The sequence below is a fragment of the Lynx rufus genome, unplaced genomic scaffold (genome assembly GCF_022079265.1).
Source record: "Lynx rufus isolate CCGP_SWC_20201006 ecotype Redwood Valley unplaced genomic scaffold, mLynRuf1.p SCAF_5, whole genome shotgun sequence".
In the NCBI taxonomy this organism is placed as follows: Eukaryota; Metazoa; Chordata; class Mammalia; order Carnivora; family Felidae; genus Lynx; species Lynx rufus.
The window spans coordinates 142,788,890-142,860,978 of NW_025814867.1; positions in this window are offsets into that span (position 1 = coordinate 142,788,890).

Below are 72,089 nucleotides of genomic sequence, written 5' to 3' on the forward strand. Positions count from 1 at the left end.
CATCACTTCCCCCTCCCCCAAGAGACCTAGTGAGTGGAAATCTCTGGAAAGAAGGCCTGGCCTGGGATCTATATACTTTAAGTACAGTTCACACCACACGCAATGACTTTCAAGATGAGGCAAGTCTGGAAAACCCTGGTCTAACGTGAGAAACCATAGAATCTACCTCACTCAAAGTCACAGCAGATCACTCTCACAGACAAGTGACACATTTAATGTGCTCAGGTTTGGATTCTCTTTCCCTAAAATCTCACGGGTAAGTAGAGGGGAGAAGGTAGGTGATAAAGTATAACCAGACAGCCAGACTCTGGGGCCAAGAGTTAAGTCACTACAGTGTTGCCCATTATTGTCAAGTAGTCACCTCTACATCAGGCAATTTGTTTCAGCCTGGGTCCTGAAAATCAAAATAAATCATAGCACTTCTCATCCAAAATACCCAGAATGCGATTTCCAAAGCAAGGATCTCCACGTAAGCAAATGTGCTGGTGGACTTTGCTATGTATCTGATAGCCAAATATTTGAGCTATGCAGAGAGCTATGAGAGTCACTGCAGACTGGGTGACAGGTCCAGAAGACGGCTCATTTAAAACATCATTTTTTAAACCTACATTCTTAAAGCCTTAAAGACAAGACTCCAATATGATCCAGGAATAACTGTAGCTGTCATCTCTAATTTAACAGGCAGGTGATAATCTCATGTTCCAGTCCTCCTGTCATTTGAAGGTTGTTTATCTTTCCATAAATCAATGACCTACCAGCATTCAGTTTTCCATAGGAGTCTAGAAGGCATATAGTGAGCAGACAAACCAGATCAGGGGGTCAAAGGACAAACTTAGTCCACTAGCCCAGTGAGAATCAATACAGCTAAGTCTCCTCAAAATCCCCTGTTCTACATTCCCTATGTCAATTTATCAGTGACTTAGGAAACAGGAAGTCTCAAGAAAGTAATGATTATCTCCAAAAAAAAAAAAGCGTGCCACTCTCACCAACGTCAGTGAGGTCAGAGTACAGAAGGAGATTTAAATATTCTGAAACTGACATCAATTCAAACTCCCCCTCTTTCTGGTTTACAGATGGACTGTTTCAGAGCGGCCAGCTGGTCAAATCCCAGGAAAACTTCAAAAACATCATACCAGGAAATGTAGACAATATCCAAAATATTATCTGTGGAATCGGCTAAGCCTTTTTTTTTTTTCATTACAAGGGTTCTGGAAATTATTTAGTAAATAAATGTGTTAGTAATTTTTTTTTTTAAGTATCTGAACCTGTTGAAGTCTCCCTCTTTCTGATAATTGTTGGGTGGTCAGTTAGAATTCTCTAGCTCAATGATTTCCAAACATAGCCGATTGCAGGATCTTTTTAAAAATACATATTCCAAGCCTCGCCCTAATTCAGTGGCCTGGGATGAGATCCAGGAATATATGTAGCAAAAGCCTCTTCCTGGCAAAATTATAACTGGCATTTGATTTGTTCAATACAAAAGTTGCAGAAAGCAAGGAATCAGAAAAAAAAATGCTATATGTACATTTCTAAGGTACAACAGTTTATGTGAAACTACACATATAAATATATCTATTTGATACATTTGACGTAGAGTTATTTTTTTCATATAGTTCTTTCTACTGATTCAATTACAAAGCCATCTTTCTTATATTTTTCACACCCACAGTGCAAATATGCAATTTTCAGCGTTCATCTTTTTGAAATAGAGCCAAGGGCTTAAAGACATTTGAAGGGAAATCTGAACATAAGTTCTTATATTTTTATAATTTTTCTCATCATAGTTTCCTTGTCTACATACAAAAATAAACAAATAGTATTTTTTGCGCTCCTATCTTATCAGTTTGCATTATTTACATTGTATCACTAGCAGGTTTAGGAACAAACACAAGGTATAAATGTGGAATACAAGAGAATGGGCTACAAGCCAGGAGCAGTCAGCTTGCTGTGGACACTGGTCAGTATGTTTTACCAGAGTAAAGAGAAAGCTTGGTAAACCAGAGAGTGAGTTGAACAAAGGCTCATGAACAGAATCTCTGCAGTATTTCTTAAGAGCTCTAGACACAGGTGATTAGGATGATTATCTAAGCCTGGGAAATATCACCCTAAACCAGGGCTTTTCAAACTTGAATGTGCAGACAAATCCCCAGAGAGTCTTGTTTAAAAAAAAAATCTTTAATGTTTTTTTTTTTTTTAATTTTTTTTTTCAACGTTTTATTTATTTTTGGGACAGAGAGAGACAGAGCATGAACGGGGGAGGGGCAGAGAGAGAGGGAGACACAGAATTGGAAACAGGCTCCAGGCTCTGAGCCATCAGCCCAGAGCCCGACGCGGGGCTCGAACTCACGGACCGGGAGATCGTGACCTGGCTGAAGTCGGACGCTTAACCGACTGCGCCACCCAGGCGCCCCTAATGTTTATTTTTAAGAGAGCGCACGCGCGCGCACACGCACGCGCATGAGTGGGGGAGGGGCAGAGAGAGAGGGAGACACAGAATCCAAAGCAGGATCCAAGCGCCAAGCTGTCAGCACAGAAGCCTGACGAGGGGCTTGAACTGAACAAACCACTGAGCTGAAGTGGGATGCTTAATCGACTAAGCCACCCAGGGGCCCCCCTGAGAGTCTTGCTAAAATGCAGATTCTGGTTCAGTCCATCCAGAGAGCAGCCCAAAAATCTGAATTTCTAACAAGCTCCTAGCTTATTAGCAATCCAAGCTGGGAAGCTCTAAATGAGACCTTTATTATGTCACATGAAGTTCTTAATAGCAAAAACTAGTGATTCGGTGTCACACCAAAATTGTAGTTGAACGTGGATATTCTTACATTCTAATCTAATTTTTAAGCTTCTTAAAAACATCATATAACTTCTTTTAAACAGAAGAGTTTATTAACCAATCATTTTTTTTAATTTTTTTAACGTTTATTTATTTTTGAGACAGAGAGAGACAAAGCATGAATGGGGGAGAGTCAGAGAGAGGGAGACACAGAATTGAAACAGGCTCCAGGCTCTGAGCCATCAGCCCAGAGCCCGACACGGGGCTTGAACTCACCGACCGCGAGATCATGACCTGAGCCGAAGTCGGCTGCTCAACCGACTGAGCCACTCAGGCGCCCCTTAACCAATCATTTTCAATCACAGTGTAAGATCTTTTGATTTTTTCCAACTATTTTGGGGATCGAAGTTTCAGTTTAGTAGAAAGAAGTTTTAGAGCAGAATGTATTTCCATTTGCTATTGATGTCAACGTGACCAATTCTCTTTTTCTGTCCCCACAGTGAAATAAAAGTTGAACTACTTGCTCTTGTTAAGTTTTGGCTCACAGGGAAGGAAATTATATTTATAGAAAACTTCATCAGGACACCTTCTTGCAATTCTCTCTTCCAACCCTTGCTGTACAGTTCGGGTTAAGCCAGTGACGGTAGCTAACACAAAGCCAAAATCAGTGAGTTCTTGGCAGTTAATATCTCCTTGGTGAATCATCATACGGAAGACAGCAGGGGAGTCTGACAGAGGAATAAGGAAGAAAAGTGGAAGCAGTTGTAACAGGTTTTCTGTTGCTGTGGTGGTTTATTTCAATTGTCAATCACAAAAGAAATTTTTAAGCAGAGTCCCATTTCCTTGCATTGTCATGGCTCCTGCCATGACTGACACTTGATTTGAGCCATCTTTGGCTGTCCACGGCCTTATTCCAACATCAGCAACCAAACTCTAAGGATGATAGCTCGAGTATTGGATGGGATTATGGTGAGGAATATTGCTATCAAAGCAGCCTTTGTTCCACACGGCCTGAGAGAAAGCAAGTGTGAACCTGAGCACAGGGAGGGAGAGGCTGGTTTCTGCAGCAGCTAGGAGAGCACCGCCCTCCATTGTCGAAAGTCTTCCTGGCACCAGAGTGTGTAACCCTTCGAGCAGCCCACAAGCCGGGGCACTCACTGCCTCACCATTCAAGGACATCACTTACTACTGAAAATCCACATCTGAGACTTGCAACTCCTACGTAGGTGGAAAATGTTACTGGATCAACACACAGCAATCGTCTTCAAAATCATGGCAAGCTTTTCGGGGAATAGAAGAGATGGAACAGAAAGGCCACTAAATGGGCTGTTGCTAGTTAAGTGAAGTATGATTGTCATGCCCACATTCCCATGTGTTTTAAAAATATCCACACACGAAATCTTTGAGTTTTTTTTTATCTTGAAAGAGGAAGATGCTGCTTGCAATAGATCCTGCCACCTATAATCCGTGGTCCAGCTTTTAAAATTCTACTTCACTCTAACATGCATACAAATTTCTTTGTGATCTCTTAACTGTATGATTATCAGGAACATGGTTCTAATCTTTTAGAAGCCAGAGGCCCTTTTAAGAATATGATGGCATCTGTGAGCCATTTTCCCAGGACGCAAAAACAACCTTCTGCATACAACTTCCAGGATTCATAAGAAGCCCTAAAGATTTTCTTCTTCTATATGCCTACCAAGCTACAAATTCCCATTCTAATATGATATGGATATTCTCTGAGACTTTCTTCAAAAAACAAAAGAGTGGTGTATATGCCAAACATTGTAAGCTCTGGGTAGGAAGCCTAGCATCTTCTGTCCCTCTCAGAAAACTGTCTGCTGTCAGCCCCCAACTCGAGGAAAACGTTGGGGAAGTAACAGGAGTCACCTCCTGTGAAGTTCTGATAGCCACCAGCTTCCTGTGCTGAGGCCAATGGAATGGGCTTCAGTTATACAAGATTATTCATTTAGTGCCAACCACAGTACCCGTTTAATTGTTCAAGGTTTCCACATTCGGGAACTGCTCTCAATGACTGCCTGTGGCGTCACCGCCATTCTGAATCATGCAAATGAGGATGTCATATCCTCTGACTCAGAAGGCTTTATTTCATTGAAAATTATTTTAAGGACCACAAGCAGAGAGTTGGTCTTTGCTTAGATCTGACTTCCCAAATAGCATCACTTTTCCTTTTCTCACAGGAATCCAGCTGCTGCAGAGGGAAACTGGGAGGCAGAGGGTGGAGGGGATCCTGTGGATCTGAGCTTGAGAAATGCGCCCTTTGCCAGCAGCAAAATGCCCTTCTGCAGAGAATCTGCGATCCACCACCCTTGCCAAATTTGGTGCGGCAGCTAATAGTACATTTCCATGTATGTACTTTTCTCCCTATTTTCCCCAAGGAAAGGGCGAGTCAGGATATGCACGCATTGCATGCAGGACTGAAATAGCCTTGTTTAAGTAGCTCTGTAGCTATTAAGCGAAGGTATTTGGCTCTGTCCATTGTGAGAATCAGTATCTATTCTGCACTGGTCAGGCAGCAATCCCCTAAACCAATCATCTTTGTACTCTTGTACTCTATACTGAAACCCTATGCAGAAAGCAAATGGTCATGAAAAAAGACACTCAAAATAGGATGGGAGTCCCAGTGGCTTCGTTAGCTGTGTGACTTACTAGCTATGTGAACTTGGGCAATGTACTGAACCTCTCTGAGCCTCAATTTACACAGTTATAAAATGGTGTGATAATGGTACGTATCTCAGAACTGTTGTGAGGATTAAATTAGTCGATTTAGTACATGTCAAGTTCCTAGATCACTGTGTAGTATGCATTAAATCCTGTGTGAGGGTAACTGTTACTATTATATTATGCAAGTTATCGCTGAAATATTTCTGTAACTCAGAGTTAAAGCCAGAAGAAATATGTGTTGTTTTTAGTTTACAGGACAAAAGGCAACACAGCATGGACTCTGGAGTCTGGTGGCTCATCACAATGGAAAATGCTGTAGCAGGTCAAGGTCTGCTGGGTGGCTGGGTCGGGCGCATGCCTGACTCTTGATTTCGGCTCAGGTCATGATCTCATGGTTAGTGGGATGGAGCCCCGCCTCAGGCTCTGTGCGCTGATAGCACAGAGCCTGCTTGGGATTCTCTCTCTCTCTCTCTCTCTCTCTCTCTGCCCAGCCCCCGCTGGCATGCGCTAAATAAATAAATAAATAAATAACCACTTTAAAAAGAAACCATCCTTGGGGTACCTGGGTGGTTCAGTTAGCTAAGTGTCCAACTCTTGATTTTGGTTCAGATCATGATCTCACAGTTCATGAGTTCAAGCCCCGCATGAGGCTCTGTGCTGACAATGCGGAGCCTGCTTGGGATTCTTTCTCTCCTTCTCTCTGTCCCTCCCATGTGCGCTCTTCCTCTCTCTCTCTCTCTCTCTCTCGAAATAAATAAAATAACCTTTAGAAATGTAATTAATTAATTAAAAAGAAATCATCCCTTACCTGAGTGACCTTGGAGCTCAGTGTCCTTAGCTATTAATAATAATAATACATTCTTCCTCCTGGGATCATAATGGCACTTAAATCACACAATGCAGGTAAAGCATTTAACCGACAAGGAGTAGAGTTCAATTAGTGCTAGCTATCATTATTACTACAAATTAACATAAGCCTACATGTATACAAACTATAGAATATAAGCAGTAGACATCCATTCATTTAAAACCCACTTACTATGTGATAGGCATGGTTCTACACAATTTATAAGAAAATAATTAATTTATAAGAAGAGAACCTCAGGAGGCATATGCTATTACCTCACACTACTTTAAATATGAAGAAACAAGCCACGACTTTACCAAGCTGCAGACCCAGGATTCAATCTCAGGCTCCCAAGACAATGCTCTTTCAGTGCTGCCCCGTGGAACTTTCCACAATAATTGAACCAGTCTGTCTGAGGCATCCAATTCTGTGGCCACTAGGCACATGTGATAACTGAGCCCTGATGTGCTAAGTGTGCCTGAGGAACAGAATTTTTTATTTGATCGAATTTTAATTAATTTAAATTGATTTTGAATAGTCACATGTGCCCAGTGGTTACCATACTGAACAGCACAGTCTAGGCTACCATATTGTATCGCTTTACTAAAGGGCTAGTCCCACTAAAGAAACTAGTAAATACTCAGATCCAAACTGTTCTTGTTCCACACTTGTCTACACTGGTTGCAGCTCCTTCACTCAAAATTTTATATCTATTTTTTTCAAATGGCCTTTTCCGATACACTATTATCCTCAGTACATGGAGACTTTACCTCGAAAATACTCCACTAATAATGGCTCATTTTTTGGCTTTTTGCCACTTGCTCGGAGAAGGAATTCTTGTTGTACTTGTTCAATACTAGATACTATTCTTTAGCCACAGCTCCCATGTGGACAGCTTTCTGCACAAGCCCACCCTCTGTTTCTCTAGGTAGGACAGGAGTTCTATTTTGCTATCTATTGCAGAACTAGCAACTTTCTGATTGGTGTCTGACCTGAAAATGGAGCCCTGTTGAACAGAAAAAGACATCATGACACTTTCCATGTAACACCAGGAAACGTCTTTCCTTTGATTCCCCAAACTATGCTTTTGCTTTTACTTCTATTCCATAAAATTAATTTCTCAGAGCAGGATGGATTGCAAATGGCCAGTTCTCCCTTCCTCCATCTACACCCCCTTTCCCCACTGCTATAATTTGGCAAGTTCAGACAAGTTCAGAAATACTCAAAAAAAAAAAAAAATCCAAAAAAGCACACTTTTCTCCTGAGTTAAATCTATTTTGCAAGAGAGAAAACAATTTCATTTGAATGATACCCACAAATCTTGCTGCCCAATCTCATTTTGGCTTCATCATTTGATTCATTATCTGTGCTCTAACCAAACAAGCACTGTCCCGTTTGTAAGCAGGACAAGAGTATGACCTCTGTCACTTTCACCCAAATCTCTAGGACAGCTTCACTCATAATCAGTTTTTTCAAAACGTCATTTACAAAATCACTAGTGGAATAATTTTGATTAGAAGCCACATAACAGCAACTCTACAAACTTGAAATCCTAAAACAAATGTTTAAAATACGGCATTGTGATGATCCAGTGATTCCTAAGAGGGAAGTGTGTGGCATCTGCAGGTAGTGAAGCCAGCGTGGTGGTATTGTGGAGTCCAAGGAGGAGCTCATGTGCAAAGCTCCTGCTAAGTCATTTCCTCTCTTTGTTTTCCGATGAGGACTTCCAAGCAGAATATTCATACCTTTTTCAGTATGTCCACTGACTCAGCTTCGCCACAATTTTGTAGGCAAAATGGGTATATGTGTTGTGTTTATCTTACTGATTTTTTTATGATATTAGGGTGGTGGTTTTGAGAGATTTTAATTTCTCTTGTTTTCGTTGGATTCTCTCTTCTCTGTTACTTTCATTCCTATCAATGTGCTCATAGGTTATCATTTGTGTGTTGTGGGAACACAGTGAGTCAAAGGGATTAACAGATAATTTTGGTATGCAAATAATTTTCATTCATTGAGGGCACCTGTCTTAGCTCTTACCAGAAAGGAAAGAATAGTTTTTTAATTTAAAAAAATGAAGTTCAGTGTGTTGCTTTCAGAGACCTGAGAATCACATCATCACAGGGATAATCTTTTTAATCAGGTTGCTGTAGATCTGTTATGCCACACAAATGCTGCTCTGCCTGAAGACAGCAAAAGCCTTTCGGTCAAAACTGGCATTCACAGCTCATAAATATTGACAGCTTACAAGCCTCCTTGCTGGGTGGGCTTGTATGGGTGGGTAGGAGTGAACTTTAAAACTAATTTTAGAATTTTTCCAAAAAGCTACACTAGTGTGAACTCATTTGTGAGTTGGCAATTATGAAAAATCAAGATGCCAGTTTTACCCCGAAGTCTTGCATTTTGAAGCATTTTAATGTGAGCATGATAGTTTACAACTGCTGTGAATGCAAAAAAAAATTCTATATTCTTGCTTCTAACTCAGTTTACATAAATAAAGTCCATATCAACTAGAAAGGAATTCTTTGGGTAGGAGAGAAATGGAAACCATAGACATAGAAATGAATGGATTAAAATGGATGCTTATTACTGATCTCTAGAAGGTAAAAAAAAAAAAAGTAGCTACACATTGTGAGTACTATTTTCTGCTACATCTTACTCATTTTTGCATTCTTGAAAACTGGAATATGCATTTATTCAACATTCAGACAACCTGTTAGGAAGCAGAAATACAAGAAGAATATGATAAAAATTTTGCCCTTAGGAAGCTCATAGTCTACATAGACGGCTATGAACATAAATATTTTAAAACAAAGATTTAAGTGCAGGAGAGGGATATGATAGGGAGAGCACAAAGACAGGCATTCAAGCTATCAGGCTTCCTGGAGGAAGTGGAATCTGATCTGTGATTTGAAGGAGAAGTAGGAGGTAGCTACATAAAAAGGAGGTAGAAAAAGAAAAGAGGTAAAAAAGGGGGTGCCTGGGTGGCTCAATTGATTAAGTTACTGACCTTGGCTCAGGTCGTGATCTCACAGTTTGTGAGTTCAAGCCCCACACTGGGCTCTCTGCTGTCAGCACAGAGCCTGCTTTGATTCCTCTGTCCCCTCTCTCTCTCCCTCTCCCCTGCTCATTCTCTCCCTCTATGTCTCTCTTTCTCTTTCTCAAAAGTAAATGAACATTAAAAAAAAAAAAAAGGAGATGAAAGAGAACAATGGAGAGGCAAGAATGGAGATTCATGAGAGATAAGCCAAATGAGGTCAGAAGGAACTACATCTTGAGAGCCTTATTTACAATAAACGATAGAAAGCATTTTATGGTTTTAAGCAAAAAAAAAAAAAGAAAAAAGAAAAAAAGAAAAGAAAAGAAAAAGGAAAAAAAGGAATGCCCAATTTAAAAAAAATTTTGTCAAGTGTTTTTTGCTGCATCTATTACAATGATAATATGGTTTTTGTAATTCATTCTGTTAATGGGGTGTATCACATTTATGGATTTGTCTGTGTTGAACCATTCTTACACCCCAGTGAAAAATCCCACTTGGTCATGGTATACAGTCTGTTTAATTGAATAGTGGAAATCAGTTTGCTAATATATTTTATTGAGGACTTTTGTACCTATGTTCTTCAAGGATATTGGCCTATAATTTTCTTTTCTTGTAATGTCTTTTTCTGACTTTAGAATGAGGGTAATACTGGCCTCATAATCTGAGTTTAGAAGTGATCCCTCCTCTTCAATTTTTTGAAAGAGTTTGAGAAGAATCAATGTTAATTCTTCTTTAAATATTTGGTAAAATTCACCAGCAAAGCCATCTAGTCCTGAGCGTTTCTTTGTTGGGAGGTATTTGATTACTGATTCAACCTCATTCCTAGTTATAGATCTGTAAAGATCTTCTATTGCTTCATGATTTTAATGGTGTATCAGTTAGCCTGTGCTGTAAAACAAACTACCCCAAAACCTAAAGATTTAAAAAGAATGACTGTTTAGCTCATAAACATGAGGGCAGTTCTTCTGGTCAAGCCAACTCAGCTGACTCTACTCGGCTCTCTCATGGCTCTAGGGTCAGCTGATAGGTCAGCGGCAGCTGGATTATCTAGAATGACCTCACTCACATGATGATTGCAGGCTGCCACAGTTCCTTTGTTTTCCTCCATGTAGACTTACATCCACGAGCAGGCTCTCTTGGGCTCATTCACACAATAGTTTCAGGGTTCCCAGGGTGGCTAGAGTAAAAGCTCCCAGACCATTAAGACTGGAGCTCACAGTATGGTTGGTGACATTACTATTTCAAAATTTTTCAGTATCCAGAAAAGGATCCATTTATGAAATGATTCACTGAGTTCAAGAAAATGTTGAATCAAACATGTAGACCCTGAAAACAATTGAAATGGAGCTAAGGTAGAATCAAGGACTGCCATCATGCAGTGGAAACATTTTCACTCTAAATATAATTCACATATCTCTGAAATCTCTGCTTTTGCAGAAATCTAGCCACCTGGAAAGACTTTTCCCATCACTACTACCACCATGTACTTCTGGGAATCCCTAGCTGATACCCCGTGTAGGTTCAAAACCAAACCAAATCCACTAGGACTTACTTGGCATTCATCAGATACTTCTTTTTCACCTGTCCTGTCTCCTGGTTTAAGTAATAGGCTATGGTCTAGCACCTCTGCCTTTTGTTTGGTGTATCTCCATTTCTGATTAGCATTTCTATTTCTGCCTGACACCCCATCAACTCTGCTGGAGACTACAGCTACTACCAAAAACAACCACAATGCCATATACATATGGTGTTCTAATGCATAGTGGACAAGAACATATCTCCATTTCTTTGATACTCTCAGGTAGATACTAAAGGATTTATATTCTACTTCCAAATATTAGACATTTTAATAAAAATAGTTGTAACAGAATGTACTATTAAGAAAAACTGACTTGTTTGTACTATTAAGAAGAAACAGAGCACCTGGTTGGCTCAGTTGGTTGAGCATCTGACTCTTGATTTCAGCTAAGGTCATGATCCCAGGGTCATGGGATTGAGCCCCACATCGGGCTCCACACTGAGCATAAGGCCTGCTTGAGATTCTTTCTCTCTGCTCCTCGCCCACTCATGGTTGCTTTATCTCTCTCTCAAAAATAAAAAAAGAGGGGCACCCGGGTGGCTCAGTTGGTTAAGCGGCTGACTTCGGCTCAGGTCATGATCTTGCGGTCCGTGAGTTCGAGCCCTGCGTCGGGCTCTGTGCTGACAGCTCAGACCCTGGAGCCTGTTTCAGATTCTGTGTCTCCCCCTCTCTGACCCTCCCCCGTTCATGCTTTGTCTCTCTCTGTCTCAAAAATAAACGTTAAAAAAAATTTAAAAAAAATAAAGAAAAAAAGAAAAAAGAAAAAAAGAAACACTGGTTATTGTTATTGTTTTTCTTTTTGCTTTCTTCATTTGCTTTGCTTTTAGCATTTTTGTTTGATTTTGCTAATGTAGACTTACAGAAGAATAAAAACCTCCTCCCTCTCCATTTTCACCCAGATAGAAGAAGGCAGCATTTGTTTAGACTTTAAGAATCTAACTTCTCCTTCCACCACAACTCTAGGGGAGAATACACAACTTGTGTATTACAGACCAAAAAAAGTTATAGAATAAGTCAGGAAGAGTGATAGATGATGATGTTTTGAACTGAAGAGAAGGAATGCCCCAAACCTTAAGGTGGTTTCTCTGAGTTCGGAAGAAGTTGGTGATGACCATTTATCCTCAAGGAATGGGAATTGTGCCCCCTCTTGCCCATACTCAAGGCCAGCAGGACCTCTGAGAAAGAACTCAATAAGGGCTTGAGGCCTGGCCACTGAGAAGTCTTCCTACCCAGAGTATAAAGCCACCTACTTCCTAATGAACAGGTGCCTTTAAACAACAAGCATCTCAGAAGAGACAATTATGAACTGAAGACCAAAGGATCTTTGCCCCCAATCTTCTAAACTGAGAAGCTCCTTGGTTGTTATAAATACCCTAGGGTAAGGTGGAAAACCACCAAAGCATGACCAAGTTTGAATCTTCTACAAACCCTGATGGATCTGAGACTGACTTATTTCACTTAGAAAAATAAATATAGTGGTTTTTACATACAAGTAAAGCAAAGAAATACAGATTACACAACTTCCTCAGTTTTTTATTACCAAGCCTCTCTGCATGCTCTCTTTCCCTCTCTCTCTCCCCGCCCCCCCCCTCCCTAAAATCAGTGGCATTGGATCAGGGATGAATCTAAAACAAACAGTAAGTAAGCCATATTCAGAGCAACCACCTCCCTCACACAACCACTGCTTTGTTACTAGGCCAAGTTTATCTTCCTGGATCTTTGTCCCTAAGGATAAATTCTCTCCTAGAAGATTCAACAGTATCTACCACAAACAGACCTCTGGTGTATCTGCCACATCATTTAGGAAAATGTACCCAGTTCAGAATTCCAGAGGAAGGTACACCACAACCATATGCACACGTATGCCATACTGATGGCAAAGACCAACACAAAATGTTCTCCATTTCTCCTTTCACACAGGCATAGGATGCCCTGGGCATTTCCCAGAACACACACAGGCATTTGTAGGGCAGGAATAGGAGGGAGTGATTCAGAAAGAAACAGGGGCTTTCCCTTCTCCTCTACCAGGTTCCTTGAACCAGAATAGGAAATAGTGATAGAGGACAGTGATTCTTGAACATGACTGAATATTTACTCCACATGAGCCTGACAGCTTAACAGTCATGCTGGAATGAGAATCCCTGGTCAATGCTAAATTTATCAGCAGAAGCTGCGATAACTTAATTTTGTTTCATTCTTCCTCTTCTTCACTGTACCTTCTCCTCCTCACCTACCCCTTAAAGGCAAGAGTAAGGGATTGTGAACTTGAAAAATTAGGATAACAGCTTAAAAATAATCCACTCCATGTTTGGAAAATGCTAAAATACTTAGATTGCTCAAGCAAAATGTCTCTATGTCAGTACCTTTTTGAAACAAAAGAATGTGACTCATTCTCCAATGGGAAGATCCTGAAATTTAGACCCAATTGTTGTATCAGAGATGGGCCTATGGCAAAAATATATATGTATAAAATACAGAGTATTTGGGTTCCACAGAGATACCTATTTTATCCAGGAATAGAGCTGTGTAGTCATTTATAAATGTCTGAAATGTATGTCCTTCACATGCACCCCCATGTTTATAGCAGCACTATCAACAATAGCCAAAGTATGGAAAGAGCCCAAAGGTCCATCAATGGATGAATGGATAAAGAAGATGTGGTATATATATACAATGGAGTATTACTTGGCAATCAAAAAGGATGAAATCTTGCCATTTGCAACTACGTGGGTAGAACTGGAGGGGATTATGCTAAGTGAAATTAGTCAGAGAAATACAAATATCATATGACTTCACTCATATGACGACCTTAAGAGACAAAACAGATGAACATAAGGGAAGGGAAACAAAAATCATATAAAAACAGGGAGGGGGACAAAACAGGAGAGACTCATAAATATGGAGAACAAACTGAGGGTTACTGGAGGGGTTGTGGGAGGGGGGATGGGCTAAATGGGTAAGGGGCACTAAGGAATCTACTCCTGAAATCATTGTTGCACTAGATGCTAACTTGGATGTAAATTTTTTTTAACTTAAAAATAAAAATAAATAAATAAAATATAAATGTCTGTCCTTGCAATTAGTCTGTAAGCTCTCTGAGGCCAGGGACTACCATTGATTATATGTCTAACACATGGCATGGCACTTCTCACAAGGAGAACAGTCAATAAATATTTGTTGGATTAATGCCTGAATTGAGTTTATGAGTCCAAAAAGCACAAAACTCTAGAGGTAGAAGAGTCAAGGTCACTTAATTTGACCTTGACCTTCCAGATTATGATTCTGAGGCCCACAGAGGTTAAAGAACCTACTTATCATGATGGCATACGTTAGTGGCTGGGCAAGAATCGGAACTCTGAAGCCAGGGATTTTCCTACCATACCACATCTCCTTCTCCACACTGTGGGGCACTGGGTGAACTCTGTACTCATCAAACAGGTTGAATTTGAGTGTGTCCCCCAGCTAGCAGCAACAATATTTCCTTACTTTTCCCCTCTCCCCTCAAAGTCATGTCATCTGAGTTAAAAGAAAATGTTCATAAATATAACCTAATTTCCAACAAATTTAGAAGGAAGAAATGAGGGCAAAGAGGGGACTCTTGTCTGACCTGATCCAGCAATAAACAACACATGGTATTCCAACGAACTAAAACATATCACCTCCATGAAAAAAAAACACACTTTAGTCAACAATATTTACTGAGTATCTACTATACTTTTTGTATAAGGAGTATCTGATACTCTTTAAAGCACGGAAGAGCAGTGTCTAATATAACAAAGTTCTTTCTTCAAGCAGTCTAGTTGAGGAAGCATAAATAAATATATAAACAGATGAACTGAGAGTAATGAGTAATCTAAGGTATATAAATATGATGCTGGGATATGGGATATACATTGTGAGGGGGAGAGTTTCCTTTGAAGTGGATGGTCAGGAAAATCTCTCCAAGAAGATGGCATTTCATCTGGGATCTCAAAAGGAGAAGGAGCTTCCCATGCTAAGCACGAAGGAAATATTATTCCAGGCCTAGGGAACAGTAAATACAAAGGCTTGGAAGGCAATACGATTTTGAGGAAAGTGAAAAAGGAAACCAAAGCAGAGGAAACAGCTTGGGCAAAGGCAAAATGATAATAATAATAGTAATAGTAATAATAAATATTTAAATATTAAAGCACATGGCAGGTTTGGAAACAAGAAATTCTGATGTAGCTGAATTATAATACTGGATGGGAATGAGGCTGAAAAACGAGGTTGGGAGCTGGGAAGAACATTTGAGAATCTACACTTTACTCTTGAGATAAGAAACAAAGGGATGGTGTGGGAATGGATGAACATAGAGAATGGAAACAAAAAGTGACTAGAGACAGGAGTCCAAATAAAAGATATTGATTGCCCTGGTGCAGTTAATACTGGGAGGCAGAATTAGCACAGCAGCATTGTTCATGGAAAGGAGAAAAGAGAATTAAGAGACATTTCTGGGGTGAAATCATAATATGTGCAGGGACCAATGAGATACAAGGGTTCAGAGAGGAGAGGAGTCAGAAAACTTTAGGATTCCAAACTGGGAGGGATGTCCAAAGGGGAAAGGGAACCAGCGGCCAACATACTGAGCAGCAATGTTGTGAGGCACGTTCAGTTTCAGTCACACGTGGAGGGTCAGATATCTGTGGAGTAGCCAAGGAAAGATCTTTGGGTGCCTATGGGCACATGAGTCTGGTTTTGAGAAGAAAGGGGTGAAGATGCAGGGCTGGAAGTTGTAGGCATATAAATGGGAGTTAAATCCTTGAGAGTGGATGAGGTTGCTCAGAAGAGGAAGTTGGGATAAGGAGACAGAAGGATGAGAAGAGGGCAGGGAAGATGAATAGAAGTGAGTCTTAGGAATGATCTCATTTAAGGTGTGAAATAAAAAAAAAGAGCCAGAAAAAGGTACTAAACAGGGGTGCAGAGTGATAAGAGAAATCCAGAGAGTATTATGTCTGCAGTAATTCAAGAAGTGAAGGAAGTCAAGAATGTCAAAAATACCGTCAAGAAGACACTTGACCGTAGTTAGACTTGTATGGTTAAGTTTCTGTGGATTGAGTAAATTCTACTCAGGAGGATAAAGCTGCATCACTGTTCTGGAAATAAATATAACTGTGCCAGTCAAAGTGCATAATTTTCTGCTCCAATGAAATCTTTGCCAGCTGTCAAATACCAGTACTTTTAAAACATAATAAAGGGCCTGTTTTACAGAAGAATTTCTTTCCCTCTCCCCCACTGCCTGATTTCATGTAAATTATGAATTAAGAATATAGCAACTTAATAAATCACTGTACTTTTGAACTTAGCTATAATATGAAGCTACCAGAGAGTGGTTTAAAAGAAAACCTGTAAAAAGTATTCTGCTTCTGTTGAAATGAATTAAGACTTTTAGGGAGATAAATGAAATACTAGTTTACTAAAAATAGGGTACTTTGAACAAAATAAACAGTATCATGCATGTACTATGTATACAATTGGTATAAAGTAGTATTATTTAGCTTCTAACCATTGTCACTTAAATGGATAATCACCTATGAATTTTTTTTAATGTTTATTTATTTTTGAAAGAGAGAGAGACAGAGCGCAAGTGGGGAAGGGGAAGGGGAGACACAGAATCCAAAGCAGGCTCCAGGCTCTGAGCTGTCAGCACAGAGCATGATGTGGGGAATGAACCCACGAACCGGAAGATCAAGACCTGAACTGAAGTCGGACATTTTACCAACTGAGTCACCCAGACATCCCAATCACCTATGAATTTTTAATTGCAAGTTGCAGTCTGAGCCCAATCAAAATTAATACCTTTCAAAACAATAGGTGCCATTTTTGTCTGCACTGAATAATTACTAAATTGATGTATATCTTGCAGAGAGCATTATCATGAAGGCCAGACTGATCTTTCAAACACCTCATTTTCCTTGGACTCTTTCTCAATGTCAATCACCTCAGGGGATCTCTGCTAATGTCATTACATAAAAATAGAAAATGAGGTCTGTCATGTTATTAACGTGCCATTATTTTGTAAAAGAGAAAATTCTAATATTAGTATTTAAAGAAAAGGGGGGATGGGAAGAAAAACATATCAAAATGTGAAAATCAAGTAAGACAACTTGTTCAGATTCCAACAGTCCACAACATACCACATTATACCTGTCTCATAAATTTTCCTTTAGCTTGGGGAAGAAAATTAAATTACCACATTTCTTCAAGTTGAGGTCTTTGAATTTAATTTGAATAACTGTGTTTCTGAGGTTGCTTCACTACATATTTTCCTATTAAGGTAAAGCTTCTTATTATTTCAGGAATTTTTCTCACCATATTTTTGGTCCTCTAAGATCTTAAAATGCAAAGAGTGTTTACTGACTCTATCAAAACATGAAAATGAATGTTAGGTAATTATTGGAGGTACTGTTGATTGTCTACCCAACAACTATTCCTTCTTTGTATCAGAATCCTGATTCTATTCAACCATTCACCCCATCCTCTTTACTGGGGATATCCTGAGTACCCTAAGTCAATTGTGTGCATATCAGTGCCCAGAAAACTATGATTGGTCCCAGGATGAGCCTATGACTTAAGCTGGCACAATCAAATTGGACAGAAAGGCTTATACCCTCTTTTTCTCCTGATAGACATGAACAAGGAACATGAAATCCCAGTTGCCACAGAAAACCATCTTGCTCCCCTGAGAAGAACCTGTTATAAGATCAAGAATGACACAGCAGAATTATGGAAAGAATCTGAATTTTGGATGCTTCCACTGACCTGCTTTCCATTATACTGGAGTGCACTTTATCCCTTGAACTACCAGAAATGGGGGGAAAAATGTCCTTTTTATTTAAGTCCATTTGACGTAGGATTTCCTGCTATATACAGCCAAAAGTATCCCATGTGATACAGTAAATTTACCTAAACTTATAAATAGAGCAGGTTGGGTGGCATATTTCTAATAGATTTGAAAACACAGAGGCAGGATAAGGCCAAACTGCCAAATGTGATCTAACTAGACCAGAATTAGAACTTCCAGGGCCTAACACACCAATGACACATGACAGTCCTCTAAGGTATGCAGTTTCCTAATGGCATTGGCTGCATAATTTCAGTCTCACGATCAATGAGATTCAACATGTGCAAGCATCCCAAATTCCTCTATTTTGCCACATTCCTCTATTATCACCTCAGTCCAAGTAACCATAATTATCCCCCACCTGAATCCCTATCATTATCTTTTACCTGCTTCTATTGCTGTTATCTCTAAAATTTATACTTCCCACAGAAGCCAGAGTGACCTCCTTAAAACATAAATCAGATCACAACACGTATTTAACATCTTCCAATATCTTCCACCACACTCAGAAAAAAACCCAAACCCCTTAGCCTGGTTTACAAAGCCCTGCATGATCTGTCCCCTCCAGTCCCCTTGGACTCCCTCTCCCTCTCCCTCACTCACTAGACTCTAGCTAGAAAAGACTTCTTTTCTGTTCCTTGAATACATCATCCTTATATCCGAATTAAGGGTCTTTGCCTAAGCACTTCACCCTTCCTGGAAGGTTCATCTCCCAATCTTTTAATAACTAATGTCTTTTTTTCATTCAGATCTTACTGTAAATAAACCATCCTCACAGGGGCCTCCCTCAATCCTCCAAGCTAAAATAGGTCCTCAATCAACTATTTATCCCTTTTTGCATAACCTTTCTTACCATTCAATAATTTTCTTGTCTATGAATAAATGAAAGTATCCCTGCTTCTGCAGATACCTCAGACCCTTGATACATGTTCTTTTTATGTAGTTCAGTCATACAATAATGAGGTTTAAAATCCCAAATGTCACTTGGGCTAAGTCTAATTCATATATACTAGCAACAGAATCAGATATCATTGGAAACCTGTGCAAGCCCAAATGATCATAAGAAAATATATCTAGTTCCATGATTAGTAAGAAAAAGTTCAAGCCCTCCTTTTGCACTGCTGGTGGGAATGCAAACTGGTGCAGCCATATGGAGAACAGTATGGAGGTTCCTCAAAAAATTAAAAATAGAACTACCTTATGACCCAGCAATTGCACTACTAGGTATTTATCCAAAGGATACAAAAATGCTGATCTGAAGGGGCACATGCACCCCAATGTTTATAATAGCACTATCCACAACAGTCAAAGTATGGAAAGAGAGCCCAAATGTCCATCAACCAATGAATAGATAAAGAAGGTGTGGGATATATATACAATGGAATATTACTTGATGATCAAAAAGAATAAAACCTTACCATTTGCAACAATGTGGATGGAACTAGAGAGTATTATGCTAAGTGAAATAAGTCAGAGAAAGACAAATATCATGATTTCACTCATAAGTGGAATTTAAGAAACAAAACAGATGAACATAGGGGAAGGGAAGCAAAACTAAGATAAAAACAGACAGGGAAACAACTATAAGAGACTCTTAAATACAGAGAACAAACTGAGGTTTGCTGGTGGGGTGCTGAATGAGGGGGATGGGCTAAATGGGTGATTAAGGAGGGCACTTGTTGGCATGTGCACTGGGTGTTACGTGTAAGTGATGAATCACTAAAATTATATTCCCGAACTCATTATTACACTACATGTTAACTAACTTTGGTTTAAATTTAAAAAGAAAGAAAAAGAAAAAGTTCAAGCCAGCTTGTCCCTTAGGGTCGTAGCTTTAAATCAGAAAGACCAGTAAGATAAAACAGGCCCAGATATTGACCTACATCCAAACTGTATTCACCAACCGAAACTGTTGTTGACTAATGAATGGTACTTGAAAGCCATTAGCAGAAAGAGCAATTATCAAGAGCAGAAAGTAGAGCAACCATGAAGAGGAAAATCAAACGCAACTCTGAGAAAACATGTAAGTTTGAGTCATAGAAGGCTGCAATAGTCTCACTGCTTCCTTGTTATAAGGAAATCAGAACAAGTTCTTATCATGAGAGAGCACTGACATAGCTATCTATCGTGATCCATGTTGTTATAAGTCATTAATTGAATAATTTTTAAGAGAACCAATTTGTGTAAATAGGTGTAATCTCTGTCCAAACACTCTGAAAAGTGGATGTGTCCACTTAATGCTTCCATGCTAGTATCCAGCATTTTCTTTCACTGTTTAGTTACTCACTTTGGAAGGGAAGGAGACTGAAGGTTAGCCTCAGACAAATGAGAATCTGTTTGTTTGTAGAGTATAAACAAAAGTTAGAGATCCATAGAACTTTTTTCTTTTTCATCCAAATCAATGAAAACCTGAGAATGGTTTCTGAACAGGTGCTTTCTCAAGCAGAACTTACCAAGACCAACCTGCATCTATTTAGAAGGAATATAATGTACACATGTTAACACATTTCTCTTTACCTCCCATCTTCCTAGAATCCCAGTGCTGCCCAAACCAAAACTTGGCTATAGGTATTGACTTGGAACAGGTAAATGAAATCTGTTTGTAATTCATAATTTTAGTATAAAGTGCCCAATTTGAGGAGACGTGGCTCTGCACATTAGGTCACTATATTAGGCCCGTTCTCTGAAACACAAGTGTGGCTGCCGAGAATCCCTTATGCCAAGGATGAGAAGCACTGTATATAAAAGCCAACTTCCAACTGCTTACTTGAGTAGCTATTTTGTCCAGGCATGTAAAAGATATGTACCTGTGAAAATGTTATCTTTTCTTCCACCACTCACTCCACACTGCCTAAATATCCATCTCTAAAGTTGATTGAACTCACCTGGAAGCTAATTCAGTTTGACTTCAAATATTAGCCCAAAACTTTAAGATCATTAAACAGGTACTATAAAAAAAAAATTACGCTGGCACCTGGGTGGCTCAGTCAGTTAAGCATCCGACTCTTGACTTTGGCTCAGGTCATGATCTCACAGTTCATGAGATGGAGTCCCACGTCGGGCTCTGAGCTGACAGTATGGAGCCTGCTTGGGATTCTCTCCCTCTCTCCCTCTCTCTCTCTTTCTCTCTCTCCCCCTCTCTCTCTCTCTCTCTCTCTCACACACACACACACACACACGCACGCACTGTCTCTCTCTGTGCCCCTCTCCTGCTTGTACTGTCTCTCTCTCTCTCTCTCTCTCTCTCTCTCTCAAAAAATTACACTAGGTGTGCCTAGGGCACATTTTGTACCTAATATATCTTAGAAATATATTTCTTTTTCTATTGAAATATTATGTCAGATGTTCCATGTTGGGGAACACTCAAGTTTCTTGCCTTCTGCTATTTGTCTTTTCTATTTTTCACCAGTTTCAATAAGTACAATAAGTTCTTCATTCGGAATTTGTTTTTGACAAACCAGCTTAGGGAGAAAAATGAATGAATGAAAACTATTTGGTTCACTGCAATTGCTTGTAACCATAATAGTGTCTAAATGCATAAAAATTTGCTATAAATAAGAAAAAAGTGAATTTGACCCTAAGTAGTTCTTACAATAATCCATTTGAATTCATCAAGGATGGTAGGGAATACACTTTCTTTTCCAAATCCATCTCAATTGAATTAAAAACTCCTTGGGGGCAGGAAGCAGCTCAGACCAGTGGATAGAAGAGTGGAGATTTGAAATCAGATAGATCAGAATAGCAGCCCAAGTATTTAAACACTTCGTGACCTCTGCCAGGTTTCCTATTTAATCCAGGCCTGAATTTTCCATCTGTAGGATAAGGATAATAATATCTACCTGATGGAGTTGCATTGAGAATGCAAGATGTGAGCATCCAACTCATCAAAAACCCTCAATTAGTGTTTATTCTCTATAGATTTTGCAGCACATCCAGCTCAGTCTTTATGTAGTAGATACTCAAAGAATGTTTTCTGAATAAAACAAAATTGAATACTATATCCATGCTATGAAATAGTACTTTTATATAAGGAATAATTACAATTAGCAATTTTTTTTAATTTTTTAATTTTTTTAACATTTATTTATTTTTGAGAGACAGAGCATGAGTGGGGAAGAGGCAGGGAGAGAGAGGGAGACACAGAATCCAAAGCAGGCTCCAGGCTCTAAGCTCTTAGCATAGAGCCTGACACAGGGCTTGAACTCACGGACCACGAGATCGTGAACTGAGCTGAGGTCAGATGCTTAACCAACTGAGCCACCCAGGCACCCAGCAAACATTTTTTTTTAACACTAGCTTCTTCTAAACTTTCAACTGCTTCCAATTTTTTATTTCTATTTATCCTATCTCAGCACTAAATCAAAATGGAAAATTAATGCGTGATTGCATTCTATTTAAATTTATGAAATGCCACATCTTATATACCAGTCTGGGTTTGGTCAGGGAAACAAAGTCAATATCAGCATTATGGGGAAAACAGATAGCATATAGAAATTAAGGGTACATAAATATGAGAGGATACAACAGTGAAGGTTTCAGAAGCTGGTCACTGGAGCATCTTTTAACTAGAGAAGGGAAAAGCCATTTATTCCTGGGTAGTTTAAGAAGCTGCCACAACCATGAAATGGGACCTTTGGAGAGATCTGGAAACCACTTTCTCTGCCACAACCTAGAGAAATCACGGTCTGGGGAAGTCCGAGGAAGTGCCAGAACCACTAAGTGGGAGCTTTGTGGGAAGCCTAGATGCCAGCTTCATCTAACCATCAGGATCTCCTCAAGGTAACAGCTTCCATTCACTTCCACCTTCTAAATGTCACTTACATTCCTCTCAATGGCAGATCCTAACCCAGCACTGCTCAGGAAAGGGGATTTAGAGAAATTTAGAGCCTTAGCAAGGGCTGTTGATGATGGTGCCAAGCTGAAATCAACCAAGCACAGTCCATACAATAACCTTGTTAACTCATTAACTCAGCATCCATCCTTAACCATCTTTAACTCAGCATCCATCCATAACCATCTTTAACTTCCAAATAAAGACAGTGACATAATGCTTCCACCTAAACTAATGCAACTATCCTTCATATAACCAAAGACAGGCTAACCATTCAACGAAAGAGAAGACAGACAAAAAGTCCGTGTCACTGTCAATTCTTTAAAACACAAAGCAAGATAAGCCCATTGTCCAGAGACAATGTGGTACAAGGTCTTCAGTGTAGGAGAGACCTGGGTTCAAACTCTAGCTCTCCTATTTGACCATCGTATGACCTCTGATCAATTACATGCCTCTCTGGATCTTAATTTCCCCAACTGAAAAAATAAGAAAACCTGTCTTCTAAAACAACTGTAAGGATTTGAAAAGTGAAATGTCTAGCTTACAGTAAGTGCTCAACAAATAGTAGCTTTTATCAGTATTCATTCTAAGAGACATGGATAAATAACCATTTCTGGCTGATGACCTTTCCTGATGTTCAACAATTTATTAAACTGTTTTCATACCCATGTATATATACGGTTGCATATTTCATAAATATTCTAAAACAAACATTAGCTGAAATTTCCAAACTTAAGTGATCAATTTCTTGTTCCTGCTTAAATAGTCTAAATATAAAGACACAGAAAGGTGGTTAAACCATAAAGAGTTGGCAGCAAAATCTAAGAAAAGGAAAGGCTAAAGATCTGAATTATATACAAGTTGCAAGATCAGCTCCTGAATAATAGGAAATTAACTGTTTATCCCAAAAGGCAGCAGTCTTATTGTATCTAAATTACGCCAGGAGTGACTTCAGGGAGGACTTGGCTTTCCTACTACAAAGATCTAACCCATAGGTTTGTAACTTAATGCTCTGACTTCATGTCAGAGGAGAAAAATCTCAACTCAATTATCCCACCAGAAAACACAAATTTGTTGACACTGGCAGGCTACAACACCATGAAAAATTATAACTGGAGAGAAAAGACCAAAAAAATCTGTGGAAGTCAGAATACTTGAGATGTATCTCTTCATAACTTGGATGGTTATTCTTTTATTTGGACAAAGCATACTGAAGGTTTTTAATGTTTGTACTGCAATTCATCCATACTTATGATATAATATTCAAAAGGCAGCCAGCAATCCCAACCTTTAAAGCTGCCAACCACAAAAAATTACTTAGCACAACAATGATCTTTCTTAACCATAAATGACGTTATGTTAGGCCAAGCTTCCTAGATAGACTTGGATTAAAATGGCTCTTTACCCTAGGGCTACTAACTGTGTAACATGCATGCATGAAAGGGGGAAAATGCAAACACAAAATGTAAGTGAATTAAATGAACTCTTAAGCTACCTCAAATTTTGAGTAAATGGGGACATCAGCTTTATGAACAGTAGTTCTTGGAGTTAGACTATTTCTCACTGTGTGTGCTATGTACAAAAATCCTAGAAAGTGTAAGATGCTTAAAATTATGTTCATGATTCCAAAAAATAAATTGCATGTCAAATATAGATTGTATAGACAAATATCAACTAATCTCAGTAAAGAATTTGGCTCTAGCACTAAAATAACAGGACTTACAAGAAAAATTATATTGCAGGCATACTATTCACAACCCAAACACTTTGAAACCAGACTCTCTACAGTAACCTTTCAATTTTTGGACATTTCTAATGGCTGCAAACTTTTCCATCCATAGAGGAGACATGTACATCCACCTCCCATTATTCCTAATTTTATCTCCTGGAAAACTGGGGGAAAAAATACTTTTCTATTTGATAAGAACTTCCCAAATGACACCAAGTCCTCTTTCCTCCAAGCAAAACATATATAGTTTTTTAAATATTATTTAGGTTTCAAGCCCTTCTTTATTTTGTGTGTCTTTCCTTGAAAAGGTTTCAGTTCATCAGTGTCACCTTCCAAGTGTGACATCCCAATAAAGTGAGATGAATGAGGTGAGATTTGGCCGGTGGGCTATTATTACTCTCTACCTGTCACCTCCTTGTCAATGTGGCCCATCTATCGATTTATGAAGCCTAAGACTGAATTAGGTTTTAAGCAGACATATTAGATCATTGACTTGTCATGAGTTCATAACTGACAAAAAACTCTAGTCCTTTTTTTTGTATATAAATTAATGTTAAGGCACAAGTTGTTCATTCCATATTTGGTTACTTGACTTTAAACTCACTGTAACAGTTTCCATTAATCCCTATTACACTTCATCTTAAACTTAGCCCTTTATTTCAACCTGGCTCTACATCTTGATTCTGTCATCTATTACATTTGCTAAAGCTCCAAAGTCCGAGTTAACCCTGTGTTTCCTAAGCACATCAACAGTTTGAGTAGACATAATCTCAAACATCTGCTGCACATAAACATAACAGGCTGGGATGTCTGTAACGCTTTTCTCATCAATCAACCTGTGCACGTTATTAAACAAAGGAATTTGGGGAATTTGACGGCCCTTATTCTAAGTGAATTCAGAATCACTCACAGCAAGCACTTCTGCTTTTTCAAAGGGCTCAAAGGGTATCTTTCAATTAATCTGTCGGAGCATTTCATCCCAAAATGATAATCAAGCTGATCAATCCATAGTGTTCAAAATGTATTTTTTTATTTCAGAATTTAATATTGATTTTAGTAGTATTTGCTCATTTCCATTTTTTCAATGCCTCTATCATTGTCAAAGTAAATGGCAAAAGAAGTTAGAAGCTCACTGCCATGTTCTCTGTTCAAGAAGAAATTTAGAAACCAAAGAGATTATGTGGATGCAGGAATCTCTTCCATATTCATATCCCTTAGATTCAACATTGCATTATAACAGAGACTGACCAGACTGGACTTGAAGACTCTTTCGTATATTTCTAACAAAATATAAATAGGTAACAGAACATCTCAAGCTCACCTCAGAGGTTAACATCTTTCACAATCCACTCTCTGAATTACTCCAATTTTGGTATCTAATCTTGAGTCCTCATTCATCCTCAATATTATCATCTTCATAATCATCAACCTTATTTATCTTCATCTCATTTATCTCAGTGTTTTGCATTCTCATATAACTTTAGAATTATCCAATCAGGTTACACACACATAAATGCAAGCACATAAAAAAGTGATGGGGTTTTTATTGGGAGGACACTGAATCTAAATCAATTTGGGGAGAATTGAAATATTGATTGTAGTATATCTTTCCATTTATTTAGATTATTTCCAAATGTTTCTCAAATGTTGTGTTACAGTATAGAGGTTTTGCACATCTTCTGATAGACTTATTCCTAGGTATTTGATATTTTTATATTATTGTAAATGGTATAACTTTTTATCTTTCATTTGTTTTATTCCTGGAGTATAAAATGAAATTGATTGACCTAAGTTATAACACCTTTGCTAAATTTTCAAATTAATTCTCATAACTTATCATTAGGCTCTTGGAATATTTAATACCATCTGTGAATAATTATAATTTCATTTCTTCTCATATAATCTTTATGGCTTTTACTTGTTTTTATTGCCTTCTTGAACTCAAAATTCTCCTTATTTTCTTTTTTTTTTTTTTTTTTGAGAGAGAGAGTGAGCATGAGCCTGGCAGAGGGGCAGAGAGAGAGGCAGGGATGGTGCAGGGGAGGGGGAGAGATAGAGAGAACTTTAAGCAGGCTCCGCATTCAGCATGGAGCCTGACACAAAGCTTGATCCCAAAACCCTGGGATCATGACCTGAGCCGAAATCAAGAGTCGAACGCTCAACCCACTGAGCCACACAGGCGCCCCTGTAAATTTTTTAAGTAGAGAAAAAACAGAAGATCTAAGGCATCACAAAAGTAGCAACTGTAGGAAGCAGCTTCCTTCCTTACAGCTGAGGAAACAAAAGAAAAACTCCAGAAGATTTAAACTTAGAAGCCTGCAGGAGAGGCCCCCATGAGCTGGAAGTTAGTCCTCTGAAGAAGGCAATGGGGGGTGAAAGGAAAGGGTCACACGTGAAGCTGGTTTGGTAAGTACGGGAAAATTTGAAGACCCCATTCAGCTGCCATGTCATAAAGGATTTGCTGCTGCCCAGGTGAAGGAGTATTGGTAGGGCGATGCTTGCAAGAACTTCCAGGAAACAAGTCCACAGAAACCAAGAAGCAGCAAGCCCCTTCAGCCTCCTCCAGCCTTGCTGTCTCTATCTTGCTCCTTCTGCTGGCAGAGCCTAACAGGGCAAACTAAAGGTGGGCTGCACAGTGCAGGTTCCCACCACCCCCAAGCCCACTCCAGAGGGCTTAAAAGCTTAGAGCCAAAACTGTACCCTCTCCTACTTGCTCTCCATTCTCCCCCTCTCCCTTACTTTCTCCAAGCCCAATCTTATCTGATCTCTGGGAGAAAAAGCAAAGCAGCAAACATGCCTTTGGGAACCTTCTGGTATTTACACTGATCAACAGTTTCTCAGACCACTGTTTCAACTTCAGTGGAAGATAAGAAAAAGAAATTGGCTCTCAGCGTAGGAGAGAGAAAATACGAAGAGAATCCACAAAGAACAATCTAATTTAAAGATATAAATTCACATTTGTTACCATACTGCCATATTTTTAACCTACTTTTTTATAAAGACATTATTAGAAAGAACTATTTTCTACTAAAAGAGAAACAGAGCAAGAAGAGTAAGTGGGAATGGACACCCTCGGTGTTGTGAAGGAGGAGGAATTGGTGGGGACCGTGGAGAACACAGATCTGTCTAAAGAGGGCAACAGACACCCAGCCATCCATAGACTGCAATGTGGTCATGGGCGTCCAGTGTTTCCAGATCTCCTAGTTTCTTGAGAGATGGCAGAAATCTGGATTTTTACGTGAAAGCTTCTAATTTCAATATGTTGGCTCAAAATTCTTTTAAACACTGCACAAGCCAAATGAAACACTGTAATGGGCCAAATCTAGCCTGTGGGCCATGGTCTGAGACTTGTGAAGTGCCACATGCAAATGAAGGGGATCTGTGGCAATATATGGACCCCGAATATCACATCATAGTATCCCAGGAGAAAGAAGAGCTGAGTTCAACGCTACGCGCTAACCCAAGTTTAATGCAATATTGGTTTCTTAAGTCAGTCTTTTTGTTCTTCCTTTTGTTATCTCCTTTTCTTTCCTTGTTTTCCTTCTTTCTTTTCTTTCTTGCTTCTTCCTTCCTTCTTACCTTCCTTCCTTTCTTCCTTCCTTCTTTCCATCCTTCCTGTTCTTTCTTTCTTTCTTTCTTTCTTTCTTTCTTTCTTTCTTTCTTTCCATGTTACTGTCAATGACATTAAGGCAAAGTCAGCCTAACCTAGCCTGGTCAGCCATTAGCGTAATTGCTCATTTCAATGTGGAGTTAATTTAAAATAAACACTTCAGGAGAAATAAACTGTATAAATCAAATATATAATCATTGTTCTAAAGTTTTGGAATTTACTTCAAGAGAGCTGGTACCTCTTTAGTTTCACTGTGAGGGCAACAGCCAATCACTGGAGCATCTAATAAGATATGTAAATTGGAGCAAACTGAAATGAATGTTGATACACACACACACACACACGTATGCATTGTACATACAGTATAATCATATATTAAATCCCACAGCCTTTGGAAGGAGTTCTGAACAGCTCTAATATAAAATGATAAAGGATAATGCAAAATATGTAGTCATTAAAACTGGAATTCAAAGTTTTGTGATATTTGTCAATATTTGTCAAACTTTTCAGTAGGTTCTTTGATGCTTGATTCTTTGTTTGTTTGAGTATCAGAAAATCTTTTTCCCATATGGGAGCTTTACACATATTCTTAAGCCACATGGAATAGACACTTAGACTTGTATGCAAAAGATTTGTGGTCTTTGCAAAGTCATTGCAATTTCTTTTGTGGTTCAGATGAAGCCATAAATAAATATATGTACACACATTACACAAATTGTGTCATATGTTTTTGAGTATCTTACTTGCTCTTACTCATCAGAGGTAAACCATTACATAGGCCCATACTTTTAAGCAGTGGATTTCATCACATACAGTATTTCTCTTCCTTTTCTACCCACATCCAACTCCAGTGAGTACTTTACCTACACTAACTGCCATCAACTTAACCTGTACTGCAATTATTCTTGTAAAAGAGAGACATTAGGGAGTACTGAAAACATGATATTTTTTTCTCCTAAAACCTTCTCTTTTTTTAAAATTTTATTTACATACACTAAAGAGAAAAGATAATCATTCTGTTAGTAATCTAGCCAACCACATCTTCAGGTCTTCCTCTGTTGTGACATATGTTTTTAGTTAATAATCATTTCACAGGCTTAGGTACTCAGAAAGGAAAATAAAAGAAGCCTATAATAGCACTTACTAGTATTAAATGTGAGAATTTGATACCCAAAAAGGATAGCTTTGTTTCAAAAGTTTACTTTGGTTTTAAAAATTAATATTTATTTGTTTGAGTAATAAATTCATAAACCTAATCCATTCTTTTATTTATTTTTTTCATTTTTTCTATTTTGAGAAGGAGGGGAGGGACAGAATGAGAATCCCAAGCAGGCTCCTCACTGTCAGCACAGAGCCAGATGCAGGACTCAATCTCACAAACTGCAAGATCATGTCCGGAGCCGAAATCAAGAGTCAGAGATGCTCAAACGACTGAGCCCCCCAGGTGCCCCCCAAATCATTCTTATACTTTTAAATGCAACAGACATAACTTATTATTCCATTAATAACTCAAAAAAACAGTAATGGTTACTTCTCAAGAGACTGAGACTAATTTATCAACACACTTAAAAACTTAGTTTAAGTTTCTTTAAATTATTTTTGAGAGAGAGAGAGAGTATATAAAGGGGAGAGGGGCAGAGGGAGAGAGAGAGAGAGAGAGAGAGAGAGAGAGAGAGAGAGAGAGAGAGAGAGAATCTCAAGCTGGTTCCATGCTCAGTGCAGAGCCTGATGAGGGGCTCGATCCCACAACCCTGAGATCGTGATCTGAGCCGAAATCAAGAGTCAGATGCTCAATCAACTGATCCACCCAAGCTCCCCTAAATATTTTTAATTGCATTTGTTTATTTGAATACTTAATTGTCCAACCTATAAAAAATTCAAAATGTTTCATATGTTTAAGCAATTCTACATATAATAAACTTAAAATCATATGATGGACATCAAGTTCTCTTTTTTTTTTTAATTTTTTTAATGTTTATTTATTTTTGACACAGAGAGACAGAGAGACAGAGAGAGGAAGAGCCAGGGAGGGGCAGAGAGAGAGAGGAAGGCACAGAATCCGAAGCAGGCTCCAGGCTCTGAACTGTCAGCACAGAGCCCAACACAAGGCTTGAACTCACAAACCATACGAACATGACCTGAACCGAAGTTGGACGCTTAAACTGACTGAGCCACCCAGGTGCCCTGGACATCAAGTTCTCTTGAATATTACAGTATTATTCATAAACTTTGATCTTCGACCTTAAAACCACAAATCTAAATTGATTATACAGGTTACACATTTTAAATTAGAATCCTTATCTAATGTTATTTTAATGACTGATGGTTGGCATTAAGACTAATAACCAATAATCCACATTCCTTCCTTCCAGATTCATGGTAAGAATGTGCTTTGAAGTTAGGTCTGGCCATGTGACTTGTTGTGGCCAATAAAATATGAGCAGAAGCAACATGTGTTGCTTTGTGGTCACAAAACTTGAAGAGCCAGTGCTATATTCTCTTCCCCAGAAACATTTATCAGCATTCCACCAGATGGTGGTGACTCCATCAGTCTCAGTCCCTGATGAGGACAGTATGACCATATTTTCCTATCCCGCCTTTTGCAACAACATGGATGGACCTTAAGGGCATTATGCTAAGTGAAATTAGTCAGACATAAAAGACAAATACCATGTGTTCTCTCTTATATGTGGAATCTGAAAAAGCCTCTCTGTTTAGAAATAGAGAACACAATGATGATTATAGGGGGCTTAGGGGTGGGGGAAATGGGGAGATGTTGGTCAAAGGGTACGAACTTCCAGTTATAAGATGAGTAAGTTCTGGGCATATAGTGCACAGCATGGTGACCATAGTTAACAACACTTTATTACATACTTGAAAGTTATGAAGAGAGTAAATCTTGAATGTTCTCATCACACACAAAAAATAGTAATTGTGTGAGATGATGGATATTAACTAACCTCCTTGTGGCAATCCTTTCACAATATACATATGTATCAAATCATGTACTCATTAAACGTACACAATGTTATAGGTCAATTATATCTCAGTAAAACTAGAAAAAATATATAAAATTAATTTAATTTTTTAAAGCATATTTTCCTGCCTGTCCTTGAGGAACACACGTCATGAGCAGAGAAAAACTTCTAAGTCTCTTCAGCTTGGGGGTTATTTGTGATCCTAACCTAACCAAGCCCATCCTGACTAACATAAATCAAATTCTCTTAGCTAATATAAATACTTATGATACCAATGTAATAGAGTATCTCAAATGCAGCACATAAATTATTGATACTATAGATTTGGCCCTATTGAATATTTCAATGTTTAAATCTAAGTTTTCCTAAGGTGAAAGACGCTCACCTACTGAATAACTAATGATCTCAAACAATTTTGGAGTAATTTCCTGCAAGAATTCATTAGGACATCTTCTCCATTTACAGCGACTTCTTAAACTAAGACAGTAAGAAGGAAATAAAATCTGGAAAAGGGCAATTTTTCTCATGACCTGGAATGCCCTTTCTGTAGACACTATGTTGGAGGCTCAAATTTAAAGGAAATTTAAAGGAAGGTTTGGATATGGAGACCATGGTACCGGTTTCGAATTCTGTCATTAGCAAATTTTCAAATCATATTAGTCAGGATCTGTTATCCCTACCTGGTGGCTATGCCACTTAATTGGGTCTACCTAACATAAAAATATTCTGTTCCAACTTTTTTTCATAGTTCTCCTATTTCTTGGGTTCAGAACTTAAGTATGTTTTAGAACAATATTCCAGTTGCATTTTGGGTGCTACAAGACATGATTGACTCTATGTCACAACTTCTGACGACAGACCTGATTGGCAGGTGTTTATTATAAGAATTTTCTGATTTTCCAGGCTTAATAAAGTGTTCTTCTATGGCTTTGCTCCATGAACTTGTGGTGCCTCACCCTGCCTGAGCACCACCAGTGGACGACTGGATCCTCTTTATACCCACTGAGATGGTTAATTTTACGTGTCTACTTGCTAGGCAACAGGGTGCCCAAATATTTGGCCAAACATTATTATGAGTGTTTGTATAAAAAATGTTTTGGGGACACCTGGGTGGCTCAGTCAGTTAAGCTTCCAACTTCAGCTCAGGTCATTATCTCATGGTTCGTGAGTTCGAGCACTGTGTCGGGCTCTGTGCTGACAGCTCAGAGCCTGGAGCCTGCTTTGGATTCTGTGCCTCCCTCTCTCTCTGCTCCTCCCCCCACACTCACTTGCTCAATCTCTCTCTGTCTAATCAGTTGAAAACCTGGATAGAACAAAAGACTGGCTTCCTCATGCAATCAGTTGAAAACCTGAATAGAACAAAAGACTGGCTCCCATCCCCCAAGCAAGAGAGAATTTCTCCAGCAGACTGTCTTCAGATTTCCTCTGCAACGTCAGCTCTTCCAGATTCTACTGTACCCTGCTTTTGGACAAAAACAGAACATCAGCTCTTCTGGGTTGCCAGCTTGCCAGCCCATCCTGCAGATTGTGGACTTGCCAGCCTCCATAATCACAGGATCTAATTACTTATAATAAATCTGTGTACACACACACACACACACACACACACACACACCCTAATGGGTTTGATTCCCTGGAGAACTCTTACTCATATGTCTATATTATTTCCCAACATCCCTGGATCTTTGCATTTGTTCCCATTTGTCTGGGCTTTAAACGGAAAGAGATTGGAAATCAATTTCCTCTTATGCCTTTAATCTTTTTTTTTAATATTTACGGAAATGTGTGGTTTTAGCCAAAAAACATTTATAGGATGCATTTTTGTGTTTAACTGTAATATTCCTTTCAGAGTATAATTTCAAGATTCTTTAAAACGGTTGTTTATTCAAACAGTTTTTCTTATTCTCTTAATACCTAAAAAAGAGATGATGTTGCTAATATAGACCTTCAGAGAACTTGACAAGCAAACACAAAAGGGCCCTCTTCCAGGGATATTGTCTTCTTACAATGAATTAATGTGATAGGGGAGCACCTGGGTGGCTCAGTCAGTTGAGCATCCCTCAGGTCATGAACTCACAGCCCATAGGATTGAGCCCCGTGTTGGGCTCTGTGCTGACAGTGCAGACCTTGCTTAGGATTCTCTCCCTCCCTCTCTCTCTCTGCCTCTTCCCTGTTCATGCTCACTCATTCTCTCTCTCTCAAAAATAAACATCAAAAAAAATTTTTTTAAAGAATTAATGTGACAGATACACAGATTTTTGGGACAATTTTGTTGATCAAACTTCTATTTTATACCTTGTAGGATAGAAACGTGAAGTGACATCAGCTAGAGGAATCAGATAAGAAACTGTTCTCTACTTAATCATTAAAAGCAGCAGAGGACAGATTGCTCACAGATTTAGAATATATATGCCCAGGCTTGGGCAAATATTAAAAGAGCAGTAAAAAGTATAGCAACTTCTTTTTAGGAATGGGAACTCTCTTGCTGTATTTAAATCCTACTTAGGGGCGCCTGAGTGGCTCAGTCAGTTGAGCCTCTAACTCTTGATTTCCACTCAGGTCATAATCCCATGGTCATGTGATCAAGCCCCATGTTGGGCTCTGCACTGAGCATGGAGCCTGCTTGGGGTTCTCCCTCTGCCCCCCGTCTCTCTCTCTCTCTCTCTCTCTCTCTCTCTCTCTCTCTTAAATAAAAAATAAATTTTAAATCCATTCTTCAAAGTTAGACAAGTGATAAGGTGTGGAGGCCAGGACAATAGAATTTGCAGTCATAAAACTCTGACTCATTTGTTGTTCTATCACATAGTTGTGTAATTTTGTTAAGACTCAATCTTCTTGCCCATAAGAGAAAATAATAATTTCTCTGCAGATTTGTTATTAGAAGTAAAGCTAATATATGTAAAACACCTCAGAATAGGCCCTGAATAAATAGATGATATTGTTTTCCACAATTTTTAAATTGCAACTTTACCCGGTACAAGCTGTATCTCATTGCCATGAACTCATGGAATATGTAAAAATGTGTTGTGTTGTATATTTTATTCTAGAAATTGTATCATCTACCTTCAGGTTTCTGGGTGAAAATGAAATGCAAAGCCATAATTTCTGTTTCTCTGATGAAGGAGTTTGTGGAAAAAGAAGTATTCTAGACCACAATGATGGGCAGGGAGAAAGACAGGAAATAAATTGTACACACACTTTATCTCTGAGATCTGGAATCTTTCTGTTCTAGGTGAAAATTAGGCAACTTACTTTTCTAGGAGGAGTATTTACATTGTTTGAAATAAAGAGGAGTGAAATGTGTTGAAAACTTCTTCTAGAAGCAACAACAGAGTGGTCAAGAGAGCAGCTTCTGAAGTCAGACTTCGCAGCGCTATGAGTTTCTAGCTATAAAGTTTATGTAAGCTCACCTCCCCATCCATGAAATCAGAATCATAGTCTCTTCCTCCTAGAGTGGTTGGGAAAAGTAAACAAATTAGTACCCGGAAAGTATTTAGGATAGCTCCTGGCATGTACCAGTATTTATTGTTAGTTGTTATTGTTGCTGATTAACCAAACAGCAAAAAAAGCAAAGACTCCTACTCTTCCAGGGAAAAACAGATAGAGGCCCTAAGGGGGGGAAATTCAGAATCAAGACCAATCCTGGGAGCATTCCAGGTTCTGGCTAAATCCCTTTATAAGCTAATTTTCCCCTTCGCCAGCATTTTCTTGTAAGTCAAGATAAAACAAACATTAAATACAGCTTCAAATAAGTCATTAAAAGGCATCTATGAATCTGGGGGTAGTATGTGAAAAGAATATAGAACCCCATTTTTGTCCCAGTTTGGTATTTACCTTGTTTAGTTATTGGCTATGTTTGTCAGCTTTGCTGCAATGATGCCAGGTAAGAAACAATCTGAAATCTCCTTGGCCAGTTATAACACCTAAAAGTTATTTCCTCACATTACAGTGAGGCAGCTGTAGTGACTATACTACACAGCCACCTAAGGTAGATTCTTCTCACGGTAGAGGGCAGAAACTCAAGAGGCAGAAACTCATTAAGTCTAAGGACACAAACAAGGTTAAAATCTTACTTGAACAGGAAGTATGTCATATCTGTCCACGTTCCATTCACCAAAATCCATCACGTTACTAAGTCCAACCCCCCTGGAACAAGGATGTGTAGGGGAATTGGCGGAGGGGGGGGACAGTTATTTACAAACAGTAGTACAATCTATCATACTTGTGAAACTTCCAGGGTCCCATCAAGTTCAAGACCTAGGCTGACCACTTCAATTAACCTTATTCTAGTGATAGGAATCTTAAACATCAAAGCACATCAAAATTACCAGAGGAACTTGCTAAAAATGTAAATGACTTGGCCCTCTCAAAAGTGATTCTGATTTAATAAGTTGGAGAATAAGACCCAGATCTGCATTGTTACCAACCTCACCAGTCATCCCATCATACACCAAAGTTTGAGAATCACTGGGAAGAACTGTGCCCTAGAGATCAAAGCAAATCACTACTAAGAGCAATTGTCTCCATCTTATGTCTTGCTTCCCCAGAGGAGAAGAGAGGATAACACAATGACAACATTCCTACCTGCAGGAAAAGGAGAATGACTTGGGGTTTCTGATGGATTGAATTATTGGCTCCTAGTTCTCCTTTTAATGTTTCCACATCCCTACCACTTAACATTGCAGTTCTCCCTAAATTTTCCCACCTTGTTGATCTTTTTTTTTATTTTTTTTTATTTTTTTTTTAACGTTTATTTATTTTTGAGACAGAGAGAGACAGAGCATGAAGGGGGGAGGGGCAGAGAGAGAAGGAGACACAGAATCGGAAGCAGGCTCCAGGCTCTGAGCCATCAGCCCAGAGCCTGACGCGGGGCTCGAACTCACGGACCGCAAGATCGTGACCTGAGGTGAAGTCGGACGCTTAACCGACTGCGCCACCCAGGCGCCCCCCCACCTTGTTGATCATAGCCATATGACCCACTTTGGACAACAATATATGGGCAGAAGTAACAGTGTGCCAGTTCCAAGGTTAAACCATGTTCCTGCTCATCTACCTGAATTTCGGTTGACCTTGAGAAGAGTCCCCACCAGTAGCTGCTGCCTCTCCAGATGGGGCCCCAGAATTAACACTCATTGACAAATCTAGCCACAAGCAAGAATCCAAGCCCAGTTGGACACAAGTTGAAACAGAGCTGCCTAGCCAAGACCAGCTAGATCAACCAACCTTTATCTGAAAACCATATTCGTTCCAGAAAAAAGACTATTTTGAACCTGTAACTGTTGGGGTGGTTTGTTACTCAGAAAATGTGAATTCATACAGGGTTTCAAAGTCACTCTCTAAGACACTCTGTTTCTCTCTTTCCAATCCCAGTATCATTTGGGTAGCAGTAATGGGAGCTCGTCCTCCTTACAGTGAAATGAAACTTAGACTTTAAGCAAAACAATATTTTTTTTCTTCTGAAGCATTAAACATATATACCACTAGGAAATATTTACATCTGAATTCATAATGCCATTTATCTGAATATACCTGAAGAAGAAACACACGAATGTAGAAGAGTAAAATGAGAGTGAAAAGGAATATTTAGGTCATACGACAGCACCACTTTTTTTTTTCAAAATAGAAACAGATTGTTGTACAGAATCCAGCAATTCTGGTGGAAATACTCTGCAATGGAAGCATGTTTTCCATTAACTTAAATACTGTGTTAACCTCAATCAAAAATACTCTTTCCTAAACTGAATACAGAATTTATAGTCTTGAGAAACAGTGCCTGCTGTCTAAATGTGCAAAGGGTCTGACTCTGCCCCACATGATTAAAAAACAAAACAAAACAAAAAAACTCTTAGTTTTATTTCGTTAAAACAAAATAAAGACATAAAACAGCAGTTAGTCTCCCACCCAACCAAGCACCTTAGCCATGTGGGATATTCTTTTAAATCTATTAAGTCCATTTTCCTTTCTTTAAAATTTTTTTTAATGCTTATTTATTTTTGAGAGAGAGACAGAGCGTGAGCAAGGTAGGGGCAGAGAGAGGGAGACACAGAATTGGAAGCAGGCTCCAGGCTCCAAGCTGTCAGCACCGAGCCCGATGTGGCGCTCAAACTCACCAACCATGAGATCATGACCTGAGCCGAAGTCAGACACTTAACCAACTGAGCCACCCAGGTGCCCCTCTACTTTCCTTTCTTGATGCTATGTACTGTATTGAGGTCTTAAGAATATGATTTCTCTCTATTCAATAAAATTACTTATGAAAAACTTCTCAAATATAGACAGCCTCTATCATCCCAAGACTCTTGGAAGCTGACATTGCTTAGAGGTAATTTTCTCCTAAGCTAGTGAGTCCAAGAGGCATCATGGAAGTTCTGTCCTGTTAGGAAGTGACAAGATGGGTTGTAGTTTGTGTGTGATCTGCAAGCACGGTTTGGGGGCTAGTGGAAGCATCTTTCTACAGAGAAGGGAGACGGGAGACTCATTGTATGGAGCAAGGGGGAGCCTCCTTGGTGGGACTCGGGCCTCGGAGACTGCAGCCAGCTCTGAGTCTTGTCAGTGATCGTATATTTCTCCTGTGCTTCATCTTTGCCCTTTGAGGGGCCTAACAGAATGCAGGAAGTATTACCCACATATTGAAAAGAAATGAGAACCGACAGTGGACAAAGGCAAAGAAAGGGCTGGAGAAAGGAAGAGTAAAAGCCCAAACAGATCTTGGGTGAAAACTCATACCAAAATAAATGAGCCTTCATTATAAGGTTTCAGGTTAACTATACCATCCTTCCTTCCTTTGCAGGCAAACATTCCCTCTGGTTACTGGAAAAGGAAGAGTCCCCTACAGATATCCAGCCCTGGAAATAAAGACCAACTCTATATTCATTCTATATAAAATCAACAATTTATGGGCTTAGGTGAATTTATTGCACAACCTGGAAGGCTGTGATTTTAAATATAACCTAGATGACTGGCTTTGGAGGTGGTAGGTGAATTACCTACTGTTGGAGTATCTTTACAACATTCAGAGTGTTTAATGCTATTTCCCTAAAGGCTGAGTTCGGTAAAGCAATGCCAGGGATCTCGGCATTCCATAAATCTCATTTATGCCCTTAGTCACTAGGACACTTGGCTTCTTTAATTACATTTGACGGTTGCTTCCACAATCGTAAACATAATCCTCTGAATCACTTCCACTCTTTGGAAATGTCGGTTTTCATGTCACACATAAATTCTGCCATAGTGCTAATTCAGAATTTAATTTGCAAAATCTTTAAGCCAATATATGGTCTTTTCTATCACTTCATCAGAAAGCAAAAAATTGCTCAAGCTATGACTTATTCCTTCTACGGTGGACCATAACAACTAGGTCCATCAATCATATGAGCAGTCATATCCATTTTTTAAGATGCACATTGTTTTCCAAACAACAGAGCACAAACAATGGAGAGTGGTCCCCTTTGCAAAGTAAACTCCCAGGATAGAAGCATAAGCTCAAATTGTTGCCATTCTCATTACTATTACATTTTAAATATTTCATCTCTAGTTCTCTTTTGCTTTAAAACAAATTTTAAATAATTTTGGAACTTCCTTTTGTTGAGTCTTGTCCTCCACAAAGTTTCTTCCTCTGGCTCTCTGCCAGCTCTTTCAAATTAATAACTGCCCCACAACTATTTTCTCCAGTCAGAAATTTGTCGGGCACTGTTTCTCTTGTGTTACCGGAAATGGATTTAAATCCACTTTCTCATCCCAAAAATGAACTTAAGATACACTGGTACCCTCAGCAACAGTCCTGACTCAAATACTTAACTCAGACACAAACGAGTCATATGACATGAAAAACCACTGGATACGCACAAAAAAGTATGAAAATGCTAACATGTCTCTCACATTATAATTGCCTATGTCCTTCAGGACTTGAGGAAAAAGCAGTCACTAAACTTAACCACCTTGAATTGTAGCCCTGGACAAGGACCTCAGAGATGCATGAACCTAACTCAATCAGAGGTAGAACTATGGATTCCCCCAGGAAGACTCTCCAGCTCCTCAGGAGATGAGTGAGAGGCTTGCTCCACTGTCTAGCTCCTTGTTTATCCACCTGCATTTTATTCTAGTCATTTTTTTAAATTCCTTTTTTTTAATGTTTATTTATTTCTGAGACAGAGACAGAGCATGAGCGGGGGAGGGCAGAAAGAGAGGGAGACACAGAATCTGAAGCAGGCTCCAGGCTCCGAGCTGTCAGCACAGAGCCTGACGCGGGGCTCGAACTCACAGACCATGAGATCATGACCTGAGCCAAAGTCAGACGCTCAACCGACTGAGCCACCCAGGCACCCGCCCCTATGTTAGTCATTTTTATCTCCAGATTCTATCAGTTATGAATTCTTTGCTAGACTTAGCAGCTCTGAATGACTCGTTAATGACACAGGATCCTAGGAGCTAGAATGCATTGATAAATTATGGGAAGCTTACACACTGTGTGTGATTTTACCACATTTACTGAATGCTTCAGAACAATTGGTTTATTCCTCTATGTCTATCACATGTAAGAAGCTAAAACAGGTAACGTTCCTCCACTTTTATAAACAAGGTCACAGAAGTTAAATAGTAATCTTTTACTGCTGTAAACAATATATTCCTTTAAATGTGATGTTCTGGGGGCATCAGTGGGACAAGTGTCCCACTCTTGATTTCAGCTCAGGTCAGGATCTCGTAGTTCGTGGTTTCAAGCCCCATGTCAGACTCCGTGCTGACAGCATAGAGCCTGCTGGTGATTCTCTCTTCCTCTCTCTCTCTCTCTCTCTCTGCCCCTCCCCTGCTTGCACTCTCTCTCTCTCTCTCAAAAGATAAATTAACATTTTTTTTAAAAAATGTGATGTTCCAAATGAAAAACACATCAATACCAAAGGATGAAAAATTGATAGGTCCCAGATTGGTAGACACATAAATTATGTTAAGTAGACCAAGGACTGATTCATCTCACCACACTGTCCCTCTTTTGGAAAACCCATGATTTACTTAACTGTTTTTAAGTGAACTGAATATCCAAAGTGACTGCTAACAGAACTGTAGGTGGTGAAGGCAGGGCATCATCCATCATTGACAACAGACAGAGGGCAAGTCAATCAGAAATATTATAAGAAAGGTAGAAACAGACATGACATGTTCCAGTCTCACCCTGGACATGACTTTAAGACTGTAAGGACTGAAGATGCATTTTAAAAGAAATAGATACAATTTTCTCCTCCTAATATTGGGGTCAATTTGGGGTTTATTGACAGCTTGCTCTACCACTGATAGGGCAGATTTTCAGGGATCTGAAAATCCCTGGGAGCTGGGAGCTGGGAAAGGCACCAGCCTTGGGCCCAGTCCATCAGTGAGGACTGAGAACAGAAAATTGAGAACTCATCTTAGTTCCTGTGGTATTGGAGTGTGTTTTTAACTTGGAGCCAGAAAGAGTTTTCCTCACCTGCAGAGAGAAGAATAAAAACAATCCAGAATGTTACATCTCTGTTAGCTCTTCCTAGCAGGCCCTGGAGCTGCTGCAAGGAGATTCTCATTTGCAGTCTGAGGGGCGTTCTTTCCTGAAGCCAGTGCTGCCTGAAGGGCCAACTGGGAATTGCACTGCCCCCTGGAACTGATTCTAGCACAAAACCCAATGTTGGAAGGCACCTCACCCACTTAACCTCAGTTCCAATGTGTGAGCATTCAGAACCTAAGCCAAAGTCCCAGCAACAGATAAAAGAGAGGGCTCAGGGAGGTTGAATTGGAAACAAACTGAAATGATGTGATAGCCTGCTCAGGCTGCCCTGACAAGGTACCACAGACTGGAGGTGTTAAACGATAGAAATGTATTGTCTCACAGTTCTGTTGGAAGTCCAAGAACACGGCATCATCCATAGGGTTGGATTCTTTCTGAGGCCTTCTCCTTGGCTTATAGGTGGCCATCTTCTCCCTGTGTCCTCACATGGTCTTCCCTCTGTGTGTTCCATGTCCTAATTTCCTCTTCTTATAAAGACACCAGACATATTGGATCACGACGCCCCTTAATCGATCTCATTTTCACTTACTTACACCTTTAAAGACCCTATCACCAAATACGGTCACATTCTGCAGTACTAAAGGTTAGGACTTCAGCATATGAATTCTGTGGAAATACAATTCAGCCTATAACATCTGAAATTTCTGATTGAACATGAACTCCCCAAGCTCCAAGCCTCAAGGTCAAACATCCATCTTTCCTCCCCAACCGTGAAAAACAAATACCTATGGATCTTGCTCTATTTAATAAGGAATGGTACTGGGGCCTGACTGATTGTGATGTTTTGTGTCCCAAAAGCAGTAGAATCAGCAAGAGACTAAGAAGCTGAAAGAAAACAAATGGATCATTTCCCAGGAAGTCACAAAGAACCATGGCAGCAGAAAGAAAGAAAGAAAGAAAGAAAGATTCACCTGAAGCAGACTCAGCCAGATTTCTGAGGCAGGATGCTGTCCCTAGAGGCACCATGCAATCACATGCAATCAGGTCCAGTGTCTGGACCGAGGACCAATTAGGGAATCAAACAATGACTTTCATCCCTAAAAACAGCAGTACAGACCTCCCATGGATTCTTTACACTGTTCATAAAGAGTAGAAACAAATCCATATGTTCAAAATATGTTTAATTTCATCTGGGAGAACTAGAGCTTATTTCCAACATCCATCATGCCAATGAACAAGATTCAGCAATGGAAACCCAAATTTGGGACCAATATGTTAATTCATAAAATATCCATTGTTAATCAGAAGGCTATAACACAGAAAGGCCTGTGGAAGCTGCTTCTGGAATGGGTCCACCCTCACATAATGCCACCTGCTACCACTGGACTCTGCTGACCTGACCTCACAGAAAGTAAAAGCCTCACTGGAATATACCGATGTCACAAGGGCTTTAAGTAAATTACAGTTATTATAACACCTGTTGAATGCAAAGCCAAACCATGGCAATGAAGAACACATGATGCCCGCAGTTAGGAGCCCTGGTCTGACTTCAGGGCCGCCCCACTGGACACACCTTCTCTTTGGGCCTCCTTTTCCTCATCCAGAACATAAAGGGATTGACTTAGATCAAATCTCTCAGATTTGTTCTGCAGAACCTTGGGGTTTTAGAGAGGAACCCCAAAAGCTCTACAAATTTGCGGTTCACGTTATTTATAGAGTGTAACTATTGGTCATATATTTTTTAGAAAGGAAAACACTGTGTTAATGCAAGCATGCACGCCCCCACCAATATTGAACAGAGTAAAAACTAATGCCACCAGAATAACTTGTTTTTATTCAGATCTCAGAATAAAGTTTCTCCAACCATATCTGTAAATGATATATAAATATAATGTAAACATGGGGTTGAGGACGTAATGCTGTAACTCAACGTCTTTTTTCATTTAGGCTTATGCATGTCAACTCATGTAAAAGTACGTGAGGAAGGACATGACTGCAGGAAACGTGTAATGCACTCAATTCAATGCCAGGAAAGGCTTAAGGATGAAGGCTCTCATCACAGCCTAACTGTCAGTTATGCAATAAAAAGTGAATGCCTAATGCTTTGTGCACTCGCTGTAATTTCTGGTCAAAGTTGGACTTTTTGTTTTAACCACAGTAAGTCCGCCTTATCTGCAGGGCATTCATTCAGAGACCCTCCAGTGGATGCCTGAAACTACAGATAGCATTAACCCTAGATACTATGTTTTTTCCTGTACATACATTCATATGATAAAGTTTAATTTATAGACACAGTAAGAGATTAACAATAGTAATTAATAATGAAATAGGACAACTGTAACAATATCCTGTAGTAAACGTTATGTGTCTCTGTCTCTCTCAAAAGATCTTATTGTACTGTTCTCATCCTTCTTCTTGTGATGATGTGAGACAATAAATGCCCACATGATGAGATGAAGTAAGGTGAATGACACAGGCATCGTGACGTAGCATTAGGATACTATTGACCTTCTGAGGATACATCAGAAGAAGATCATCTGTTTCAGGACTGCAGTTGACCACAAGTCACCAAAACCACAGAAAGCAAAACTGTGGACAAGGGGGCACTGCTGTATAGAGTTATAGTAAATTTGGGGGTCTTTTATCTTTTTGTTTTCCCTAGGTAAGAAGAATAAATTTTTCGAAAACCAAAAATGGGTATGCACCACATACTTTATATATAAAGAATTTTATATATCTTGTACTAGAGAAAGGGCAGCATAAAGCCTTTTCAGGTGGTCTAGGTATGAAAAGTTCACCCAAGGAGCACCTGGGTGGCTCAGTCGGTTGAGCATCCAACTCTTGATTTCTGATCTCAGGATCATGGGATTGAGCTCCTTGTGGAGCTCTGTGCCAAGCATGTAGCCTGCTTATGATAAATAAAATTAAAAGAAAATTTCAAAAAAATAATAAAAATTTCAAAAGAATAAAAATAAAATTTCAAAGAAAACTTGCTGATGGCTTCTATGCATTGGTAGAATTCAAGTTAAGTTGTCAAAATGTCCATCCATCACCAACTGATTCTTCAACAAGGGTTGATTTCAATCACAGCAGCATGTACAATGAAATCAGTATTTCTCAAATGCACACAATACAACTTGAAGACAAGAAAGTGTACATTGCCCAGGTCTCCAATGGGTTTTACATGGTAAATTTTGCAAAATAATTTTGATTCCTAGCATATTCCAGCATAAATTTGAAAACAAAATGTAGTGAACATATAACATAGCCCCTGAGATTTTTTTCAACAGTAATTGAACAATTTATGAGAAAACATATGCAAACAATATTTAAATAGAACAATAAAAGTACATTAACATTTGTATTCATATGCTGTCCTACTGCAGGTAAAGGACAAACTATTAGAAGCTTACTATATCCTAGACTCCTGACTTCATCAATGACAGATGAACTAGAGTTTGTGTATGGTGATGGCAGAGACTTTGGTTAACTGCTTATCTCCAGGACCTAGGATAGTGCCAGGCACATACAACGTGCTCAATAAATATTTGTTGAATGAATAAATGAGTAAGAAGGTTGACACAGAATTATACTTATCTTAATTATCATAACTCATATACTTGAAAAACTGGTTCTAATATTGAAATCTTTATGCTACAACTATACATATATATACATTTTTGTATCTGTCTCTATTTTTTATTTTTGTATGATATGCTCATACAAATGAGGGAAATGAAAATACATCACTAGTAAAATACTAAGCACACACAATAATAGAAGAAATATTTAAATGTGTCGACAGGGGTCTGTACCCTATGGCTCTTGGGCCAAATCCATCATGCCCATTAATTTATGTATTATCTGTGTTCTTTTGAGCTACAGTGATGGAATTGAATATCTGCAACAAAGATGATATGGCATACAAAACTTAAAACATTTACTATCTGGCCTTTCTACAGGAAAAGTCTACCTATCTCTGGTGTAAATCAATTTTGATATACTACCAATTAAGTTAGTAAAAACTGTAATGACAGCTCTTCCAAAAAGTAGTTATGAAGTGGCAAGAAAACCAAAGGAGCATAGGCTCTTATAAAAGGATTGCCAAAACAGAAACAGTCTTATCCTATGAACCCAGAACTCACTACAAACCCTTAAAGCTGTGTTTAGGGGCGACTGGGTGGCTCAGTCAGCTGAGCATCCCACTTCTGATTTTGGCTCAAGTCATGATCCCCGGGTCATGGGACAGAGCTCTGAGTTGGGCTCTGCACTGAACGTGGAGCCTGCTTAAGATTCTTTCCTTCTCTCTTTCTCTCCCTCCCTCTCCCTCTGCTCCACCTGCTCATGCTCTCTCTCTCTCTCTCTCTCTCTCTCTCTCTCTTTCTAAAAAAAAAAGCCATGTTTAATAACCCCATAAAATTGTAAATTTTATTAAGACATAACCTTTAACCTTTTATTGCAAATGTTTTAGAGTTACAGTAAAAAAAAGAAAAAAAGCAAATTCCAGAATTTTCTTTTTTTACACTTACATGTTTTACCATCCTTACACATGGTGAAAGTACAATTTTTGTCAGCTAAGAAAAGAAACCACTTTTTGTTTTGGGGTTTTTTCCCCCTAAAGAAAAGTACACACCTTTGATGAGTATCTTCCAAATATCACAAGAAGGCATCAGTTTACATGTCTCAATGATTTTTTAGCCTTTATATTTGTAAAATAAAATACAAACACATAAAATGATACTAACAAATGCATATGGTAAAAACACTTTATGGAAGGCAGAATTCTAAAGACCTTCTTCCAGGATTCTAGCTTCCTGATCGTTCAGTCAAACACCAATCTAGGTACTGCTGTGAAAGGGCTCTGAAGATAGAATTGAATTTACTCGTCAGCTGACCTTAAAATAGGGAGTTTAGTCTGGATTATCATGTGGGACCAATGTAATCACATGAACCCTTAAAAACAGAAGAAGAAAGAAATACAAATCAAAACCACCTCACACCTGTCACAATGGCTAACAGTAACAACTCAGGCAACAACAGATGTTGGCAAGGATGTGGAGAAAGAGGATCTCTTTTGCACTGCTGGTGGGAATGCAAGCTGGTGCAGCCACTCTGGAAAACAGTATGGAGGTTCCTCAAAAAATTATAAATAGAACTACCCTATGACCCAGCAATTGGGACTATTGATTATTATTCAAGGGATACAGGTATACTGTTTTGAAGGGGCACATGCACCACAATGTTTATAGCAGCACTATCAACAACAGCCAAAGTATGGAAAGAGCCCAAATGTCCATCGATGGATGAATGATAAAGAAGATGTGGTATATATACAAATGGAGTAGTACTCAGCAATCGAATGAAATCTTGCCATTTGCAACTACGTGGATGGAACTAGAGGGTATTACACTACGTGAAATTAGTCAGAGAAAAACAAGTATCATATGACTTCACTCAAATGAGGACTTTAAGATACAAAACAGATGAACATAAAGAAAGGGAAGCAAAAATAATATAAAAACAAGGAGAGGGACAAAACATAAGAGACTCTTAAATACAGAGAACAAACTGAGGGCTGCTGGAGGGGTTGTGGGTGGGGGCATGGGCTAAATGGGTAAGGGGCATTAAGGAAGACACTTGTTGGGATGAGCACTGGGTGTTATATGTAGGGGATGAATCACTGAAATCTACTCCTGAAATCATTATAGCACCATATGCTAACTAACTTAGATGTAAATTTAAAAACAAACAAACAAGAAAACAAACATGTTAATCCCTTAAAAAAAATTCTCTTTCCCTCTTCTCCTTTTGTGCTCACTCTGTCTCTAAAATTAAAATTAAATTAAATTAAAAAATAAAATAAAATAAAATAATAAAATAAAATAAAATAAAATAAAATAAAATAAAATAAAATAAAATAAAATAAAATAAAAAACAGAAGAGGAAAGCAGAAGGAGCCATGGGACAGATTCAAAGCATAAAAAGGACTCAACCCACAGTCGCTGATTGTGGATAGAAGGGACAATGTAAAAGGAATGTGGGTAACCTTGACAAGTTCAGAGAGGCTCTTGGCTGTCATCCAGCAAGAAAACAGGTTCCTCAGCCCTGCAGCCACAAGGATCTGAATTCCACCAAAAGCCTGAATGAGTCTGGAGCCCCCAGTGTAACAGCACAGCTGACCAAGAACTAGATTTCAGCCTTGTGAGACCACATCAGAGAATCCAGTCAAGCTCACCTGAACTTCTGTGAGATAGTTAATTTTGTGTTTTGAGCCACTAGTTTTCAGTAATTTGTTCTGGAAACAATAGGAAATTAAGACAATGCCCTTGAAACCCTCACCCAAGTCAAGAACTACAGCTTTACCCACCACTCATAAGACCCACTATGTGGCCCATCCCAAACACAACACCTTTTGCCTTTACGGTAATTGCTTCCTTGTATTTGACAGTCCTGTCACGAACATAAGCCCCAGGCATTACCTATACTTTAGTCTTACCCAATTTTTTTAAAAAAATCAACATGTCTGTTAAAGTCACTTTGATTGCCAGTGTCCCTCTCTACCCCCTTCTTTCAGTGCATCTGTGGAAGACCGCAAGCTATTTAAACTGCAGGGTTTCCCTCTGTCTGTATTTGTTTGCATGTGAGCAATGCAAGTCCAGCAAGCTTCTCTGCCCTCTCTTTTTCTGGCAAACTGGCCACAGAATCCAGAGCCTTGATCAATCTGACCTGATCCCTTGGGGAAGACTATAGGCAGTAGTGTATGCTTTCATCAGGAGGCATATCATGTCTGATTTTCTCTCTTGTGATGTTAATAGTTCAATGCCTAGACCTCTCTCGTGTGTGTTGCAACACAATTATAAGCCTATCAGTTCTTTTTATTCATTGGAATACTTTTATAAAAAGATGCTTCTCGTCTACTATATGTTACCAGTAGAGCAGTTTATACGGAAAGACAAAATAAATGCTTGGTTCTTTCCTTTTTTTTTTTTTCCTAAAACCAGTTTTCAAAACAATAAATCCATTCCCTATCATCTTTCAAAAATTACCAATTATTTTCTTAATAGTGAACTTAAGGATTTAAATGTATTTGATGAGGTATACTCTAGCAATGAAAATCTTCATTAAGCTCAAATGGTCCCATCTTTGGCCAGTGAATTGGCCTCTTCAAATCCGCTGCCGCTGGCCACCAGCCCCAGTGGTCTCTAATGGCTTCCTTGAAATTTGACATGACAGGTTGTTGCAAGCTCATTTGTGCCTGTCCTGCCCCAGAACCTAGAATCAACCATTTTTCCGAGAAGCCCTGGATCCTTGTGGTGGAAGATAGTATTACAACACCACAATCTAGGTGATTCTTAAATCTAGTTGGGATTAATGACATTTTTAAAAGTTGAAACAAGATCAACCTGGCAAGATACAATTAGTGATGTTACTATGACTCACCAGCAAAGTGTCAACAAAGATGTTAGAATATGAAGTTTGGACCCAACATGCAAAACAAATACATTTTACTCTTTTGAAATAACCCGTGGCTACCTGACAAGACAATATTGATAATAGCTGAGATTTTTTTTTAATGACTGCTGAACATTTTATAATTTCAGAAGATAATATGTATTTTCACTAATGAAGCTAGCTTTAAACTAGCCAAACCAAAATCACTCACTGACTCTCTCCCAATTGCAAATTTTACCATACAGGTATCCAGGAAATGGGTAAACCTTACTCATAATTTGACTTAGGAACAAATTTCCTATTATTCTTCTCTCAATTTGCCCAAATGGTTTAATCAAAGAATGCTGGTTAAGTATGCAAGGTTAAGAGCCAAAACTGTAGTCATTAGTTAAACCCATTTTTAACCAAAATACTGTATCACCCATGTTATTCATAATCGACTTCTAAGATTCTTCTTAAATCTGAAGTTCTATGAATCCATATATATTGTAAATTAATTTCAGCAAATTTTTGTTAAGAAGCTACCACTCTAGATACTTGCTACCTAGGAGTGGAAGGGAAGGAAATGGATAAAATGAAAAATAAATCAAAGTAACTTACGATAAGAATTGTAATTATAATGTACAGAAATGTAACATAATATTAAAATAAAATATAGAGTAGCATACAATTATTAAAAATCCTATCCCAGAAATATATACACCATATAAACTATAAGAAAAGCAAAACAAAATAGTAGAATATAGAACAGTATGCATATTTTGATACAAAATTTGCTTTTTTATTTTTACTTTTTTAAATTTTTTTAATGTTTATTTATTTTTGAGAGAGACAGAGAGACAGAGCACGAGTTGGGGAGGGTCATAGAGAGAGGGAGACACAGAATCTGAAAGAGGCTCCGGGCTCTGAGCTGTCAGCACAGAGCCCAACACAGGGCTCAAACCCACGAGATGTGAGATCGTGACCCAAGCCGAAGTCAGATGCCCAACTGACTGAGCCACCCAGGTGCCCCCCAAAATTTGCTTTTTTAAATGAAAGTATCACACAAGTAACTAGAGAAGTCTAAAGAAGATAAACCAAAATGTTAACAGTATGTTTTTTATGATCTTAGGTATTTAAGGTTATAGTCATTTCTAAATAAATGTTTAACTATGAATAATGTTTTAACTTTAACAAAATATATTTAAACATATAAAAATAAATAGGTCAGCCAAAGAAAGGCAAATACTATATCATTCAGGTCATGATCCCAGGGTTGTGGGATCTAGTGCCAGGCTGAGCTCTGTGCTTGGTGTGGAGCCTCCTTGAGATTCTCTCTCTCCTGCTCCCTCTGTCTCTCCCCTGCTTGCATGCACATGCTTTCTCTCTCCCTCAAAAAACCAAAAATTGAAAAAGAAAAAAAATATTTAAAATAAATAAAATTTCATTTTAATAAAATATATTTAAATGTATAACATGCTCCACACAAAAACTTGTAAACAAATGTTTATGGCAACATAAGTCATAATAGCCAAAGGTACAAACAACCTAAATATCCATCAACTGATGAACAGATAAACAAAATGTGGTATAGCCGTACAATGGAATACTGTTTTCTAATGAAAACAATGAAATACTGATACACTACAACATAATGAACATTGAAAACGTTATGCTAATGGAAGGAAGACCATCATAAAAGGTGACAACTTGATGCTTCGATGTATCTGGTATGTCCAGACTACACAAATGTATAAAGGCAGAAAGTAGTTTAGTGGTTTCCAGGGAGTGGGGAGAGAGAAGAAAGCTGAGTGATGGCTGATGGGTACTGGCTTTCTTTGTGGGGTGATGAAAATGCTCTGGAATCAGATAGTGGTCATAATTGCACAACTTTGTTCAGATCCTAAAAACCACTGAAATTTACACTTCAAAGAGGGAAAGATTTTATGGCAGTAAATTACATCTCCATTAAAAAATTTTAATATGCATAACATGGATAATAATATAATTCATTCAACAGACAAGTAGGTTTTTTAGAGATCTATACAAATGAGAAGGTGGAAGGAACCAGGAAAGTTTTTACAAAGAAGCTGGCATTTGTGTGGGGTCTTAGCTGCAGAAACGGGGGCAGTATCTGCCCAAATTGTAGCAAGCATGACAAATTATTAAAGCTAATGTTATTACAGCAATAAGTACTTGGCTAACACAATTTATAATGCTTTTAAACTAACAAGGATTCGCTTTTAAGCCAGATCCACTAAAGACAAAAAAAAAAATCAGCCTAATGTCAGATATTGATAAGCCCCCAAAAGAATGAAGAATTTTGTAGATTGTACATGTATTTCTTAACCAAAAACTCTAAATTCTCCTTCAGCATTTCCATCACTGCACCAGTAATGTTAAAATGATACCTATTTGGCATGCTGCAGCCTGCCAAGGGTAAATACATTTTTATCTTTTAGAAATCACATCATTTTGTATTAGCAGAACGTGCAGAAAAGCATGCCTTCTTCTTTATCATGTTAACCACAGTGAGCCCTCATCAGTCCAGCTGGTTTACATAATGTAACTTGCCTGGAGCATAGCAGTCACACGTTTGTAATCTCATCCATCTAGGATGCACATATATCAATCACCTTTTATGTTGTGTCAGGAAGAATGAAGAAAAGCTCTAGTTTTGTCTGTTTTAATCAGTGTTTAGCTGGATTAAAATTCAACATGGATTTTCACTTCTTTATGCACACAATCAAGAGAGAATTATTTTCCAGAATATTTTCAGAAAATGTGCCCATTTAAAGATTGATTTACAAACCTAGAGGTCATGGATGGTATAAACAAAGTATTGAAACATTACCAAATACATCTTCTCAGCTATTACAATTTAAGTATAAATGTACTTCCAAAGGTAGATTTTCAAATAAAAGTTACCTTTTTGTAATCATTGGCTGGCCAACAATTTCTTGGGCAACTCCATTCCTCAAGAACATTGTATATTTAAACCAGGTACACTCTGTACTTCATTTTCTGCTTTCTTTCCATCTTTTAATGTTGATGTATATCCTTGTCTTGAACTGTAGACTGTCCAATACACAGAACTTTCTCTGACCTGATTTGTAGGAATGTCATAAAGCTATGCACCACCATCCCCATTTAACTAATGTACTCATCTTTGAATGCTCTAAGTATTATGAGAAAAACCACACTGGAAGGTATCGGAAAACTCTTAGGATAACACTGAGAAGTCATCAATTTACAATTCTCCAAAGCCTCCCTTCATCATTTCTAGTTAAAGCCTTAAATCCTTAGCACGGTGAAAACCAGCTATCATCTGGCCTCTGCCTAGCTTTCCTATTCTCCCTGTCTTACCACTTTGCTTAACACACTCCAGAACATAGTTGTACTTGCATTTACCAAATGTTTACTCTTGCTTCTCTACTTTTTTCATGCCTCCTTCTCTCTTCTGGGACATCTGTCTCTTCCTGGTTCTCTGAATGCTACTTTTTCAAGACTGGACATTGGAAAACTTCATTCAACTTTCTCCTCCTCAGCTAGCTCGCCTGAGTCAGGTCTAAAGGGCAATACTATGATCCTTTTTTTTTTTAAGTTTATTAATTTATTTTGAGAGAGAGCATGCCTCTTAGTGTAGAGGAGGGGCAGAAAGAGTCCCAAGAGGGCTTGGCACTGATGCGGGGCTTGAACTCAAGAACCACAAGATCATGATCTGAGCTAAAGTCAGACACTTAACCAACTGAGCCACCAAGGTGCCCCATCTTTGATCTGATCTTTCTCCTGCCTGAGATACTGCCTGACACATAGTTAATGACTAATGTATTTTTCTAAGTGAATGAATAATGAACTAACAAACATAAATATGGCAGCATATGTAGTTTCAGCAGGAGCATTGGGTCGGAAGCCTACTGAACTCAACTACCTACTAATTGTGCTATTAGAACAAGCTTCTTGGGGCGCCTGGGCGGCTCAGTCGGTTAAGCGTCCGACTTCGGCTCAGGTCATGATCTCACGGTCCATGAGTTCGAGCCCCACATCGGGCTCTGTGCTGACCGCTCAGAGCCTGGAGCCTGTTTCAGATTCTGTTTCTCCCTCTCTTTCTGCCCCTCCCCTATTCATGCTCTGTCTCTCTCTGTCTCAAAAATAAATAAATGTTAAAAAAAATTAAAAAAAAAAAAGAACAAGCTTAACTCTGTTTGACTCAATTTTCCCATTTATAAAGTTAAAATAATATAAATTGATTAGCTCCTAGCTTTAAATAAGTTAAAATGAGAAACTGCTTAAAATAATACTGAGCACATTATAAATAATGCATATATGTTAATCATTATTGATATTGTCATTATAATTCCTAATATTATGGGGTATATGCCAGGATTATAAAGACTTGGTTTCATCTTCTCAAGAGACTTGAAATTCTTTTTAAAAAAGAGAAAGGAAAAGGAAAAAAAAATGAGGAATACTATATAATATTGTAATTATTACAGGAAAGAAACTAAACCATAGGAGCCAAAAATTGCAACCTCACAAAAGCTAGATTGAATTATTGCAAAGTTAATGAAAGCTAATTTTTTCCACTCTATCTTCTAGAAACTATTTGAACAAAACTATGTTCACTTATTAGATTGCATCAGAAATAGACAAATTATTTTTTAAATATGCACAGTATATTGAATCCTTACTCCCAACCAAACATTACTCCTTGAGTGGAGAATGAGACCCCACAGTCAAAACTTACCAGAATTCACATTATCCCTGGTTTTGCTGTACTCTCTATAAAATCAACAAAAACATAAGCATCTAAGTGACCTTTTCACCTCCCAATATTATACACATATTTTAATCTACACAACCATTGCTCAAAATATTATTGGAACTCAACCTTTTGGAACAGCCTTCATTATCACTTCATGAACAATAGAAGAAAACCTAAAATTTTAGTTAAAATTGACTTTGTCATACAATAGTATATGATCCATTCTATTCACCTGAATCAACCACAAAGAAAGTAAAAGCCTAACTCGCACATACCGAATGCCACAAGGGCTATAAGTACTTTAAAGTTAATACACAGATTGACTACAAATGAGTGTTAGCCATTTCCGATTTTCAAATCTACAAAGGATTGAGAATATTCAAATAATGTTCACAGGCCTTTGAATAATGTTGGAGAAGTTGAAAAACTTGTCAAAGAGACATCTGTTATTCAGAGATTAAAAATCCAGATAAGATTATTTTAAGGAAAATCATGCTCATTACTTTATAGTCCTCCTGTATATGTTTCTCTGTGTATACATGTGAAGAGGTATTAACAAGGATTAGAAAATACACTGAATTATTTTTTCAAACTATTTTCTGCTCCTCCATACCAATTCCTTCCCATGCACTCCAACCCTACTTGTCCCTTCCTTGCAAGAAGACTTTACTACTCACTCCATGAATATAGGCTTAACCATGTGACTTGCCATGGCTGATGAAATGTGGGTGGAAGTGATATGGGCTACTTCTGAAAAAACCTTTGAGAGCTATTCTTTGGTTCTACCATCGGTCTATGTTCTCTGCTTCTTCAGAGCAAGGAAGACACGGAACAGAGGGCTATAACCAAGCCATTTCCAACGTGTTACACAAATGAGAAATACATCACTGTTACTATAAGCCTCTGAGATTACAGAGCTGTTTGTTACTGCAACATAAGGGTCTAAACTGACTGATAAAGATAGCACTTTTTGAGGGGGCAAAAGGGAACTAAAGTGAATGGATAATTTGAAAGCTAAACCAACTTTCACTATGGCTTTAATATTGAGGATTCATACCACTCCTCTCTCTCTGAGCCCCCAGGACATTTATTATTATGTACAATAAACAGCTTATCTCTCTCTGGTAGAATATACATTAATATCCTCATTGAGTAAGCAAGTAATTAAAAGCAGAGGACACATCATAATTGTGTCCTAGATGAATTCTGTGGAAAGCAGAAGGTAAAAACAAACATCCATCTACATCAGGATCAGTGATGTAATTGCTGTGAAGCATTTCCTACCTAAATGGAAGAGTGAATCAACAGATCCTGAATAAAATGAAATTCAGAAAGTATACTTATGAGGAGTATGCCTACTCTAATTCTAGAATGTTCTTTTAAAAATTATTTCTCAAAGCTGAAAGAAATTTAGGATGTCAAAGCCTTTGGGTGTTTACCACAGAGAATTCTGAAACACAGTAAAACAAAAACAGATTATGATGGCTGAGTAAACACTGTGGATGACCCTACAGTCACATTTAGGAAAAATGCTAAATACACTGAAAATATCCAAGGAAGATTCTGAAGATAGTAAACTGGGCCAAAATTTACAGCTAAGTAGATCAGCCTGCTGAGTTTGAATATTTTTTTTTTAGGAGTATTAGTATGGGCCAAACAAAAAATAAGAAAAAACAAACATTTTTTTTTAAACTACCACTGACATTTTGAGGTTTGAAGAAGGTAGAAATAAAACTGCATACTTGAGTCCTGTTTCAGACCTTATCAAATCAAACTGAAGGGCAATTTTTTTCTGCCAAGAAGATATAATCAATAAAGGATGAAGCATCAAAGGCAGGCATACACCTTCTTTGTTAAATGTATTTAAGGAAAAAGTTTGCAAGCACAAACATGTCTGCCCCCTTTTCACGTCTGAGATTGCTAACACTGAGCAGGAACAGATGATTCCGATAGGGTTTGACATGCCCAGTGGAACAAGAACTGTAAACACTCAGTTCATGTGCCAAGGATCCTCGCGCAAACTAATTTCAGAGAATTTTACCGTTGAATCCCTAAAATATTAAACATGTTCTCCCTATTGCTTAGATTTATTTGATACAATTTCATAGGTTTATAGCAATTATATTTCCCCAAAAACATCTAAATGGTAAATAACACCCACCGATCCTTAAGGTAAGAAAGAAGTAGGGCAACAGCCCCTGGCCATGCAAGCCTTACCTCAAGTAACAACATCAAGGAGAAGGTCCCTAGGAAACCTGCGTTCCTTTTCCTCTTCCCAAGCACTGACCCCTCTGCCCATACTATGGTCACCTCCACTGTGTAGTTTCCCCTGAGTTCTTCCCCCTCCTCTCCCCTCACTTTGCTATCACGACTGTGTCTCTCTTAAGATGACTGTCTTCATCATCGTCGATGGTATGTGAAGTAGTGATTATATTTAGCTTTCTCAAAAAAAAGTGGGGGAAGGGGGGTTGCTGAAGAATCTCTGGCTGATAGAGGGAGTGCTCAGAGGAGGGGATGAAATAAGGATTATTACCCCTGTTTCTAGATTAAGGCTAAAGAAGAATAAAGCCAGTCCTGGGAAGCCTGGATGGCTCAGTCGGTTGAGCGTCGGAATTGATAACAGCTCAGGTCATGATCCCAGGGTCATGGGATAGAGCCCCCCATCGGGCTCTGTGTGGAGCGTGGAGCCTGCTTAGGATTCTCTCTCTCTCTCTCTCTCTCTCTCTCTCCCTCTCCCCTGCTCTCACTCTCTCTAAAATAAGAAAAGTAAATAAAATAAAGCCAGCCTTGTCAAGCACTATGTTGGATATTTTGCTTCCTTTATCTAAAATAGTCTTCACAGGGGGCGCCTGGGTGGCGCAGTCGGTTAAACGTCCGACTTCAGCCAGGTCACGATCTCGCGGTCCGTGAGTTCGAGCCCCGCGTCAGGCTCTGGGCTGATGGCTCAGAGCCTGGAGCCTGTTTCCGATTCTGTGTCTCCCTCTCTCTCTGCCCCTCCCCCGTTCATGCTCCGTCTCTCTCTGTCCCAAAAATAAATAAACGTTTAAAAAAAATAAATAAATAAAAAATAAAATAAAATAGTCTTCACAAAAATAACACTGAGGGCAGGTGTTATTGATACCATCTTACAGAGGAAGAAATTCACATGAGGAATTATTAAGGACCATGCTCATTCTTTAGCTAAGGATGAAGAAAAGCCAAAACCCAGACCTCCTGATTCCTGTTCCAGCGCTCTCTATCCATGGGTCCAAGCTAAGGCAGCACTTCCCCATAGCAGCTTCCAATAAGCTCATCGCTTCTTATATTCCCCACCCCCTACATTTCATCGGCATCCTCTTGCACAGGGAAGAACGTGGTTTTTATAGAAGTACATTCATCCTGTGTAAAATTTATTGAATGCTCAGTTTCAGAGTTACAGAAAAAAATCACAGCGTAAAAACATTATATTTAACGAGGTGTTACATTTTTTCCATTCTTCTTTTGGTATTTTAGACATTATTCTCCTAGGTCAGAACACCATCATTTACTCCATGTTCCTGGGTTTGCAGTTTATTTGATCACAGTTAATGCTAATTGAGATCATGTGCCTATGAAACAGTGTCTGACAATGTCACCTTACAGTTAAAATACTGTCTAAAGTATCATTTGGAACCTTAAGAAATAGAAGAAATAGAACCCTCAGTGTACAAACATTAGATGGGAGATAGAGTTCATAGAACTTCCTTGTGCCTTGGAAATTAGCAACTTAATTGAATCTTCTAGACCAGCAGAAGGAAGCCAAGACTAGTTAAAACGCTGACTTTCTACAAGCTAACTCTAGGTGGGGAGTATAATTTAGACCTCATAGAAAACTCTTTTCCTGCCCATTCTGGTTCCTTGCAGGCCTCCAAATTCATTGCTCTTACAATTAAACCTCTTTATACTCATGAGGAATTTTCTAAGTGTCCTGAGACTTCAAATAAAACGTGCAGCTGGTTAAAGGTTTGCTTTTCTTGTCTCCTAATAGAAATTTATAACTGGGACACCATCTGGGTGAGACACAAGTGACTCAGGTGGTAGCTCTAAACTCCCTCCTTAGCAATTTCACTAGATGTTATATTCTTTTTACCATGATATCCAGCATGTTCCAGGAGGTTTGGCAAATCAGTGTTCCCCTTCCACTAGAGTTATGAAATGCAGATAGGCTTTGAATGGACACAGCGGGGAAAAAAATCTAAAAAGTCAAACTCTTGCAGGTGAGCCTAATTTACCCCTGACTTCCAGCTGCCATCTCCCAGGAAAACTGTGGGCCCTAAGTTGAATAAAAAGTACCCTTTAGTAATGTAAAGCAAATCATTCAACAAAAAAATGATTTACTTGAAATGAAAATCAGTGACAAAGCGTTCAAAGTGTCAAAACTTAAATGCTGAATGTAAACTGAGATTGTCCTGGTCCCCAAACCAGGTGGATCATTAGAAATAGCAAGCATTGATGCCTTCACAGCTTGGCAAACTCCTGGCTGGCTTCAAACTGCTTTGGCACTTCTAATTTTGCATCCAGAGTAACTGCCTTATTCCCTTTGCACCGCTGCATTTGTATGTGCTGGTCTTTCCCCCTAGATATTGTTAGCACCGAGTCAACAAAATTGCCTAAGGGTGAAGAAACGGAAACTCCTCACCTCTCTCCAAGAGGCTCAGTGATTTGTTTGTTTCTTTTCTCATCCCACCTCGACCTTTCCCCTACCACTGTCATAGTACAGGGCCAAGGCTTCAAATATTAACAAATACTTTTTGAACATTCCTTTGGACCCATTTTCTTTGGCAAATTAAAATTTCTCTATCTGTGGACCTTCAATAACCACAACAAATGATTTCGTTGATTTAAGTGATTTTTAAGACTCTTCAACTACTTCTCTTCCTACTCACCAAAAGAAAAGGCAAGATTTTAAAATGATTTCCCTGAACACTGCCTTCCTTCCTCACTCACTCTGGTATCAAAGACTTAGAAATGAGTTCTAATGGGGTGCTCATGAAGGACAGAGGAAAGCAATATACATCTCATTGACTTCCTATCTTACTCTTTGGTCAACTAATTTAGGTGGCATACTCTAAGCACAGGTAATAGTGAACCCAAAGAGAAAATGAAGAACTAGCTGTATTCATTGTTGAATATAACAAATTACTACATATTCAGACATTTAAAGCAATACAAATTTATTACCTTGCATTTCTTAGATTAGAAGTCCAATAGGGCGCCTGGGTGGCGCAGTCGGTTAAGCGTCCGACTTCAGCCAGGTCACGATCTCACGGTCCGTGAGTTCGAGCCCCGCGTCGGGCTCTGGGCTGATGGCTCAGAGCCTGGAGCCTGTTTCCAATTCTGTGTCTCCCTCTCTCTCTGCCCCTCCCCCGTTCATGCTCTGTCTCTCTCTGTCCCAAAAATAAACTAAAAAAAAAAAAAAAAAAAGAATAAATAGATTAGAAGTCCAATAAAACAGCCTCATCAAGGTGTCTGCAGGGATACATCCCTTCGAGAGGCTCTTGGAGTAAATCCATGTTCTTGCCTTTTCCAGCTTCTAGAAGCCACCCATCTTTCCTCCATCTTTGTTCCTTTCCTCCATCTTCCAAATCAGCAACATTGCATCTCTAACCATTTCTTCTTCTGTAGTATCCCTTATCTCTGACAGAGCCAGGAAAAATTCTCTGCTTTTCAAAACCTGTGTGATTAGGGGCTCCTGGGTGGCTCAGTCACAGACCCTGTGAATTTCTTTTGGGAACCCCTGAAGCTCCCAGACCATCTTCTAAAGCCACTGCTATAGTCTATGACCTACATTGGCTTGATAAGCAAACTTCAGCTTTCATTGTGTGACCCTCCCTTCAATCAAAAGAAGTCAGGGCAGAATGAAGGTGAATCGCTCTCTTGTAAATAGGGTTTGCCTCCTATATTTACTCAATTTTCTCTTCCCAGTAAAATGTTCTACCAAGTAATATAAAAATGTGTACAGGTCTTTTGTTAAAGGTCTTCTGAAAGTCAAATTCTGCTTTCACTGGTTCATCCTACTATACATGCTTTCATCTCTCTCTCAGAGTATCTTCTTCCACCCATTATGTTATTCATACTTATGTAGTCAAGAACTATCCTTGGGGCACCTTGGTGGCTCAGTTGGTTAAGCGTCCAACTTCAGCTCAGGTCATGATCTCACAGTCCTTGAGTTCTAGCCCTGCAACAGGCTTTGTACTGACAGCTCAGAGCCTGGAGCCTGCTTCAGATTCTGTGTCTCCCTCTCTCTCTGCCCCTCCCCTGCTCATGTTCTTTCTTTCAAAAATAAATAAACATTTAAAAAAGAAAAGAAAAGAAAAGAATTGTCCTTTATCTTAGAATTCCCATCAAACTGTTCCTACATGAAATCCCAAAGATTAATTATAATCTTCAGGGTGTGAAGGAAAATATTTGATGTGGGTACAAGTTAGGTAAGTACAACAACTAGTCCAAACCATGTTTCCAGAAGAATAGTTATGACAGTCTCAACATTGGTTATGAGCAAGGAAACTGGAGTAGGAATCACTGTGGTGTATTTTTTAAAGACATTGGTCCTTTGAAAAGCTATAGCAACAAAAATAGTGCTGGATATTTGCAAAAAAAAAAAAAAGGATGCTAAAAGTAAATCACACAAGTTTGTCCTTCCTCATCCAAAACCGACTCATATAACCTGGAATACTGTGGACAATTCTGACTGCCATATTTAAAGGAAACATAGCCAAACTAGAGGAAGACCAAGGAGGTTGACAAAAATGCTAAAGAGAAAGAAGGCATTTTCTCAAACACGAGAGATTAAAAGAAGGAAAGAGAGTTGGAAGAATGAATGAAGTCCTGGAAATCATAAAAGGTATAGCTAGCGTATAGAGTTATTTACCAAATCTGAGAGTTCACAAACTGTCTTTAACTTGTGGAACTCATGAGTGACACAATTTTAAAATATGAATAGGTTTGAGAAGGGTTTCTGGAAGAGTCACATTGTAGAATGGAACTTTGGGATGCATTTCTCAAATGTACTAGGGTGGTTGTTATAAAGGACAATCATACCTGCTATTATTAAAACGCCCCCTGGTGCTGTCAGATAAACAACAATCCTATACCTGTATCTGTATACTTTAAGTACAAAGATTATTTAATGAGGATCCCTTGGCTTTTCCATTCTCCCACCCTATAAAAAGGGTTCTACTTTTACCCAGTCTGTATTCCTCATTTCTGCCCTACAAGGAGCTCTCACTTTTGCCAGACTGATCCTTTAGGGCTTTGTAGGCAGAATCAGGCAGGTGGCAGGGGAGAAGAGTATAGAAAATTGCAGAACTGGGCCTAGAAAAGTTTTCCTATGTGAAAGGCATTTAAAAAATAAAGATCCAGGTACACCTGCAGAGAATATGCACAGTGGGTGGGAGAGGAGTGGGAAAAGGAATTTTAAAGAGCATTGCTTTTGAGACCTGTAATGGATTTAAGTTACTCTGAAGCTAATTTTGGTTCTTTTGACCACAATATGCCCCAGACCTAACCACACCAGTCAAGACTTAACAAACATTCCCCTTGTGGGCTCATCCAATAATGCCCTTTGGGATTTCCTTTTGAAACACCTAGAATTCTTAATTAATATTCCTGCTCTACCACATGACTCTTTTCAGTATAAAATGGTTAACTTAAACTCTTCAAAGGACCTCATAAGTTGGGTAATTGGAGCACAAGGGAGAATCTGTCACCAGATGCCTTTCACTAAGTTAATTACAGATAAAACCAACACAAGTGGTTAGAAGCAGAGGTTAAAATTTCACTCACTTGGACTTTGTATAATAATGAATTAAATTGTTGGATGCTATTGGCATTCTGCTGGGAATAGGATTTGGAAACGGGAAAACCAGCCAATGAGCGGCCTGCTTTTGTTCTTGAAAGTACTTTAAAGTAACACAAGCCCACCAAGACTCTACCTCCCTTTGATTTTAAATGGTATTTGTGATAGGAACTGTGCAGATGAAGAAGACAACTTATATACGTTTTCTCCACTTAAAATATTTCCTCCATATTTGTATGGATAACAAATCACCTAAATAATTTATAACCCAGGCACTGTGACAGCAATTCAATAGCAATTCCTTTTTTGGAAAATTGATATACTCCACAAATCCAGAAATCACATCACCTGAAAAAGCAGCCAGTACCAGAGAGAGGGAATAGGAAGGGGGAGTGAAGAGAGAGCATAGTAGAAAAGAATCAGAGGACAGTGAATACTACCAACACATGGAAAATGGGATGAGAAGGATCATTTTCCTCTTTGCTCTACTGGGAAAAAAAAAAAGCAAATAAGACTGCTTTGATGCATATACTTCATGTAAATACATTTGCTATTTTTTATGACCTCTAGTAACACATTCCTAAACTAAGGCCCCATCCAAATTCAGAGTCCTTCATTAAACAGACTTTGCATGACGTTGTTCGTGAGAAAATTCTCCTGTGTATAACTATGCAGTTAATGCCTCCCATATTCCATGATAAGATTTTATAACCCCTTCCTTCTGCTGGTGGCGCTAACACACTAAAAACAGACTCCAGAGTGTTGTGATTTTTCACTTTTCCTTCTACAACCACTATAAATTCTGGACCCTGATTTTTCATATGTTCACCATTAAAATATATTAGCTTAAAAACACTAGGTACATTTAATAAAAAAATAAAGCAAATTAAAAAAATAAAAAAATAAAAAAGTTCCCTACCACACTCCCCTCTGGTAATAGCTCTTTCCCTTCTCAAATACCATGTCCTCTTAATTGTTTCAGAGAAGGAAGAAGCTTTCATTGCTCTGTATGACTCAGAAATAAGAAAATACAGTAGGTATACACACAGGGCATTGCAGACACCCTCACTGTCTTCAGCCTTCACTTTTCCCTAGGCACCTAGGCAGGAACAGGTTTCAAATGCAAATAGCTGCAACCTTCCTGCATTGAGCAGCTCTCAGGGCTCAGGCTCTCAGGCTCTCAGGCTGAAGAGTGTATTTGGCCCAGGGGCAGAGCAGGCCAGACCAAGCCAAAAGTGCTGGGGGGAGTGCTGTCCCTGGGAGCAGCCATCAACCACTGACTGACTGACAGTAGAGGACCATCTCTCCAGTGTCCTTGCCTTCGGGTGTGACAACCCCGAGCATGCTGTACAGGCCTCTCAGAGGTCCCACAGGGAATGAGCCCTGGTCACCTGTGGTGGTTACCTGCTCAGAAAAGCATCTCATACCAGCTTCCTCAGTTCCCCACTCCCTCAAAGACACTTCCTGGGATTCCTTCCCAAAAGAGATTACTGGCATTCAAATCCTTATCTCAGGATCTGCTTCTGGGGAAAGGCAACTTAAATCAAAGGGTATGCTGAACAATGTTTACTGATGGGGAGGAAGAATCAGCAAAAAAAAAAAAAAAGTTTTAGAAACTATTGATCTAAAGGAGGCTGATAGGATAGGAGACTCACATCAGAACAAAGCAATGTAGTAACAACTTGACAAGAATCCAGAAAAGCTCCAGAGACAAGGTGACATTTCAAAGAGCTCTTGAAGGATGAATATAAGCTCAGTTAGAGCAGAAGTTGAAAGGACACCCCAGGCAGAGGGACCAACATGATCAAGACCAAGAAAAGATAGTATGCTCAGGATGAGCAGGGAAATGCTGGAGATAAGCAGCAAAAGCGACTCAGGGCCTTGAACATGACGCTAAATCCTAAGAACACAAATTTCATTCTATGGGGAGAATTAACACCCTGTTGTTGTTTAGAAGCCTATAAGCAAATCATGAAAGCCAGATGCTTAGAAATAATATAAATAGTATAAACTTGTCAAGTTTCTTAAATATATAGTAATGCTAAATAAAGGTTTTCACTAGTTTAGACCATTCATGGCAAACCTACTATTTTTGTGTAGGTGCGTTTGCATAGATAGATATATGTTAATATTGATGCTCTTCCATGAATAAAAATAAATACAAAACATGTACACTGTGGTTTCAGAGTGTGAAATATGTCTGCATGTAAATGACAAAGGGATTCTGCAAAGTTGGTACTTTGCTGGTGTTGTCTATTACCACGTGTTCTGTCTCCAGTCCGGAAGATCACGACTCATGCCTAACATTTCTCTCTTCCTCACCAGCCACATCCAACCCATCAAAGTCCTGTCAATTTACCTCCTAAACATCTTCTGGGTCTCTTGGCTTTTTCAATTGCTTATGTCACCATTCAGTGTCAGCCACCATCAGCTCTCCCTGTAGGAGAGCAAGAGCAAACATTCTTCCTTGACCTACTTCATGCTATGACCACAGCAGATCATGTCCCTCCCCAGGGGAGAGTCCTCCAGCAGCTCCCACTGCACTTAAGATAAGGCACCAGCATGATGTGGCCTCAGCCTACCCAGTCAGGCTCACCCCTCACAACCCCTTCACTCATTCTCAAGGCTCCAGCCACCTAGGTAACCTTCAATTCTCCAGAAAAGTCCATGATCCCCAATATGTCAATACACACACACACACACACACACACACACACACACACACACACATATTCTTTCCCAGGTCTTTCTCCTTCTTTACCTACTTAACTGACAATTCTCCTTTACTTCCTCAGACCAACATCACTTTCTAGGGGCACCTTCCTGATTCCCCAGATCAAGTCAGACCTTTTTGTGTTTGAGATTTTCCCAATATTCTGCATTTTTCCTTCTCTATCTGCCATTATCCACCTGTGTGCTTATCTGTCTGCCTACCTCTTTCTACCATGAAAAGAAGATGGTACACAGCAGGAGCTTAAGAGATACATGTTTTAAAAAAATTTATGAGTGATAAGTTAACCTGCCCCATGCATCTTGTTGATTGTTTTAGATGCATTTTCTATTTAGGTCAATGTATTGCTAAAAAAAACTGAAGTTGAAAAAAGTCAACAGTGATGGGACTGGAGTTACGCCCAACTGTGACGTGAGCCAACACTCTTGACCACCGCACTGCACCACACCATGGCAGAGTAACAGGTGACATTTATGGAGTTGTGTTAGTGTTCAGAGTTAGGGGGGCTCTCTATTTTTCAAAATTTTCCATTATACCATCTCCTGATGCCTCATCAATAAAACTGCTCTTCTACATTACAGATAAACTTTTCTAAGCTTCATCACATCCCAATTCTAACTTAGTGATTAATTCTTTAGTATCCTTTTCCAACTTGGCTATTAAGCTTCTCACTGTACCTTATGATGTCATTCCAGACATATTTTTCCTACTCTTTGCCTATGTTCTCCCCTGATTTTTGCAAAACTGCAATAACATGGGAAGCTGCATTAGGACTTGTTACTTTTGTTCAAAATACAAATACATTTTCCTGTACAGGTAGGGTGTGGAGAGTGTTTTGGAATAGGGTGGAAAAAACCATGAGAGGAGGCTAAAAGAATAAAGGCTAGGAAAAATCAGTTCCAGTTTGGAAACAACGGAACCAGATAATTTTCCTAGCTAAAAGAAAAACATGCTTAAAGACTATCTACTGTGACATGGGATTGAGTAACACACAGAAGACTGAACACAATCATTATTTCAAAAAGGAAAATTTTTGAAACCATTTACCCAAAAGAGAGTTCAGTATAATGGATTAACTTGTATAATAACAGAATCACTCTATATTCTAAATATACTACTGTTTTCCTAGTGAAATTAGAATCATTTACAATATATAAATATACTTTGGTTTGTTGTGAACAAAAAGTAGCTTGAAGAAAGGGACACAGGGAGAGGTCCCAGTGAATTCAGAAAATCAGGTCAATTTGATTAATGATGAGACAGTAAAGTAGATGAAAATACCAATAATTCTTGCATAATCTGTTGCTGATTGTGTGCAGTAAGCTCAGGCGTGAGCCAAGGTATTGTCCTGGCTCACAACCCTGTGCGTTTATCCCAGAGAAATCTACTTATGCCCCACACTGACAGTTTCCAAAAAGAGACAACCCTACACACACTAGCTATGTTCCCCCAGGAGTCCTGGCCTTTTCAGCTCGCTCCTGGCTAGTGTGTGGTCTCAGTCAATGTTTCCTCTTGTGGGCTCCCCATCTGTTGACCTTATCTCCCACCCTTGCTGATGCACTGCACTTGAGGGTCCCTGTTTGAAGCTCCTTTATTTTTACCTTTTCCCAAGGTGCAACTTTGCTCAGTCTCTGGCTCTTTCTGCTTGTACTCTGCCCAACCAAGCCCCCAGGGTGCACCCACTTGGCTGCTCCTTTCTCCAGGAATGGGAGTAGGCAGTTCACTATGCATGAGCAATCATCGATGTGATGAAGTCTGAAGGAACCCAGTAGCTTCTCAACTGCCCACCCACATAACACTGGAAGCATCTCTGAAAATGCAAATGCTATCAAACAAGAATACAGCCGATCTTCATTATTCCCAAATTTGCCTACTCACTAAAATGTATTTGTAACCCCAAAATCAGTATTCATGGAGCTTTCCTAGATCATTCACAGATATACAAAAAGCGGCAAAAATTTGAGTTGCCCCATGCAACATTCCAAGCTGGGGTCAAATAAGGCAATCTCTGCCTTCTTGTTTCAGCTCTCACACTGTAAAACAAGTGTCCTTTCTGCAATCTATTCACTGACATCCTTTTTCTTTTTGCATTTTTGTGCTTTGGGTTGGTGATTTCACTGTTTAGAAGGCCCCCCTCCCAGCACTGTACTGAAGACCTATCTAGTATATGTATTAAATAAGCTTCATTCAAGAACACACACACACACACACACACACACACACACACACACACACACAGTAAATAAGATGTCTTTAAACATAAATGAATAAAACAAGGTTATATATTTATCAGTTGAAAATATTGTGATCAGAGGCTCACAGGAACATAAATCTGTACTTCTCCTGGGAGCAAGGTTTCATAATTGCTAACCAGTGTTTGCAAAGACTTACTAAAATGTAACTACCATCAATAACTAGAATCAACTAAAACTTCATCACATTAGGGTCCTGAGAGAATCAGACACAGAATAGACAGTAATGTGGCCTGGAAGGAGGTTTTGGTGGGATCCACCCTCAGATCCTGTAGGGATAGGATCTACATCCTGTAGACTGTAGCCAAGAGTGTTGTTCCAGATCAGAGGAAAGCATGGAACCCGAGCTAGAGGAACTTGAGACCAACTTCTAATTCTTCTCAATATTTCTTGAGCCCAACCCTATTCCTAGGTTAATACCATTGCTAAAAGAGTCTGGCAATGATGTTACATAAACTATCCATGGCCTAAGAGGGATTATGTCAGAAATTTTGTCTTAATGTTTGATAATCCAGATCTGCACTGCCCAGTATAGTAGCCACCAGCCAAACGTGGCCATCGAGCACCTGAATGTGGTTAGTCCATATTGAGAGGTACTGTAAGTGTAACGTACACGCCTTCAAAGACACAGTATGATACAAATAATATAAAATATCTTATAAATAACTTTTATAATGATTAGATATGGAAAAATTTTAATAAGGTGGGTTAAATGAAATGCACTATTAAAATTAATTTGATCTGGTTTTTTTTTTTACCTTTTTTACATGTGGCTACTAGAAAATTTTAAATTGTATGTATGACCTACATTGTGCTTATATTAAACAGTCATCTAGAACAAATAGCAGAATTGTTAAGAATTTATACTCCAAGATAGCAGCTAACACTCACATGCTACTTATTCTGAGCCAGGAACTGTTCCAAGTATTTTACATATATTAACTTGATTAACCCTCACAGGAACACTTTAAAATAGGTACAATCATTTTCCCCCAATTTTACAGATAAGAGGGCTGAGGCAAAGAAAAGTTAGATGATTTGCCAAAGGTCACACCAGATTTGAACCTGACTGGACCCTAATTTAGGTCACATTTTTAACCATTACACATACATGCACACACATACACACACACACACACATACACACACACACACACACACAGATAAATGGCTATTTGATGTGGTCGCCAAACCCTTGAAATAAAAATTACTAACTAGTAGACAGAAAACATGGTATACATGCTTTCAGTGGCATTCTCTGGAGGTAAAAACAAGCAGGTCTATAAAGGACAATCACTAGCTTTCAAAAGTTTTTTAACAAGATTTTTCAAGGGAAAAAAATTTAATCATTATGAGTTTGAGGATTTTGTTTTGTCTTCAATCTAGAACTAGTTTAGAAAAAGAGGTCAAAAATGAGAAATAGTAAAAAGAGAAAAGTAAACATAACAATGATAAAAGAGAATGTTAAAAAATAAAAACAGGGAAAGTTTAGGGATAATTTTTAGTAAAAACTAAAAAGGTCATGTAACAGGGAAGCTCCACATTTTCAGATGAACTAAGCTTTTCTAAGTAAATGGAAAGCTAAGTCAACAGGAATAGGAGGCTGCTGGAAAAGACAGAAATTGCAAAATGAATGGAATGAGTGTTGTAAAAACAAATCTGCCCAGGCTACCTGTATAAAATTGCTTATTTGTTTCTTTCAAAAGTCAACTGAGAATTCTTTGGATGACTTTTTTTCCATTTAAGGAATAATAACTATACCCATTTATCATCCAAAGGACATTGAAATCATTCCTCTTTGGTTATTCCTGGGAAGGAAGGCATCCGGAAGAGGTAGTGTAGGAGACTGGACAACCTTTTTATACCCAAGGGATCTGCATCTCCAAAACCTACTACAGGTCTTGTAGATGTCATTTCAAAACACTGAGAAAAATTAGTCTCCCTGGCACAGCACAGTTGCGTCCCAGCCATCTCCTCTGTCACACAAGGAAGCCTGGGCTGGTAGCAGCAGCAGGTGGTGCATAACCAAGTCACCTGTCTGGGAGTCAAAGCTACATTTCAAGTCCTTCTTTGTCACTTATTATCCCCGGGATTGCAGACATCCCAGAGTTACCAACACCCTTGCTTCAAAAGTGAAAGGGTAGAAGAAGAGAAAGCTAAAACAGCTAAAAAAACTACCTGATTTTAAAATGAGCTAAGGAAAATAAAATTAAATAAATAAAATAAAATGGGTTAAGGACTTGAAAAGACATTTCTTCAAAGACATACAATTAGCCAGCAGGTATATGAAAAAAATGCTCAACATCACTAATCATCATAGAAATGCAAATGAGATGGGATGAGGTCATCTTTGTAAAGTGTCTAGCACAGAGCCTAGCACATAGTAAGAGCCCCAAAATAATTTTTAAATAGTACATTATAATGAAGCTTCTCTCCAGCTCAGACATTCTATGGATATAAGCAGCAAGCACTGTCTTCCATTCTGTGTCTTATTTTTTCTGACCCATGTCTGCTCCCTATTAAAATGCTACAACACGGCAGTGAAGGAAGAACTTAGTCTGTAATTCTGAGCATCAAAAAGCAAACCAACTGACACCAAGGCACCAGTAATGGTTCTGAGTGCGACAAGGGACCTCCATCTTTTCCGATGGAGAAGTGAGGACCCCACGTGCTCAACATCAGACATGTAGAGAAACCATCCAAGAAAGGCCCAAAGCTCAGTTCTGCCTCCAAGCCCTCTGGCTCTACTTGTTAATGACTTAAAAAGCTATTAACACACTTATTATTTCTAATTGTAGTTTTCTCCAATTGTAGTTATAAACATATCTCCCTGCCCAAAGCTCAAAGCCAAATACTGGGTAAGATTCTATATTCTTGCTGCCAGAAGCCTCTGTTTTAAATCCTTCTCTAAAAAATAGAGCCTTGTTTATAAGCTTTAGACCACTGCAGAAAAAAAGTAATATGCAAATTAGACATTTTATAACTTTACAGTTAGATAATAAAGGCAGCATTCCAAACCTCAGCTACACATTTACATAATTGCATTACCAGCATTTGTATGAGCTGTAATGAAAGTTAAGGGGAAAATCTTGCTTATTTCCTATTAACTCCAGAATAGAACATGATTCTTATTTGCCCTTACAAATAAAGCTTAACAGTTGTTTTAAAACCAGACACTACACTTGGGTTCTTTTATGGTTCCTGCTTGCCATGAGAGAGCAGCAGCAAATGTCATAAGAAGGAAAAAATGTTTACTGAAAAATTACAGTTATTCCAGAAGATTCCACTAAATACTCAACTTAATTTGCATTTGCTTTTGACAAATCAGTCTCTCACTACACATATCATCTCTTTTTTTTTAAGTGTATTTATTTATTTTGAGAGAGAGAGAGAGAGAGAGCAGGGTGGGGAAGCAGAGAGAGAGGGAGGGAGGGAGAGAGAGAGAGAGAGAGAGAGAGAGAGACTCCCAAGCAGCCTCTGAGCTGTCAGCACAGAGCCCAATGCAGGGCTTGAACCCACAAACCGTGAGATCACGACCTGAGCTGAAACCAAGAGTTGGACGCTTAACCAACTAAGTCACCCAGGAGCCCCACGTATCATGTCTTTTCAAGGTTAATTTCTTCAAGGTCAGCTTTTTTTTTACAAATCTCATCATGCACATGCAGTAGAAAGATCGGATGATACTGCCAGCAATTCCATCTGGATTCATTAATCAATAAATAGTTATTAGGTGTGCCTAGAACCAGCCTAGCATGTATCCAATAAATGCACGCTATATTGAACTGGAATTAAATGTATTCTACTTAAGAAAATAACTTAGGTACACATCTTGGTTTGTATGCCCCCAAATGCAGATCCTGAGATAGACTTTGGCTGCAGGTAGTTTATTTGGGAGAGGATCTCAGGAAGGACAAGTGAGGCGGTGGGGAAGGGAGACAGGGAAGGAAGATAAGCTACACAAGGAGCATTAATAAGATGGGTAATGGCTGTGGGCTTCAAACCCAGAAGGGACACTAGGAGGAACCACATGAATGACAATTTATAGAATCGCAGGCACTTCCCCCGGGAAGCTCTCTTTACTCCCCTGCTCTTGGCCACACACCACCTGCTTCCCAGGGACTGCAGACCAGAGTGACGCCTTAGGTTCCTGATTCTCGGACTGGACTCTGCAAATTCTATCGTTCCCCGAACCCAGGCCTCACCCGCTGTCACCTCCACACTCCACTGGTCTTGGAAACAATGCTGCCTGCCACCCCAGCCTATTGGTTATTGATCTGATTTGAAATCTTGCTTCTCAATCATTATGAATGATTTGTATGATCAGGTGTTCAACCCTTTTTGCTCATCTAGGCCCTAAAATAATTTCAAAGGACTTTGTACCACTGCCTAACACATTTTAAGTGGCTATCTATAGTTTTTTTGTCATAAGGTAAGTAGTTGCTAGATGTGGCTTGCAGTGAGCTAAAATAAAGCTGTTACTCTACTCTGTTACGTGTTTCCTATGGAATCTAAATTCCAAAGGAATTTGATACACACCATTGTCCATTTAAAAATATGGGGCTCCTGGGTGGCTCAGTCGGTTAAGCGTCCGACTTCAGCTCAGGTCACGATCTTGCGGTCTGTGAGTTCGAGCCCCGCATCGGGCTCTGGGCTGATGGCTCGGAGCCTGGAGCCTGCTTCTGATTCATGTCTCCCTCTCTCTCTGACCCTCCCCCGTTCATGCTCTGTCTCTCTCTGTCTCAAAAATAAATAAACATTAAAAAAAATTTTTTAAATATAATTGTACATGGGATCTTGTTTTATACATTCTTTAAAGTCATGTTCCCATTTCATCTTCCCCATAGAAGTTTATCCTAATACAACAAATTATACTTGAAAGAATTTTCCTAAAGAAACCTATCACAATTCACTGTAAAAAAAATAGGAAGAATGTAAGTTTACATTTTTTAAAATCTTCTATGACTAGACAGGTTCTACTGTGTTTTTTTCTTTTAATTTTTCTTCTGGCAAGATATCATTATACTTCTTATAACAAGACAAATATATTTAAAATGTTGATAAGTAAACATAAAAATTCAAATTCTACTAGAAATTCATCTCTTAGTAAATCGGACAGGACTGGTTTGTTTTTCTTCATCGGTTCATCTCTGCACGAATGAATATTACTTGTTGCTAAAATGAGAAAAGGCATTAATTCTATTCCTCGTTTTAATAAGTAACACTGAAAGAACTTTTAAAAAAAAAAAGTAAATAGCTGGAAATGGAATCGACTTTGTTACAGCAATGTCCGTCAAGTCTCTGAACTTTTTCAGAGTTACATCCGAAACAGACCACAGTGGTCTAACAGCAAAGATTATTTTGAATAATCCTCAGCAGGTCTTCAACTTTATTTAGAGCAAAGAATCGGGAGCCATTTGAGTCGTAAAAGGACACGTTTGCCAGCCATCTCTGCAGGTTGCTTCCTCAGTACCTGTATTTCCCGGGGGCTCTTGGTTTGGTGCTCAGAGTTTGTCCAGCATAGTAGGAATAAGGGGGGAACGGGGAAAACAAGAAGCCGTGCAGATTGTAAGTGTGTCTGTACACAGAGCCATCTGAGGAAAGAGGACATAGGGAATCAGAGGGTCTGGAAGCTGACTGGTTGACATGGCTCATGTCCCTGTGCACCCCTAGGGGAAGTCTTGTTTCTCCAGTAGACACACACACACACACACACACACACACACACACCCCTGTTTATAGTGCACTGACCTTGGAGTAGACCTTGTGAACCCATGTCCTTCTGAACCTTGCCTTGTGAAATTCAAAGGCCAGGCTTTCAAAACCCAAAAGCTGAGAATTAACTCTTTGGTTTGGCTCTAGCACCCTTTGGACAGGTTAGTAAAACACTAATGCTCTGGGCAGCTGCCTGAAAAGGAGGGAAGGGACAGGAGACAAACAGTTACCAGGAGGAAAAGAATACATTCGTGAATGTTTCCAAGTTGCACCTTGCCACAGATAAAATAGCCTGCTCAAAATACCAAGTAAACAGTGCACATCACAGGTGCATCACAGAATTCACCAAGTCCAAATAACCTGACTTGGACCTTCAGTTAGTAGATCTAAGCTTAGGGTGGAGAAGAAAAAAGGAGCAACTTCTAGGTAGAGAACAAGAAGACAAAAAATAGAAGGATGCTGGAAATCACCAAGGATATTTAGAAAAAAGTGGAAATAACAGTTATGGTGAGGTTCATATAACAGACAAGGGGGTGGAGAGACAGCACAGGAAAAGTTAAAGTGAGCAGTGAGGAATCAATGGAGAATTTCCATATACGGAAATCCCACAAAGTGGCCATTTTTAATGATCTGCAACCTTCATTACAGCAGATGAAATGTGAACAGATCATCAAGATTTTATTCCACTTGAAGTTATGTCAGGAAATTAAAATCTGCAGGTAGATACACTCAAAAGAATAGGCTGGCTGGTCTTCTTGCCTTCGTGGAAACTTTCCAGGGATTGGTTTAAATTGGTGTAGATGTTAAGTGTGCCTTTATTTTCCAGGTAGTGCGTGCACACATACATGCAGTGATCTGAAACAGTCTGCTACTATTTAATTATAGCAAGACATGTGTCCTTTCAGGCAGTCTAAACCAGATGGTTCCCCAATGGAATGATTTCTTTACTGAATGGTTTATTTATTGAATTCAAGATGATCCC